Raw genomic sequence first — 60,948 nt, 5'->3', positions numbered from 1 at the left:
CTGCTGTCAGCTGGACGTCAGAGTCCACACTGTAAACTGGAGACTCTCAGGTCAGGATTTATCAACCCATTCAACTGATGACCATTTAAACTCTGATTAACTTTAGTTGATAAACAGCTAACATGTAGCTTTGTGTCTTTTTATACGACAAACTTTAGCAGTAGTTTTGAGACTCAATAATTAAATACCACAGATGATTTTAAAGATTTATTGTAAATCTGGTCCAAAATGTACCTGGACAACAAACAAACATGAACTTAAACAGAGGGTTCCTGTGTGTTCTGATTGTATGCAGTCTGTCAGGCTGTCTGATCTCAGAGGAAGGCTGTACTTCTCTGGTCTCAGCTCTGAGTTTCAACCCATCCCATCTGAGAGAGCTGGACCTGAGCTACAATCATCCAGGAGACTCAGGAGTGAAGCTGCTGTCAGCTGGACTTAAGGATCCACTCTGGAGACTGGACACTCTCAGGTATAAACACTGATGAACAAAAAGGAGATATTTGTGTAGGAAGTTTTAAAGGAGAACATATCCAGGAACTAAAATGATAACTCCCTTTGTGAATAATTGATGCAGATTTCTGTATGTTAAAGGAACTCTCCATGGTTTGAAGAAATGGTTTTTTTCCCTCTTTCCCAGGACCAAATCAGTTTGATCTTGAGAAAGAAAGGTCCACAACAGGTTATAGAAGAAAAAATAATTTTTTTTTGAGGGGTCCAAAAAAAAGGTTTCTTTTTTCGGGGTGAAGAGTGTGTGGATGAAGCATTAATCTTCTCTTTTGGCAGACTAGTTAGCTAGAGGTTTAAAGAGGTAATAGAATGCAATGTCGATTTTACCTTGTCATAGTTGAACAACGACAGTTTGGACAGTAAATAGGACATACAGAGAACCTCAAAATCTCATTGACACCTCTTTCCTCTGCAAATCTCACAATTTGAAACGGTCTCTGAAAACGGGCGAATCTCAACGACGTCAACTCGGTGGCTCCTCCTCATTTGGCTCTAGTCTCTAGTCTTTGTCACGCCCCAACATTTACATAGGCTACACCACTGACCTGAGGTAAGCTAGTCTTCTGAATCTAGGTCACGCAGATCTCTGAAATGATATACATTGTTCATCTGCTATTCCATTATCAAATTCACTTCTGAGACTGTTTTATGCGAGAAATCAACTACGTAAAGCTCAAATATGGGCCGTTTTACAAAAATTTATGGCTAATTGCAAATTTGGTAAGACAGTGTCGGACTTCACAAGCTCCGCAATCTGCCGGGACAGGTGGCGGCTGTTGGCCGGGTTTGCTGCCCTCCCTCAGGATCACACACACAAGCTGCGCTGTGTAGCTACTTTAGAAAGAAGAAAGTTTGGAAGTTTTGCAAGGATGTTGAAAATGAACCACGGTCGTAAATGCAGTGTTCCAGACTCTACAACAGAATAGTATAGAACGAGTATATCAGACGAGAGGGAGTTATGGATCTAACGCAGCCAGCGCCGCAGAGGCACTGGCAGAGGACATGCTTGCAGGGGTTCACTCTCCGCTCCCTGCGCTCACTAGCTATTAGGTGAGTTGTGATTCTTTGGTGAAGGTTTTTTATGTCCCAAGGGTAACGTTACAACAGCCCTAGTTATAATGAAAGTGTCAAAACTTTGCATTTTGTCTCTGCTGTTTTCCATATTCACAGGGTAGTTAATGGCCCACAGAAAAGGCCATTTTCAGCCCATCCAATGTTACAAACCCTATTAGGAGACCTTAAGGAACAGTATGAAATACCCTATATAATCATTGTATCACCCCTTTAAAATCAGTTGCCGGTGCTGCATGGCTCATGTGATCGATCAGAGACGTACACTGAAGTCTGGACCAATTATTTCTCTAAGTTCCGCTTGTGCTGGGAAAGTACCGACTCTAAGTTCAAAAACTCCCTCATAACGCTCTTTCGTAGTCCCTGCGGTGCAAACACAATATATGTGTTTGAGAGTGATGTAATGTTGATGTTTCTCTACAGAGAAAGATCCACTGTTTCACCAAATGCTTGCTCTTGGGGGAATTGTTGGGTCTCTGTAAATGATAGTGTGGCAGTGGCACCAGCAGCTGTAATCCTGTTCGCACTGTGCGTACATTTTAAATTTAAATTTTAAATTTAAATTTTTTTCTCATCTAATGATAACAATGTGTAGTCTGTTCTGCTCTCTGCTATGTTCAGTTATATTTTCCTAATTATTTATACGTGTATATGTGTGTGTGTGTGTGTGTGTGTGTGTGTGTGTGTGTGTGTGCGTGGTGACGTGTGTGTTAAGCCCCCGCTGCTTGGATGGAATTTGTGGGGAGGCCTGTTGATCGCTGATTGTGTTATTTCTGTTTTTGATTGCTTTGTGGTTTCCGTATGAGTAAATCTGACCGGTTGTTGTGGGTTTGTTTTGGTTTCTTTGGTAATTCCATTCATTTTGACTATATGTGATGCAGCATCCTGTCATACTGCAGGAAAGTGATGGCTTCAGTCAGTGTGTGTTCATGTCTCTGCAGTAGTGTAGTAGGTGTCTCTAGGTGTTAAATCATGTTATTCCACACGGTAATGTCCTAGTGTCATGGTGAGGTTATTCAAAGGTGGTTTACCTGCTGGAGGATAGAAATGAAGGCCCAGGTGTAAAATCATCAAGGATAATAATGTGAGAAGAAATACATACAATTAATTGAGTAAACTAAAATATATACATTTCTAAAAAAACAGTATATCAATATACAGTAAAATCGCTAGTGTCAAATGTAAGTAAGAAAACAGACAAAAAACATGAAACAAACGATGAAGAAGAGGACTAAATGAGAAGGCAGAGTAAACTGAGGAGAGGACTAAATGAGAAGACAGTAAACTGTGGGGGGAGGAACTCCAGATATTATGTGTTGTTGTGCTGGTTGTCTCTCAGGCTGTGACATCACTCACATATCTCGCTGCTTCTACAGCACTCACACTAGTTTCTCCAAGTAGATGTTGGATTTTAGTCTGGTCAGAGAGTGTATCAAAATCTGGGAGTTTACATTTAATTTTGGTAAAGAACTGAGTTCTGATGTCAGTATACATGCTACATTGAAGCAGGAAGTGTTGCTCTGTCTCCACCTGTCTCTGTGGACAGAGCTGACACAGCCTGTCTTCTTGAGGCAGCCAAGTCTGTCTGTGGCGGCCAGTTTCCACAGCCAGACTGTGTCCACTCAGCCTGGACCTGCTCAGAGTCTTTCTGAGTCTGTGGTCACGTATGGTGCTCAAGTATTCAGCTACTGTGTACTCTCGGTTTAGAGCTAGGTAACAGTCCATTTTGCTTTGATGTTTAGTAGTGTCTTTCCAATAGGTCATGTATTTCTTTTTTTTTGTCTGCAGATGATTTGGTTGGGCCGGATGGTTTGGGGGGTGTCCTGAGGTTCTGGGGGCTATGAGGTGAGGGAGCTGAGGGGGGTGTCCTGAGGCTCTAGGTGCTATGAGGTGAGGGAGCTGAGGGGGTGTCCTGAGACTCTGGGGGCTGTAAGGTGACGGAGCTGAGGGGGTGTCCTGAGGTTCTGGGGGTCTGTGAGGTGAGGGAGCTGAGGGGGTGTCCTGAGGCTCTGGGGGCTGTGAGGGATGAGGGAGCTGAGGGCGGTGTCCTGAGGCTCTGGGGGGCTGTGAGGTGAGGGAGCTGAGGGGGTGTCCTGAGTTTCTGGGGGCTGTGAGGTGAGGGAGCTGAGGGGGGTGTCCTGAGGTTCTGGGGGGGTGTGAGGTGAGGGAGCTGAGGGGGGTGTCCTGAGGCTCTGGGGGCTGTGAGGTGAGGGAGCTGAGGGGGGTGTCCTGAGGTTCTGGGGGCTGTGAGTTGAGGGAGCTGAGGGGGGTGTCCTGAGGTTCTGGGGGCTGTGAGGTGAGGGAGCTGAGGGGGGTGTCCTGAGGCTCTGGAGGCTGTGAGGTGAGGGAGCTGAGGGACAGGGCTAGCTGACTGAGGGGACTTTTCTCTGTTTCTCTCTTGGTATTGTAGTGCTTTGTAGTGGAAACTATGGGGGTCGCTTGTTTTCAGGTGGTTGTAGAATTTGATGGATCTTTTTCAATTGTAACTTGGAGGGGATATTGGCCTAGTTCTGCTCGGCAGGCGTTATTTGGGATGTGTCTTGGTATGTGTAGAAGGTTTCTACAAAATTCTACATGGAATTTCTCAATTGGGTGATTGTCCCAGTCAGTAAATTTTAAATGTCTACTGAGCGGGCCCCATATTTCACTGCAATATAGAGCGATGGGTTTACTTTTTTCAGATTACTTATTTGAATATTTTTAACCAAATTTTAATTGGAATGACTGTTTTGATTTTTCTTTTAATTGCATAAAATGCTCTTCTTGATTTGTCTCTCAGCTCATTCACACCCATTTGAAAACTACCTGATGAACTAATATTGAGACCTAAATATGTGTAGTTTTTCACATGTTCTAATTGAACTGTATTTAGATAGAATTGATGTTTACTGTAATTTCTGGATCTTTTCTGGAAAATCATTATTTTGGTTTTGTTTAGGTTGACAGTCAGAGCCCAGGTCTGACAGAAACTGTGCAGGAGGTCCAGGTGTTGTTGTAGGCCTTCTTTTGTAGGGGACAGCAGGACTAGATCATCAGCATATAACAAACATTTGATGACAGTATCTCCCAGAGTGATACCAGGGAATGTAGAAAGTTCCAGATTTTTTGCCAATTCATTTATATACAGTAAATGTTGAACAGAGTCGGGGACAGGCAGCATCCCTGTTTCACTCCACGTTCTTGAGGAAAGAAATGTGTTTGTTGGTGGCCAATTTTACCTGAACATTTGTTGTTTGTATGCATAGATTTTATGATATCATATGTTTTTCCTCCAATACCCATTTCAATCAATTTATAGAAAAGACCATCATGCCAAATTGAATCAAATGCTTTTTTAAAGTCTACAAAACATGAAAAGATTTTTCCTTTGTTCTGCTTTAATTATTTGACAATGAAGGTGTGGAGGGTAAAGATGTGGTCTGATGTTCGATATTTTGGGAGGAATCCAATTTGACTTTTGCTCAGGATATTGTGTTCACTAATGAATTGAAAGATTCTGCCATTTATAATTCTGCAGAATAGTTTTGCCAGGTTACTGGTCACACAGATTCCTTTGTAGTGGAACTACTTGTGGCAACTTGTGGGGTCTACGTGGCGCTGCTCAGCTGGCGACTCGCAGCTCGCTCCAAAACAATTGTCTGTGTTTATTGTTTGTGATCGTCTGTCACAGAATTAAGTAACTATACTTTCTTAATATGAGGATGTTACAGTCTGTGCTAAGAGTGGTGAACATCACTTGTTGTATTGGACTTTTAATCGGAGCTGGTCTGTTTGTGCATTCACGTGCCGATAGTGTCAGAATGGAGGAACGGCGCAGCCACAGCCAACCGGCGCTTACATACGATCATACCGCACTCGTAAAACTCAACAAAGTGGGGCTTGAAGAACGTGCTACACCCGGGCTGCTGGCTAGTATCCCGGGGGAACTGATACGATCGGCAAGCCCGGTGGAGACGAGGAAGCGATCACGGCTGGCTGCAAAGGGGGGGGGATCCGGGTGGCTGAATGGACGGAGGAGGAACGAGGGAGACGGGGTGGAATAAGGAGGAGACTACGGCAGCGAAAATCCCGACCAGCTCTACCTGCTGTGATCCTGGCAACCGCGACCTTCGCATCAACAAACAAATTGATGACATACGGGCACTGGCAAGGTATTCTTTTGAATTTCGGGGCTGCTCTTCTCTGCACTTCACTGAATCATGGCTGCACACAGATGCTCCAGACTCACTTTATGACATCAGAGGATTTTCACTCATTAGGGCGGACAGAAATGAAAACTCGGGGAAGAGTCGGGGAGGAGGGATTTGTGTTTACTTAAACGAACGGTGGTGTCGCCAGTACACAATCAAGCATATGATATTTAATAGAGACTTTGAATTGTTGGGCATTGGGTTGAGACCTTTTTATCTTCCCCGGGAGTTTGGCTGCATTTTGTTATTTGTTGTCTATGTCCCCCCAAGCGGCAAAATACATTGCGCCGCCGCAGCAATAGCTGAATGTGTACATAATCAACAGCAACAATTTCCAGATGCCCCTGCCATTGTTCTGGGTGATTTTAACAACTGCAACCTGGAGAAAACTTTGCCAGGATTTGAACAGGTTGTGAAATGTGGAACAAGGAAAGAGAGCATACTGGACAAATGCTACATTAATCTCCCTAATGCCTATCAATCCAGGAGCAAACCACCAATTTCTAACTCTGACCATAATGTAGTACATCTTATTCCGACATACACATCAAAATTAAAAAGTCGGAAACCAGAGAATAAGGTGGTTCGACAGTGGACTGACGACAGCAGGGAGGAACTGGGGGCTTGCTTTGACTGCACAGATTGGCAAGTACTGATGGGGGACACATTGGAAGAAACTTGCACCGCAACAACAGACTACATTAACTTCTGTGTACAGTCTATCATACCCACAAAAACAGTAAAGGTGTATCCCAATAATAAAACCTATGTAACCAAAGACATTAAACAACTAATGAATTTGAGGAAATTGGCCTTTAAAAATAAAGACAGAAGGGAGCTACAACAAACAGGCAAACAACTGAGGGAAAAATTGAGGAAGGCAAAGGAAGCACACAAGAAACACCTGGAGGAAGCTTTCAAGGCTGGCAACCCACGCAAAACATGGGATACAATGAAAAACATGACAGGCATGCCAGGTAAAAACAGGAGACCTTTTGGTGACAAGTGATGAGCTAACCTCTGCTACTGAACTGAACACCGCTTCTTTACTAGGTTTGAAACGTCTGGGAATACGGGAGAGATGCAGAGATGTGCTGGAGTCAGTCGCAGTGGGCTCTGAGGATAGAGTGACAATTACAGTCGGTCAGGTGGAAAATGTCTTTACGTCGGCTTAATTCACATAAGGCCACCGGCCCGGACAACATCAGTGCCTCTATCCTTAAAACTTACAGTAAGGAGTTAGCCCCAGTGTGGCAACCAATCTTCCAACAGTCCATGGATACACACACTGTCCCCATGGCCTGGAAGACATCGTACATCATCCCCTACTAAAGAAATCATGCCCCAAGGAGTGCAATGACTTCAGACCTGTGGCATTAACATCTGTATTAATGAAGTCATTGGAAAAAATCATATCCTATGGACTCTCTCAGTCTGTACAGGACATATTAGATCCGTTCCAGTTTGCATACAGGCAACAGCGTAGCCGCGGAGATGCTGTTGGCACTCTAATGCATCTGGTTGCAAAACACCTGGACTCTCCGAGAAAATAAAGCCTTATGCCAGGGTACTGTTCATCGACTTCTCCTCTGCATTCAATACAATAAAACCGGACATATTGTTATCTAAAATGGTTCAAATGGGTACAAACCCATATCTTATTCACTGGTACTGTTCCTTCCTTAATAACAGGCAACAGCTGGTCAGGGTCAATAACACATATTCCCCCATGGTCACAACCAGCTGTGGTGCCCCACAAGGATGTGTTAGCTCTCCTCTGCTCTTCACACTCTATACCAACGACTGTGTTACTTCTGCACCCAACCACCATATCATCAAATTTTCTGATGATACTGCACTGGTAGCTCTGATGAAGGAGGGGGAGGGGGCCGACCTCTATGTGGAAACGGTGAATAATCTGGCAAAGTGGTGTGATTTAAATGCCCTCATCCTCAATACACAAAGAACTGAGGAGATTATCTTCGGCACCTCTCATGAGTGTCACATTACACCAATAATCATTAACAATCAAACCATAAAACAAAATTCATCCTTCAAATACCTTGGAGTGCACGTGGACAGTGACCTTTCCTGGACCTATCATGTAGACTATATCTGCAGCAAAGTACAGCAGAGAATCTACTTTTTAAGGAGACTTAGGTCATTCGAAGCGAGCAGCGAAATCCTGTTTGCGCGTTTTAAGCGCATGCAGTATGGAGGCGCAGTGTGGTTTGGGGGCCTCTCAGTCCATCTGAAGGCCAGGATTCTGCGGCTCCTGAGGATTTGTTCCAAATTGGTGGGACCGTTCCAGTGGAGAACGTTCACTGAAAGCCAAGTATTGCATACTGTCAGACTGGCTGACAAAATCTCCCAGGACTCGTCCCATGTGTTGCATGGGGGATTATCAACTCCTGCCCTCTGGGAGGCGCTATAGGGTCCCAGACTGCAGAAAGAACAAATATAAACACTCATTTGTTCCTCTGTCAATATCTCTGTTGAATCAACACAGGAAAGCAAAGAAGTGATAGTTCCTCCCCCCAATTTTTAATTTTTAATCTCACCCTTTTAACCTTGTCTCTATATGTATGGTTATTTATGACCACTCTTGCAGGGCAGGCCCCACCCCTCATATTAATTAATTAAGTATCTATGTTGTATTGATGTCTCTATGTTTATAGCTTTTGTTTTTAGGTTGTTGTGTGGTGATTGTTGGAGCTTGTGTGCTATCTATCTATCTATCTATCTAGTGATTTGGGTCAAACTTGTCTCCATTTTTGTGGATTGGGGTTATCAGTCCTTGGTTTCAAATAGCTGGGAAAATACCTGAATTTAGGATGATATTGAAAGCTTTTAGGATGACCAATTTGAATTTATTATCTGTGTATTTGATCATTTTATTTCATCACCACCTTTTGGAGTTTAAGCTTTTTCATTTTGTGTTAGTTCTTGTTCTGTAATCAGGTGTCAATGGGGTTCTGGTAGTCTTTAATTGCTGATTCAAGGAGTTTTAATTTCCTCTGTATTTCCTGTTGGCCTGGGTTATTTGTTATTTTGCCGTAAACATTAGTAAAATGAGTGGTCCAAATATCCCCATTTTGGATTGCTAATTCCTCCTTAGATGTTGTGTTTAGTTTATGCCAATTGTCCCAGAATTGATTGGACTGTATTGATTCTTCGATTAGGTTTAGCTGATATTTGTTATGCTGTTCCCTTTTGGTTCTTAATTTATGGTTCTTTTTTATTTATTTATGGTTTCTCCATAAAGAAGGCATACACTTTGGTTATTTGGATCCCTGTGTTTCTGATTGGATACATTTCTTAGTTCTTTCCTTAGATTTTTACACCAACTATCTCATGGCAGTGAGATAGTTGGCGTCCGAGTTGTTTGTCTTGTAAGCGTCATTAAGTGTGTCAAGTTTTGACTAAAAGTTTGTATAAAGTTTTTCTGAGACTTCCTACTGAGCAGCTAGTCTCCAACCGAAGTTGTTAACCTAAAAAAAATTGAACTTTTCTACCTGGTTGTAACATGGATTCTATCATGTCTGCTGCTTGCCCAGGATTCAAAGCAGGCGGCTACCCAAGGAAGAACACAGTACAGCAGAGACCAATTGCTTCATCTTAGCTTTGGGAACCTGCCTAGTCTATCAGATATAACCTTACACTTACCAGACTGTATACGAAAGGATCATATGTCCGGATCCTCGACATGGCAGAGAAAAAAGGGGAAGTGGGGAAAACGCGGAGGCGTCAGTCTACACCTGAGAAAGCAAGGAATGAGACGGTTCCCCCTGCCCATAATGATAATGGGGAATGTGCAATCCTTTAGGAACAAGGTGGATGAACTCCAGGGAAATGTCCAGCTACAGAAGGATTTCAGGGAATGCTGCGCCCTGGCCTTCACGGAGACCTGGTTGGGGATCAAGACAGAGACCTGTGGTTTGACGGCTTTGGATTACCTTCTCAGCTGGACCGGGAGGCCAGTGCAATGGGAAAGACACTGGGTGGCGGGGTATGTGTGTACTTTAATAGACGGTATTGTACCTCTGTGACTGTTAGAGAAAAAATATGCCTGCCCGATATAAAACTCCTGTCTGAGTCATTACGACCATTTTACTTACCACGGGAGTTTCCACAAATGTTCTTAACAGTCGTGTACATCCACCCGAGGGCAAATGCCACCACCGCTTGTACTGTGATTTCTGACGTAGTGCAGAAACTACAGTCGCTCTCCCCAGACGCGCCAAACTTTATCCTTTAACCATGTTACCCTGAAAAAGACTTTGAGAGATTTTTACCAGTATGTCACCTGTCCTACCAGGCGGGGAAAGACACTGGACCTCTGCTGTGGCACAATAAAGGATGCTTATAAATCAATGCCACTCCCCCAAATGGACTCCGCAGACCATAATTGTATACAACTCCTCCCCACTTATCGTACTGTCCAGAGAAGGGGAAAAAGTGCAAACTAAGGCAATACAAGAATGGACTGAGGAATCAGTTATGTGCCTACAGGACTGTTATGATTGCACAGACTGGGATATTTTAAAAATTCCTGCAAGGACTTGGATGAAATGACTGATGCTGTTTGCTCATATGTGGCCTTTTGTAGAGCTATGATTATACCCTGCAAACAAGTAAAGCTATACCCTTATAAAACCATGGGTGAATAGGTCTATAAAAGATAGTATACAGAAAAATAGACATGCTCATAAGCAGGGAACTGCCTCAGATTTACATGTAGCCACCAAAGAGCTTAAAGGTGAGATATATAAAGCAAAACAAAGATATAAGTCTAAACTTGAAAAAAGTCTGGCTGAAAACAACCTTGGCTCTGCCTGGTCCTGTATGAAAATGATAGCAGGTACCCAGAAGCACAGTAACAGTAGCCATGATGCAGAGCTTGCCACTGCTTTCAACTCTTTTTATACACGACAAGTCTGATTTTAGTCAGGAGGTCCAAGGACTCCAACACAAACTCAAGGATAATCAACATTTCAACATCACATATAAAGACGTTGAAAATGTCTTTAGTAGGACAAAGACTTATAAAAGTCATGGACCTGATAACATCTGTGGGCGTGTGATCAAAACATGTACAAGAAAGCTGAGTCACATATTCCAATATATTTTTTATAAATCCCTGCAGATGCAACATGTACCAAAAATCTGGAAGGATGCGGTAGTGGTCCCAGTTCCAAAATGTAGTAGTTCTAAAACTCTCAATGATTTTAGACCTGTCGCTCTCACTTCAATTTTAATGAAAAATTTTGAAAAATTGATAAGGCCACATATTTTAAGGATAACTGAACATGCATTGGATCCCATGCAATTTGCCTACAGGCCACGCAGGGGTGTAGGAGATGCCACTCTCACTCTGCTTCATTTGCTCCTCAAACATCTTGAGGGAAGTGGGACCCATGCACAAATTCTTTTTATTGATTTTTCATCTGCCTTTAATACAATTCAACCGTGTATTTTAGCGAACCATCTTGTTGAGCAATTTGATTTTCATCCTAATCTTGTTGGTTGGATTTTGGATTTTTTAACAAACAGGACACAGAGAGTAAAGATGACTGGAGCTCTGTCTGGTCAGCTTTGCTCTTCTACAGGTTCGCCACAGAGGGGTGTACTTTCACCCCTACTGTTCATTCTATATAGAAACATGTGTCAGAGCAAATATGTAAATATGACCATTATTAAATATGCGGACGACTCCGTCATAGTGAGTTTGCTCCATAAAAATAACAGAGGCCACAAAACGTACAAGCACTTTGGTCATGTACTATTTTCTATTCCTTTTTTATCTATGTTTTACTATCTGTTTTTATATGTTTTAATGTTTTGTGTGTTGCATGTTATGTTGTGGTCTAAAAACTTTTAAGGATGTCCTGCCTCTTAGATTGTAAAACTAGTTTACCTACGGGTACCAATAAAGTAACCTAACCTAACTAACCATTTTTCACCACTAATATTTTTTCTTTTTCTTTTCCTCTTTAAATTTGTTAGTTTTGCTGCCTTGTCAAACATGGCATTTATGTTATTAATAGCTAAATTCACACCTTCGTCACTTTAAGGAAAGGATATACAAAGATAATCATCCGAGAGTGATTGGATTTGTGGACTGGGTAGAGGTTTGTAGATTACTAGAATCTAGTTCTTTGTGTTTGATATTTCCTCTACTCAGATAGATTGTTATTTTACTATGGTCAGACAGGGGAGTAAGGTGATTGACTGTGAATGGCTTGATATTAGAAATGTCAAGGTCAGAGATAAAATAATCAACAGTACTGCTGCCAAGGGAAGAACTGTGGGTGTATCGACCGAAAGAATCTCCTTTTACTCTGCCATTAACGATATATAGACCTAACGTACAACAGAGCTGTAGGACCTGTGTCCCATTCCTGTTAGTACGCTTGTCGTAGTTGTTTCTGGGGGGGATATGTGGGGTTTATTAGACTGTTGTTCCCTAGTATGTGCAGGTTTCCATGGCTGTCTATAGTGTCTAATTTCTCTGCTGTTCTGGCATTGAGATCACCACAGATTAAAATATTACCTTGACTCTGAAATTGATTTATCTGTCCTTTGAGTATGGAGAAACTCTCCTCGTTGAAATAGGGTGACTCGTAGTTTTTTTTTTATTATTTTTATCCAGATATAAAATTCACCTCTCTTGACTAATTCTATTGAATCGGTATATTCAGATGTATACCAAATTATCATTCCTCCTGATTCTCTCCCCTGAGTTACTCCTTTTAATTTGTTGGACGGGACAATAATTTCTCTGTAACCTATTGGACAACCAGTGGAAGTACCTTTACACCATATTTCCTGGACTACAACAATGTCAGTAGTATTGACCTCCTTCAGGAACTCTGCATTTTTACTTTTTAATCCAAAAGTTGAGAACCGTAGGCCCTGAACATTCCAACAAGAGATAGAAAAAGACATCATACCATTAAAATACTTAATGTTTCTAAATGAGGCAAACTCCTGTTAACGATATATGTAAATGTTTTCTTTTCTTAGATAAAAAATAATAACAAAAAGCAAACTAAAGTGTTTGGTGTGTGTGTGTGTGTGTGTGTGTGTGTGTGTGTGTGTGTGTGTGTGTGTGTTTGTGTGTGGGTGCGTGTGTGTGTGCGCGTGTGTTTGTGTGTGTACTTATTGTGTTAAGGTTCCATCAGGTGTGACCAGATTAGGCTCAGCATGTGCTGGATGTCCTTCAGTTGGCTGGTAGGTTGGCTGTTTTTCTCACTGTCTGGGCGTAGCGCTGTCTGTCAGTCTCTCTGTAGGGGCTATTGTCAGTTCAGAGGGGAGAAGAGGGAGCGGCCTGCCGGTGACGTGGCGGGGATGGTGATATTGCGTCAGGGTTGAGGGGTCCTCGCTGCTGATGTAGTGGGATTTCTTGGTAGACTTGGCAAGGTAAAGGTTGGAGGGGCTGAGTTGCGGTTTAAAGTGGCGTCCTTCAGTGTCTTTGCGAAGATGGGGACGGCTTGCTTGTAGAGGTGGTCGTGATCATAAAGACAGTCTAGGTCGAAGGTAGGGTGGTGGGCCACGTGCATGTTAGGTCTCAGGGCACAGTCCTGGGAGAGGCCGGCATTGATCCGTTGGAGGGAACAGGGTGAAGGTCTTTCTGTTGGAGAAGTTTCTGATGGCTTTCTCGATCACTCTCCTTAGTGATAAGGTCACTCTTGTTGGGTCTGCAGGTCATTAGTGCCAGTATGAATGATGATGTGGCTGGGAGAGCCAGTGCTCTTGAAGTTCTGTCTCAACTTTGTCTCTCTTGCACAGCTGGCAGAAGCGCTCCTCTTTGGGGACCCATGATTGTTTGTAGCGGCCTGTCTCAATGGCCAGGTTGTGCTCACTGAGTCTGTACTTGGTCAATGTAGTTCTTAGTTTGATATCAGTAACTGTGGTCAGGTAGTCTGCTACACTGTACTCTCGCTTTAGGGACAGATAGCACTGTACTCTCTCTTTAGGGACAGATAGTACTGTACTCTTTCTTTAGGGACAGATAGCACTCTACTCTCTCTTTTGGGACAGGTAGCACTGTCCTCTCTCTTTAGGGACAGATAGCTCTGTACTCTCTCCTTAGGGACAGATAGCTCTGTACTCTCTCTTTAGGGACAGATAGCTCTGTTCTCTCTCTTTAGGGACAGATAGCTCTGTTCTCTCTCTTTAGGGACAGATAGCTCTGTACTCTCTCTTTAGGGACAGACAGCTCTGTACTCTCTCTTTAGGGACAGATAGCTCTGTACTCTCTCTTTAGAGACATATAGCACTGTACTCTCTCTTTAGGGACAGATAGCACTGTACTCTCTCTTCAGGGACAGACAGTGTCGTGGAAGTTTCCTTTGCAGCAGGGGGGTAAATTTCAGAGTTTAGTAAATTGAAACAAATAAGACAGTCTGAGACTAAAACCAAGTTGGGTTTTTGTATTTTATTAAAAAAGATAGATTTGCAAATAGGAGCAACATGATTTCACAAAAGGCCGCAGCCCAGTGTGGAGTCAGTTTCTCAAATGAGTGAACAAAACACCAGGCTTATATGCAGTTTCAGAGTGACAGCACACACGCACTTGGCTTAGTATGACGCTACAATTTTGACAGGCAATCTGATACACATGAAGACAATCAGAGAGATACAAGAGACATCTTGCAGTCATCTCACCTCCTCCCTGTACGACTTTCACCCCCCAGTTACATCTTAACTGGCATGGGAAAACTAGAGATAGTTTTAGGGTGACCTTGTACCTTTATCGGTTCAGGCTAACAGTGCTCACATAATGTTCCAGACTGGATGTCTCACAAAGTTAGAATCAAAATCTACATGTGGGAATGAGATAAACTCTTTCAGCATTTGTGAGGGAATTTAAAGTACAAATGAAACATAAAAATATAAGGAATTATGCTTAAATGTAATTTTCCCATTACAATAGCACTGTCCTCTCTCTTTAGGGACAGATGACACTGCATTTTGCTTTGTGCTTTTGTTTGTGTGTTCCAGTTGGTGATGTAGTTTAGTTTCTGTTGTGTTATAATTTGGTTAACTCTGATTGGTTGGTTCCCAGACTGGTCCTGAGGCAGAACAGGGTCAGGAAGTGAACTGAGCATCAGGACCAGCTGAGTGAGGGGACTCTTCTCTTTCTCTCTCTCTCTTTCTCTCTCTCTCTTTCTCTCTGTCTATCTCTCTTTCTCTCTCTCTCTCTCTGTCTCTCTCTCTCTCTCTTTCTCTCTTTGTCTTTCTCTTTCTTTCTCTCTCTCTTTCTGTCTCTCTCTCTCTCTCAATCCAATTCAAGGTAGCTTTATTAGCATGACTGTAGGTACAGTGTTGCCAAAGCACAAGCAAAACAGCATAAAAATGTTTACAGTAACAATTAGAACATTTATAGCATTAAGGAAAACAGTAACTTAAGTAAAAATTGCACTCTTTCGCACACACACACGTATGAATGTACACACACACACACAGCAGGTGGGCCAGTTTATCAGTCTTTAAGGGAGCTAGAATTTGGAACTTTTTTTGAGAATTGTAAAAAATATCCTTTTAGCAGAAAGTGCATCTCTGTCTCAACCTCACTAGTCGTATAGTGACCACAGATCCGCTGCTCTTTTGGAAGCCATGCTTGTTTGTAGCGGTCTTTCTCTACGGCGAGGCTGTGGTCACTGAGCCTGTACTTGGTAAGAATCTGTCTCTGCTTTGTGTCTCTGATGGTGGAGAGGTACTCTGCCAATTCATAATCTCTTTTTAGTGACAAGTAGCATTCTAATTTGGATTGTGATTTTGTCTGATCATCCCAATGTTCCAGATATTTTTTCTTACTTTGTTTCATAATTTGTTTGACTTTGATGCGATTTTGGAAAGCAGTGCTGGTCTGAGATGGATGGGTTAGTGTATTAGTCAACTTCAGAACAAGCTGACAGAGGGGACTGGTTTCAGGGCTGACCTCTTGGCTTTTGATTGCTTGAAACTTTATGGTATTTTCTGCACTGGATTTCAGATGTATTATTTTTAATTTGTGGGTGTTTTCCTTTGGACCCTCAGAATATTTCTAATAAATTCTGCATGCAGGGATTCTATGGGGTGTTTATCACATCTAGTGTAGTCAAGCTTACTGAGTGGACCCCATATCTCACATCCATACAGTGTAATTTGCATGATGACACTGTCAAAAATTTTGCACCAGATGTTAATTGGAATTTGTATTTTACAAAAATTCCTTTTGATAGCATAGAGAGCTCTGCAAGCTTTCTCTTTTAGCGTATTCACTGCAAGCTCAAAGCTTCCTGAGGCACTGAGTTTCAGGCGTAGGTAGTCGTAACACTGTGAATGCTCTAGGACCGTGTTTCCTAGAGTGAAAAGGTGTCTGTTTACCTGGGATCTGGCTTTCTTCTGGAAGATAACAATCTTGGTTTTTACCAAATCAACTGTCAGGGCCCAGTTGTGACAGAAGTGCTCTAGCAGATCCAGGTGCTGCTGTAAGCCTTGTTCGGAGGGCGAGAGCAGCACCAGGTCATCTGCAAAGAGCAGAAATTTAACTTCCGTATTGTTTAGGGTGAGTCCAGCGCTGTAGATTGTTCCAGTAACACCGCTAACTCATTGATATAGATATTGAATAGGGTAGGACTCAAGCTACAGCCCTGTCTCACCCCACGCCCCTGACTGAAGTATTCTGTTCTGCTGCTATTAATTTTCACAGCACATTTGTTGTCCATGTACATGGATTTGATTATATCATATATTTTACCCCTTACACCGCTTTGTAAAGTTTTATAAAATAATCCATCATGCCAAATTGAGTCAAATGATTTCCTAAAATCAACAAAACAAGCAAAGATTTTACTTTTGCTTTCTTGAATAACATGTTTGTTGATTAGGGTGTGTAAGGTGTAAATGTGGTCAGTGGTACGATGTTTTGGTAAGAAGCCAATATGACCTTTACTCAAGACATTGTGTTCGGTAAGGAAGGCCTGTAGACGGGCATTTAGAATACAGCAGAAAACCTTCCCCAGGTTACTGTTCACACAGATGCCTCGGCAGTTATTGGGGTCGAATTTGTAGAGAGTGTGGCCAACTAGGGAATCGAATGGTCTGAGCATAACATTCTGCGATTGGTTCCGAGGTGGTCACGCGTTTCATGGACTCCATGTTTGATACCAACATCCATCTGATTCCCATTGATATAGTGCAGGGAATAGTGGGAAAATGTAATAAATTACTTTAAAAATGACATAAATCACTGAAAAAATGCCCAACTGTTGTGCGTTTGGCTGCAATGAAAGACAGGGAAGCAGCAAAAGATTTCACAAGTCCCCCCGTGAAGCAAAAAGGCAAAAAGTTTGGGAGCTTTTCATTATTGTGTGAGGTAAATGTCAATTTCTCTCTTCGATATAACAAATTACATACGACAAATATAGTAATACCATCGTTAATGTGTACATTGCTGTCAAAAATATTCTTACACTGCTTTAGAAATGAATGAAGTTTGAAGTTAGCCTTATGCTACCGTTAGCTTTTTCGCTAGCACTCCATGTACCTAAATGCTTGTGATCTTGCCACAGTCATAGCTATGGCTTTTGGTCTCGACCGAGTCCAGGTGTCTTTATTATCTTCTATTATCTTCTATTGGAGGGAAAGTGAAACATAGCTTGGACGAGGATGTTGTTCGGCTTTTCACAAGTTTAGACAGCTACGCCAATGTTTGCTAACGTTAGCGCAACAGCGTTGGCCTAGCCTGCTAGGCTAAATATTCCGACTGCCTTCGGAGTTTCCTATATCTGCGTCCACATTGTCAACATAAGACCTGTGGCGTTAGTGCTCCTTTTGTACCATAATTTTATTGAATGAAATATTAAGCTTCGCTCCTCTGAGATGGGTGGGTTTTTGTTACGTTACACACAAAGCTAGCTATAGTTAGCCTGTATGCTAGTGGACATTAGAAATGTAAACACTGCTAAGAGACTTATTAGGCGACGTGGTCACTCACTACATGGGCCTTTTTTAGAGGCCCATTTACGATATAGAAGGTAAATATACACTGGAATATTTCCGTAAGGGCCTTTTACATATTGACAAATGTTGATAATAACATGTATATGCCTGTTTAAGGTGAAAATAAGTGATTTATTTCAAGATAGCATATCCGCCCCATAGGGTTATACTGTAGAGTCATCTGACGTTGGTATCCAATATGGCGCCCATGATTTGAGTTGGTCACACTCTCTAAATATAGGCCACTAGGGGATATAAGCCCCCTGTTCCAGAGTTCAAGCCAGCTTGAAGAACAAGATTGAACAGCTTTAAAAGGGCCTTCTCCAGCTCAAGGGTGCTGTGTTTCAGCATTTCAGTCCTGATGCTGTCAGGTCAACATGCTTTCTTTGGTTTTAGTTTATGGAGTGTGTGTGTGTGAATTCCTCTTGGTTGATTTTATAGTCAAGTGGGTTTTGTCTTTTATGATTTTTTTACAGGGAGTGTAACTTTTGTGTAATGACTTGTTGGCCAATTGTAAGATTATCTGATGGGATTGTGTTGTAAAGGTTTTCAAAGTAATTTTTCTCCGTCTTTCAGAGGTGTGTCTTGATTTGGTTTAGGGTTTCAATTTCTTCTAGGGTTTCATTATAGTTTGTTTTTTCTTCTGAATCATATTTTTATATTCTTTAAGTTTGCTGCATTAGTTTTCTCTAATTTCTGGGTTGTTTGGTTGGCGGTGTTTTTGGTTGGAGATTTTTCGGAGGTTTTTCCTCATTAGTTTACACTCCTTGTCAAACCATTTTTCTTTGTGGGTTTTGTTTTTGGGTTAAGGATTACCCCTCAAGAGATTTGCTTTGAGGGCAATCCTGTGATATAGTTCATTTATTTGATTTACTGCCATAGTTACATCTGCACGTTTTGTTACTAAAAAGTCGTTAATAAGATTAGTAATTTCAACTGAGTTAGCTGCATTGATGAATTCAGACACACTGTCAGATGTCCATTTATAGGACAGATTGAATTTTAGAAGTTTTTTAGTGTCTATAATTTTAATTTTCTCTGTATAATTTTAATTTCCTTTCAGATGTACATTTATCTGGCAGTGATCTGAAAGTGAAAACTGTGGTCTTACAGTGAATACGTTGATGGAGGAGGGGTCCATGTCAGTATTGCATAGTCCACTACACTAGACCCAAGAGCTGAGCAGTATGTGAACTGGCCTAATGAATGAAGTACAGGCCTAGGCCTTGACACAGATGCACTAGCTCCTTACCATTTCTATTAATGACAGAGTCAGGGTTGTGTCTACATTTCATCTCATTTTCCAAATTTGGTGATGTAATGAATTTGTTATCTTTCTCACTTATTTCAACTATTTCATTTTCCAAACCATTTCTAGCATTAAAATCCCCACATAGCAGCATGTTGCCCTAAGCCTGGAAATGGCTGCATTCTGAGTTAAGGTCATTGAAGAACTCTTCTTTAAAGTATGGGGATTCTGCAGGTGGGGCATACACTGCACAGATGTAGAGGTCATTTTCATGACTTATAACTCCTTTATTCAGCTTTAACCACACTCGAGTGAGTTCTTTCTTTTTGACAGATAGATATGGTGTCAGAAAGTCTTTAAACCAAATTATAACACCCCCTGAGTCTCTGCGACGTTTGATGGTTTTGTATTTTAAAGATGCTAAAATAATTTCTTTATAGCCTGAGGGACAGTGAGTACTTAAACCTGTTCTATACCAAGTTTCCAATAGAACAACAATGTCATGGTGTTTGATACTGAGTAGAAAGTCAGAGTTAAAACTTTTGGCTCCAAACATGGATGAATGAAGGCCCTGGATATTTCAGGAAGTTATGGAGAACGATCTCGTCATGTTTATTATGTATATTCTTGGTCATTGAGTCATTGAAAGAGAAAAAAAAATAAATAAATAGTCACAAATAAATGCATATGGGTATTCTTCCCTTATCCTTTTTTATTTTTTAGCATAATTTCTTGAAGATGAGGTGAAGCAGTTTCCTCACTTCTCCGATGTCGGTACAGACTGGGTGTTTATTACCTTGGAGTATGTCTGAGTAGGTTGTGTGGTGTTGTAAAGCTCCACAGCAGTGGCAGTTGGCTCTCCTGATGTGTTGGAGTTCCTTGTATGAGGGCATGGTTCAGCTTGGCTGGGTTTTATATTATTGAGCTTGGGTCTGCTGGTTTGAGCTCTCCTGGGCTGAGTACTGCTAGCCTGGGCCTTGCTGTGCTGGGCACTGGTTGGGCTGGACTGGTCATGGTTCTGCTGGGTTGGGCTCCACTGTGCTGGGTTCTGGTTGGTTGGGCTGGCCTGGTCATGGTTCTGCTGGGTTGGGCTCCGCTGTGGCGGGATTGGTTGGTCTGCCAAGGAGAGGGCTGGGCCCCAGTGTGGGCTCTTTGTGTATTAACTTTGTTGAGTTGGGGTGTCTGTTGTCTATTGTGGGGCTGGGCAGCCTGACTGGATCGGAGGTGAGAGGGGACTCTGCACAGAGTTGTGTCTTTTATGTCTTTTGCTAGTTGTCTCACTGCATCAGCATATAGGTGCACATGGTCATAGAGATGCTCCTCTGACATAGATGGCTGGTGGGCAATGTGGGTGTTTGGGATTTCTGAGCAATATGAAGATATTTTTTGGTTTATCTTGTTGATCAGATCATTAGGAAAGTCTTTTCTGGGCAGTCTCTGTTGTTGGTCTGGGCGTGGCTGGAGAGGTGAGCAGGGGTGGTAGTGTGGCATGTGTGGGCGTGGCTGTAGGCATTGGCGGGGGTGTGGTAGTCATTGTTGTTGGTGTGGGAATGGCTGTGGAAGTAGGCTGGGGCAGGGGTGTGGCAGGTGGCATCAGCTGCTTTGCTGAAGCAGATAGAGTGGGTTTGTTGGTGGGATAGTATCCATCTTGTGGAGCTGTGTTGGTGCTGGTGTCTGGGCTGCTCTCTGTCTGTGAGGCTGTAGAAGTAACTTGGAGCTGGTTGAAGACAGCTGTGGTTGGGTTGGTAGTCAGGCTGATAGTCAGGCTGATAGTCAGGCTGATAGTCAGGCTGGTAGTCAGGTTGGTAGTCAGGTTGGTAAGCTGTTCTGTAAGGCTCTGGATTGTGCCGTTGTGGGCTTTGGGTTCTCTGCTGCTGTCACTGTAAGGGAGGGGGAAGTCTTCTTTTCCTCAGCCAGGATTTTAAGTTTAGGAAAGTCTTTTTCAAATTTCATAAGGCTTGCCTCTGATACATGGATCACCACCTTTGTGTTGTTCTAAAGGTTGATGTTAAATTTTGGCTTGGAATCTAGATCTGAGTTGTTTCATTACTCTGTTCCCTGCCATTTTGAAGTATTTGTTGCTGGAACAGGGCTTTGTGCCATGCTTCTGGATGGTTTGTAAAGAATACCCGTTCTACCTTTATTTCCTTATCATTTAGGACCATGGAGTCTGATACTAAGGTTTCTGGAGAGTCTCTTAGTATGTGTTCCTTGCATTTCTTCTTTTAGTTTCACTAGTCACTGTGGCTGGGTAGTTGGTTTCACTAGTCACTGTGGCTGGGTAGTTGACTTCACTAGTCACTATGGCTAGGCAGTTGGTTTCACTAGTCACTGTGGCTGGGTAGTTGGTTTCACTAGTCACTGTGGCTGGGTAGTTGGTTTCACTAGTCACTGTGGCTGGGTAGTTGATTTCACTAGTCACTGTGGCTGGGTAATTGACAGTAAGGCTGCTGAGGCTCTTTTCTGTCTTGGTCTCTGTCTCTGACTGTCTCTGACTGTCTCTGTCTCTCTCTGTCTCCCTCCCTCCTTCTCTGTCTCCCTCCCTCCTCTGCCTTTGTCTCCCTCCCCCCTCCCTCCTTCTCTGTCTCTCTCTGTCTCCCTCCCTACTTTTCTGTCTCTGTCTCCCTCCCTCCTTCTCTGTCTCCCTCCCTCCTCTGTCTCCCTCCCTCCTTCTCTGTCTCCCTCCCTCCTTCTCTGTCTCCCTCACTCCCTCTGTCTGTCGCCCTCCCTCCTTCTCTGTCTCCCTCACTCCCTCTGTCTCTCTTCCTCCCTTCTTCTCTGTCCCCCTCCTTTCTTCTCTGTCCCCCTCCTTTCTTCTCTGTCCCCCTCCTTTCTTCTCTGTCTCCCTCCCTCCTCTGTCCACCTGCTTCCCTGTCTGTCCCCTCCTTCCTTCTCTGTCTCCCTCCCTCCTTCTCTGTCTCCCTCCCCCCTTCCCTGTCTCAGTCTCCCTCCCTCTCTGTCTCCCTCCCTCCTTCTCTGTCCCCCTCCTTTCTTCTCTGTCTCCCTCATAGACTGTATACAGCATATTAATACAGTCTGTATATTAATACAGTCTATGGTCTCCCTCCCTCCTTCTCTGTCCCCCCTTTTCTCTCTGTCTCCCTCCCTCCCTCTCTGTCTCTCTCCCCTCCTTCTCTCTCTCCCTCCCTCAGTTCCTCTCTCTCCCTCCCTCCCTCCCTTCCCCTCTCTCTCTCCCTCCCTCCCTAGCTTCCAGCTTTTATAGAAATGTTTTTCCACTGAGATTTGTATTTTTCTTATTTTCATTTCTGCATTTTAATACATGTTTCTCATAGCATTTGTAAGTCTTCCATGCTTAATAAATAAATTCAGAACTCACAATATTCTACATTATTTGGCATCGTTGAACTTTTAAAGCCAACAATTCAGTTTACGGTCAGCTTTTAACATTTTAATGAAATTCATACTTAAAATGATTTCCACTTTTTCAACTATTCTTTCAACTACTTCACCTTCTTCTTACAGATTTAAGCTATTCATCCAGTTTAGCTTTAGCAATTCATTCTACTATTCATACTTTTTTAAATTTTAAGCTTTTAAACATTTTATTTTAACATTAAACTCAATGAGAGCATGCTTCAAATCCTTCAAATCCTCTTCTGCTTCAAAATGTATCTCCTCCTACATTCTTTCACCTACAGACGTGATACAAACTTTAAATCATTCACGAAAACTTCAGGTATTAGGCTTTGGCTTTTTAGTTTGATATATTTTACAGATTTTGTGAAAAAGCTGTTTAAGTTTAGTGATAATTTCAGGATTATAATGGGTGTGTATTGCGAGACTTAGAGTGGGTGATGTCATCAGTTAGTGTGCAGAGCCTTAAAAAATATCTTTGATCCTTCTCTATAAATTGCTCTCACACCCACAATTTTTACTTGTCATACACACTTTATACATCAAAACGTAGGCATTTTTGTCTAGTTTCAGCCAATGTTCTCATTTATGCGATTGAGTTATACATTTGGCTTGATGAGCTTCCAAATGACAACAGTTCCAGATCTTCCTCCATTCGCTGCCATGTTAAACATCCTTCACATTTCCCAGCGAAACGCAGAGCAAACCACTTTTTTGATATGATATACTGATATGCCCACATTTTTAAGTTTATTCACATAAATTTTACATGAATACGTTCACAAAGGCCTTCTGGTGCTCAGGATAAGGTCATTTGACTGATAGTATTTATCGTTTTGGCAGTCTAAGCCTCTATTTGAGATCTTGCTGTCGGGCGCCGTATAGGGGGGGAAAATTAGGACAATTCCAAGGGCCCATAATTGACAGGGGCCCCACAAAATAGGTAAAAACTTATACAAAATTATGAAACCATCATCATCATTCAGTATATATATTTCAAATCTCTTTGATCTCTTTGTTTTTACTTGTTTTTGGCAGTAAAAGTTAAATATCCCCATTGACCAAAAAGTAAAGATCAATATTGACCGACCACCCCCCTGTATCTACAAGAAATGGTTTGGTCCTGCCTTAGCGCACTCAGTAACGGTGTTTAGTTGCAGTCAGTAGATGCGCCAGAACTACAGTGACCACAATGTTCCCAAGTAACGTTAAATCAAAATCTGGTTTTCAAAAAAGGAAAGAGAGAAAAGAGAGAGAGCAAAGACAAAGGAAAGGGTGTCAAACTGTAACCCAGTTTTTCACCAAGAGAGGTGGGTAGCCTCTAGTCTGTGAGTGGTTTTAACTTGTTGGCTTAATGTCCATAATGAAATATGCTAGCTAGCTACAGACTAGTGTTAGCCTACATTTAATCACCATTTAATCAGTGCAGGGAAACGTTTAGCAAGATATTCATATTAAATCATTGTCCCTGCCCCTTTTAGCAGACTTAACAACAGATGAGTCAGCAGCAGCCCAGTCTCCCCTAACTGTGCCCCTCCCTGTCCCAATGAAGGAGCAACATTGTGTCTAATGACATGCCTGTTATTTGAGAGAAAAGTTTGGGTTTCCAGGAGTCCTTTGTTCTTATTCAAACCTTTTTAATTTGATGTCACTGGTACTGTTAGTTTGTTATGACCATATTCCAAACCTCAAAACCTTTTGATTTAGTGATCACTTGATCTGTTTTGAAGCACTATAATAACCCTGGTGTGGAAATTCCATTTTACATGTCCACTTTATTTTCTTGTTGGTATATTGTGTATGTGCAGAAAAAGTTTTAAAAAAAATCAGCTGTTTTCATTGTTTTGAGAGGATGATGTTAATTTATTTTGATTGAAAAGTTAAGATATATTTAAGTTTGTTCGTTTTTCTTTTTTTAAATATTTCATTAATATATATAATAATAATTATTAATATAATTTTGTTAAGAGAATTTTCCATTTTGTCAAATTTTACAATAAAAATACATTGAGACTGTAAAAGATGGCCTTCAGCACATTTTTTATGGTTGCTTTTAATCTTGCATCAAATAGTGAACTGCATACTAGACTTGCATGTGTAAATCACCAGCAGTAAATATTGTGCTAGTACTAGTATTGAACTACAAGAACCTTTAATTAGAGTTCTGTAAAGCTTTTGATGGGACAGTTAGGTCCTAGAGATGTGGTGACAACAGCTGCACAGAGGGGGCCCAATTAGATTTTTTGTCATGGGGCCCAAAATTCCTGGCGGTGCCCCTGCTTGCTGTCAGTGTCTCTGAATAGCTGCAGTGTGGCACAGGTGACAGATAACAGCAGGTGCTACGATCGTTAGCTGATTAAAGATCAAAGGAATCTCAATACACAGATCAAAGTGTTCAATCGTGTGTTTACAAACATGGTTTAATATGAACATAACAGAACATCTCACACACATGGGGCCCGTTCCAGAAAGCAGGTTTAGTGAAAACTCTGAGTTGGTTAACCCTGAGATGAGGGAAACTCTGGGTTTTCCGTTCCAGAAAGAGAGGTAACTTAACCCCGGAGTCAGTTACTATGGTAACTGAGCCTGTGAACCTAACCTGGTCGGGAGCAGGTTTTCTTCAAGAAACCTCGAGTTTCTCTCAGTCTCCCTCCCGCTGAGAGGGAGGAGACTGAGAGAAACGGGGGAAAAAAACTGGAGTTTCTCTCAGTCTCCTCCCTCTCAGAGGGAGGGGAAACTCATTTCCTCATTCATTCAGTCTGTATCAGGCGCATTTTAATGCAGTTTGTTATCTGCATGAATAAAAAAAGGTATTGGTTTATGTTAGGCAGACTATAAAATGTTTTTTTTCTCAAACATGTCATGTCCTTTTGTCCACGATCCCGTTGATGAAAAAGCTGTATTAATTCAGAGAGTTTATGTCGGGAGATGATATTGAGTTTTTTAATTTCCACATAACCGATTTGAGTGGTATTTTTTATCACAGTCTATTAGGTATGCAGATACCTTATCCTTCCACTAGTTCAACATCGTGGACAGGCTTTAACATCCCAGCAGATTCTTTGTGTCGCATTACGTTTTTTGCAAACGGCAGTTTTCTTTATAACAGCAGCGGATCATACTGTAATAGTAAAGCCACTGTATGCAGAGCCGTCACCAAAGAAAGTGTGATCGCTCTGAAACGTTTTTTAACGTGTTCCCTGGATACAACCAGTGAGAGCCATTTAAAAGAAATACATGATTATACTTATAATTCTGTTAATGATCATGGTGCTGCAGCCTCAGAATGGGATTAGTATAGTTTACTTTTTCGCCCGCAGGATTGCACCTGAATAAAATTATAAGTGTAGCCTACAATTCCAGTTTTCACCAGTAGCCTAATATTATAAGTTAACTGTGATTAAATATGAAATTAATACACTGTTAATGCGTACGCATTGACTCGAGCAGCAATTTTCTCCCACACCAATTCTCTGTCTTTTGCAGCAGCAGCCGCTGTCTTGCTTTTTTAACGAAATGCATGTTCAAACTCGCTGTTTGTGCGCATGAGTATTTCCGCCGACCCGTTTGTTTGTGATTGTTACCATGGTGAATCGTAGAATCATGGCTCCATTCATACTGCCTTATGTGCACACGCGTAACCCTGAGTGAATCTACTCTGAGTTGATTGAACCAACTCAAATCAGCTGTTCTGGAACCGAAAACTCTGAGTTTCCCATCTCAGGGTAAATCAACTCAGACCTCAGGGTTAGACTCAGAGTTTGTTAAACCTCCTACCTGGAACGGGCCTCAGGACACACACACAGACACACACACAGACCCATACTCACACACATAGACACACACACAGACCCACACTCACACAAACACACAGACACACACATACACACACAGTCACACACACACATACACACACACACACAAGCACGCACACACAAATGCACACACACACACACACATAAACACACACAAAGACACACATACACAAACACACCCCCAAACACACATACACACATAGCCACACATACACACCCAGACACACATACACACAAACACACGCACGTACACACACACAAACACACACACCAAGACACACATGCAGACACGCAGACACACATACACACACACACATACACACACACGCACACACAGACACATATACACACACACAGACACACATACACACACAGACACACACACTGGGTCTCACTCATCAGCATCAGCAGGTGTGGTAATTACAGATCAAAGACAGGCTTTATTAGAGCTGAACGATCACCTACCATCTATTGGTTCGTGATAGCACAGTGGATATGACACATGCCTTTGGTGTGGGAGACCTGGGTTTGAATCCCACTGTGATACATCAATCAATGTGTGCCTGAGGAAAACACTTAACCACCAGTAGCAATTGGAAGTTGCTTTCTTTCTCTCACTCTATCTCTCTCTCCCTCTCGTCTCTCTTCTGTCCTTCTCTCTTTCCTCTCTTTCCTCTTGTTCAGCCCCCTCTTTTCATGCAATATATTTCACATCTCATCTCAGCTAGATTGATGCTTTTTCATTCTATGCAGTGTATATGTCTGATAATAATACAAAGTATTTCTTCTTTCAGCCTTTTCCGGCAATTCATTTCAACTTTCATCTTTGACAGTATTACAGTTCAGCTTCAAGCTTTTCTAACAATACATTTTAGCTCTTCACTTATGTAGGTAATGCAGTTTCACTTCCAACTCTGACAATTTTCCAGATGTTTCAGCAGTGCAGTGTAATGCATTTGAGCTTTAAGATTTTTCATACAATTTGTTTCATATTTCTGCATTTGTGAGTTCAGTTAGAAAATATACTCATACCTCACAATGTTCTACATCTTTTGTCATTATTCAACTTTTAAAGCCAACAGTTCAGTTTAGCATCAGCTTGTAACTTTTTAATGAAATTCATACTTATTAAAACGATTTAAACTTGTTCAGCTATTCTCACTACTTCACCTTCTTCTTACGGATTTGAGCTATTCATCCAGTTTAGCTTTAACAATTCAGCTATTCAGCATTCCCACGCATTTTCTGCAGGAAATGCATTTTCTAGTTTACTTTCAAAGATTCAATCTGTTTTAGTTAGTTTTTTTGGGGACAAGCTGCACTGGATTCCCCAGTCTGTTCTGTTTCTTCCCAAGGAAGGAGGACAAGGACTTGTTCATTTGGCCAGCAGGGGCACTGCTTTCCGCCTGCAGTTCTTGATGGATGTAAGGAAGCTGAGTTTCCAGGCTTTGACGGGTGCAAGGTGACTCCTTACACTGGCTGCTACAGGAATGGGTTGGATTACCCCTGCTGGGCAGGTTCTGCCATCTCAGACGTGTTCTGCAGAGCATGGCTGCTCAAGCTGGGGAAGGTGGTGGATATCGCTGGTCCGAAATTAAACAATGCTGCTGCTTTGGCAGCTGTTCTGGGTGTGAGATCAGTCAGAATTCTCACCAAACTGTTGGATCACTGGAAGTACAATCTGTCTGGACATGAATCCATAATGTTGGAGGAATATAATGTTGGTCTGATTACACCTCAATCTGATGATTCCTTCCCTGGTGGTGTTGTTTTTTAGATGTAAAGCACTGCACTTTAGACCTGAAAGAGGCAAAAGGGAATGCCTTTTTATAAAATGATGGTATTGTCTTTAAATAAGAGTATACTCCATGAATTGGTTGACACACCATGGCGAGGACATCTGGGTTTGGCGGTTGATTTACAACCTGCGTGGAAGAGTTTATACAAACCACTGTTAACTAAAAGAGTAGATGACCTACAGTGGAGAGTGTTACACGGCATAGTGGCAGTCAACAAGTTTCTGTCTGTCATTAGTCCTGGTCTTAGCAACAGATGTCCTTATTGTGATGAAAAAGAAACTGTGTTTCATTGTTTTCATTGAGTGTGTGCGCCTGCCGCCGTTGTTCTTACTGCTGGAGAAGCTTTTCAGTAAGGTAGGGGAGGTCTTCTCCAAACAAATGTTCATCCTTGGGTTCAGGTACAGTAAGTTTGCTAAACATAAATGTCAGCTTTTAAACTTCATCTTATTGGGCCAATCAAAGATGGCTGTGTATGTGAGCAGGAAGAGGAAGGTGGATGACTCTGTTGATATCAAAAACCCTCAGAGCCCTACGACGTCACACGCGACCTCCGATTAATATTTATATAATTTCGGAAAACAATTTATTGTAAGGCAAGGCAAGGCAAGGCAGCTTTATTTGTATAGCACATTTCAGCAACAGGGCAATTCAAAGTGCTTTACATAAAACATTAAAGAGCAGTTAGAAAACAATTTTAAACAATTTTAAAACATTAATAAACAAATTAAAACAAGAATAAAATTGATAGTGCAGTATAAGAATAAAAGTTACAGTGCAGTATAAGAAATTAAAGTTAATAAAATAGATTATTTAAGGAAAAGCAACATCAAAAAGATAGGTCTTTAGCTTAGATTTAAAGAACTGAGAGTTGCAGCGGACCTGCATGTTTCTGGGAGTTTGTTCCAGATATGTGGAGCATAAAAACTGAATGCTGCTTCCCCTGTTTAGTTCTGACTCTGGGGACAACAAGTAGACCTGTCCCAGACGACCTGAGAGGTCTGGGTGGGTCATAGTGTAGTAGCAGATCAGAAATGTATTTTGGCCCTAAACCGTTTAGTGATTTATAAACCAGTAAAAGTATTTTGAAATCAATTCTTTGAGGCACTGGAAGCCAGTGTAAAGACTTCAGTACTGGAGTGATGTGATCCACTTTCCTGGTTTTAGTGAGGACTCGGGCAGCAGCGTTCTGAATCAGCTGCAGCTGTCTGATTGATTTTTAGGGAGACCTGTAAGGACTTACCGTTACAGTAGTCAAGTCTACTGAAGATAAAAGCATGGACAAGTTTTTCCAGATCTTGCTGAGACATAAGTCCTCTAACCCTTGATATATTTTTAAGGTGATAATATGCTGATTTTTTAATTATGTTAATGTGGCTGTTAAAATGTAGGTCTGAGTCCATGACTACACCAAGATTTCTGGCTTTGTCTGTTGTTTTTAACATTGTCGTTTGAAGCTGAGCGCTGACTTTCAATCGTTCCTCTTTTGCTCCAAAAACAACCACCTCCGTTTTTTCTTCATTTAATTTAAGAAAGTTCTGGCACATCCAATCATTAATTTGTTCAATGCACATATTTAATTGTTGTATTGGGCTATAGTTCCCTGGCGATAAGGTTATGTAAATTTGTGTGTCATCTGCATAACTATGGTAAGTTATTTTGTTGTTTTCCATAATCTGAGCCAGTGGAAGCATATAGGTGTTGAACAGAAGAGGCCCCAGAACTGAGCCATGGGGAACTCCGCACGTCATATTTGTATGCTCAGATGTATAATTACCTATAGACACAAAGTAGTCCCTATTCTTTAAATAGGATTCAAACCACTTTAGTACTGAGCCAGAAAGACCAACCCAGTTTTCCAATCGGTCAAGCAATATGTCATGGTCTACTGTATCAAATGCAGCACTAAGATCAAGTAATACTAAGACTGAAATTTTGCCACTATCTCTGTTTAAGTGGATGTCATTAAAGACTTTAACTAGAGCCGTATCAGTGCTGTGGTGTGGTCGAAAACCTGACTGGAAGGCATCAAAACTGTTGTTTAGCAATAAGAAAAGGTTGAGTTGTTGAAAAACCACTTTTTCTATGATTTTACTTAAAAATGGAAGGTTTGATATTGGCCTATAGTTGCTCATTAGTGTCGTGTCTAGATTGTTCTTTTTAGGGTGGCTTGATGACTGCAGTTTTCAGGGCCTGTGGAAAGATACCTGAGGAGCAGGGAAGATGTGTTTACAATCTCTAGAAGATCAGAAGCCAAACACTTCGAAACATTTTTGAAAACACCCGTTGGTAGAATATCAAGGCAACAGGAGGAGGTTTTCAGATGTTGTATAATGTCCTCCAAGGTTTTTAAGGTTGATCGTATGAAATTGTGTCATGTTGGAATTTGTTTTGCGTGCATACTGTGACAACACATATCCTGTACTTGATATGGAGGCACTGACTGTTTGTCTAATTTTCTGAATTTTGTCTGTGAAGAAGGAGGCAAAGTCGTTGCAAGCCTTGGTAGACAACAGTTCAGATGCTACCGGTTACTGGAGGGTTTGTTAATCTATCAACAGTAGCAAACAAAGCGACGTGAATTTTATTGTTTCTGGCGATAATGTCAGAGGAAAAGGACCGTCTTGCATTTCTTAGTTCCAGATTATAAATGCAAGTCTCTCTTTATAGGTGTTATAATGGACCTGGAGATTAGATTTTTGCCAACTGCGTTCAGCTTTTCGACACTCTCTTTTTTTGTTCTCACACCTATAACATTTCTCCATGGAGATCTTTTCTTACCAGAGACAGCTTTGACCTTAGTGGGAACGCAATAGCATCAATAACATTCGTAATTTTACAGTTGAAATTATCTACCAGCTCAGTGACTGAGGCCCCAGTGAGGGCGGGTGTAGAGGACAAAAGGTGAATGAATGATTCACTGGTGTTTTCAGTGATATACCGTTTTCTGATTAACTTTGTTTGAACACTTTTGGGCACAGAGATAGTGCCGTTAAAGAAAACACAGGAATGATCAGAGAGAGCAACATCAGTCACCACAACCTGGGAATGTTCAGACCCTTGGAGATAATCAAGTCCAAGAGTGTGCCTTATTGTGCGTGGGCTGTGTCACATGCTGAGTCAGTCCATAGCTCTCAAAAACACAACACAGTTCTTTGGTCCCTCGGTTCTGGGGGTTGTCAACATGAATGTTAAAATCACCAGCAATAATTACCCGGTCAAAGTTAATACAGATTATAGACAGCAGTTCATTAAAATCGTCAAAGAAGGATGCACAGTATTTAGGTGGCCTGTAGATATTTAGAAGTAGAGCTTGAGGGGAGGATCTTAGCTGAAGAGCCACATATTCAAAGAAGCAAAATTTCCCGTAAGATATTTGCAGTACATTGGAATGAGTCATTAAACAAAATGGCGACTCCACCTCCTTTCTTATTCACTCTATTCTCACTCATAAAACTAAAGTTAGGGGGCTGACTCAATGAGAACAGCAGCACTGTTATTATGGTCCAACCAGGTTTCAGTTAAAAACATAAAAATCAAGATTGTTCTTGATAATAAAATCATTGATTAAAAATGATTTTCCCCGCCAAAGATCTAACGTTTAGTAGGGCTAGTGTTAGTGCGTTTTTCATTTTTGGGACAGACTGTGGCTGACGAGGAATGGATGCTAAATTTGCAAAGTTTGCAGTTGCGTGCTTATTCGCCATTCTTTTTCTATTACCTATCACAACATAAATTGTGGAAGAACCTAATACGCAGGGCCCAGGCTTGTCTTGGAAAGAGTCATGAGTGCTACTATGCATGCAGCCTGGACCCGGCACATATCAGTTAACGCTTGCTGCATTTTGCACACAAGTATCCTTATCAGTCTGGGGAGAAGGAGTTAGTTGCCGTCCTTGAGGGGGCAGAGGTGCCTGGCGTTTTACGATGGGAGAAGGAAGGGGGGCATACTTGGTTCCAGCATTTACCAGCTGCTTCATCTGGTCAGTGAACTCCAACATGGGGATGGGGGAAAGAGGGGAGAGCGACATATCCTTACAGATCCGTTACACAAAGTGGAAAGGTGAGTTCACTGACTGCAGGAAATCCGAAATCCGATCAAGAAAAAACAGTAAAGTGAAAAAGAGAGATAATGGTGTCACTGTTTAGATATTTGGGATACATTTGGGCCTTTTTTTGAAGAAATGTTAATAGTTTGTCATTTATATGAGTTATGTTCATTATGTTTATTTTTGCACTGGATGACTCCAAATACATAGGAGAACTGTTTTAGACAACACAAATGCTTGTGTAGAATTGCTGTGTGTCATATCAATACATTTGACATTATTATTTTGATTATTGGCAAAAGCGTCTGGACTTTTTTTGAAACAATGTACAGTACAGGCCAAAAGTTTGGACACACCTTCTCATTCAACGCGTTTCTTTATTTTCATGACTATTTACATTGTAGATTCTCACTGAAGCCATCAAAACTATGAATGAACTAATATGGAATTATGTACTTAACAAAAAAGTGGGAAATAACTGAAAACATGTCTTATATTTTAGATTCCTCAAAGTAGCCACCCTTTGCTTTTTTTGATAACTGTGCAAACCCTTGGTGTTCTCTCAATGAGCTTCATGAGGTAGTCACCTGAAATGGTTTTCACTTCACAGGTGTGCTTTGTCAGGGTTAATTAGTGGAATTCTTTTTCCCTTATTAATAAAAAAGCAAAGGGTGGCTACTTTGAAGAATCTAAAATGTAAGACATGTTTTCAGTTATTTCACACTTTTTTGTTAAGTACATAATTCCATATCTGTTCATTCATAGTTTGTTGAGAATTTACAATGTAAATAATCATGAAAATAAAAAGGAAACGCATTGAATGAGGTGTGTCCAAACGTTTGGCCTGTACTGTATATATTTTGTCAACTGTATAAGTTATAATGTTTATTTCTTCACAGTTTGACACCAAAGACATATGGGAACTGATTTAGACAGGAGATTGGCTTAGCTTTTATTGTTCTGTGTGCTATCAATAAATATCTGTGAGATTCATTTTCTGTTTTATTTATTTATTTGTCTTTAAGGTCATACAACCTTTTTTTTACATTCAAGTGACCTCACTACAGCACAAATATTCTAATAGCCCCATTTTTCCTGAAAAAATGATGTACATTGATTGACTATAGACAACAGGATTGCTGTTTTACAAGCGTTTTTAGAAAATAAAACCAGATGGAAAAGTAATTGTAAAAATGGCCTCAGGTTTCTCAGCATTAATGAATAGTGAATCTACTGTTTACTCTACTGTTTTACTCGGATGGTGAAAGACAGAATCAGGATTGACATTAATTATTATAAAGAGATGAAGGATGATGATCTGGGCCCATGGTGATGTGTTGTGCTATGTTGAAGGAGACTAACTCATTTTTTCTCAGGAGGTGATGTCATGTATTTAGGAGTATATGTATGTACGTATTTATTGGCCTGTTGAAAAGAGATTATTCTGTAAATAACGAGATGGAACATTGATAGAATAAAGTTCCTTTAAAAATGAAAATCTCTCTCTGTCTCTCTCTTTCTCTCTCTCACCCTCTCTCTCTCCCCTCTCTCTCTCTAATCCTCTCTCTCTTCCCCCCCTCTCTCTCTCTCTGTCTCTCTCTCCCTCTCTCTCTCTCTCTCTCTCTCCTTCTCCCTTTATAAATATGAATATAAAATGAGTAAATTCCAACCCTAGATTTGATCAGAATGAAGCTGTGTGTGTGAGAGAGTGATGTAATGCCCCCTCCTCCTTTCAGGGTGGAGCCTGCTGGAGTCAGATGGTTGACACCAGGTCTGAGGAAGTGTAAGTCTGTTTTACAATTCATTCATGGAACTGTGACATCACTCATTCAACCCTCTGTCATCATCAAAGTGCTGATTGGTTAATAACTGCAGCTGTGTTGTGTGTCCTTCTCTCTGTCAGATTCCTGGGAACTCACACTCGACACAAACACAGTGAGCAGAAAACTCAAACTGTCTGACAACAACAGGAAGGTGACATTAGTGGAGGAGGATCAGCCATATCCTGATCATCCAGAGAGGTTTGACTGTCCTCAGCTGCTGTGTAGAGATGGTCTGACTGGTCGCTGTTACTGGGAGGTCGAGAGGAGAGGAAAGGTTGATATATCAGTGAGTTACAGAGGAATCAGGAGGAAAGGAGACAGTAGAGACTGTTGGTTTGGACGTAATGATCAGTCCTGGCGTCTGTTTTGCTCTGATTGTCGTTACTCTGTCCGGCACAATAAGAGCGCAACAGTCATCCATCTATCCTCCTCCTCTGTTTCCGATAGAGTAGCAGTGTATGTGGACTGTCCTGCTGGCTCTCTGTCCTTCTACACAGTCTCCTCTGACTCACTGATCCACCTCTACACCTTCAACACCACATTCACTCAGTCTCTTTATCCTGGCTTTGGGGTCTGGTCATCTGGTTCCTCAGTGTCTCTGTGTCCTGTGTCGTCCTGTGAGTCTCCTCCTGTCAGAGACCAGACAGTTGAGTCTGATCAGAATCATCAGGCTGATGTTAGTGAGGAGAATGTGGGGATCACCAATGATTTCCTGAATAGATTAGATTCTGCTCCAAACAGCTAAATGACATATAATGCTCTTCCTCATCATCTCCAAAAGCTGCATTCAGCAACCACCTTGCTGCTTATCTGACAGCTTTAGTTCCTTTACACATTCAGATTATTAAAACTAAATACAATCAGATCATACATGATGATGTATTATTACAGATTACCAGCTGCAACATTAAAGTCATCAGTCATTAGAAACCAGTCATATCATATTGATTATTCTGCAGAATCACCACTTTTACTTTTGGTACTTTAAGTATTTTTATGCTCATACTTTTGTACTTGTACTTAGTTCTACACTGTGGTATCAGTACTTTAACTTGAGTACTTATTTTTCATTATGATGTAATGTTTTATTACATCATAATGAAATAGTCGTTAGTAAACCTCCGTACAGATCTGAGGCCTGTAGTACGAAGCAGGATTTGGCGTTAACGAGCTAACTTCAGGTTCATCCCAGGGTTTTCTGTACCATGACGGTGGATCACTTGTTACCGGGTTCAATCACCGTGGTAACTTATGCTGTTTAAATTGGAGATTAGAGATCAACCGGTGTAAAAGCACCGCCTACTGACCAATCGGCATCACCGTTCTTAGAAGATCAGGCGGAGCTCGGTGCGCGGAGAGAGAGGGGGAGAGAGGGGTGCGCTCATAAAAGTTAAAACATTTAAACAAATAAAAGGCTAAAGTACCAACAGTTCATGGAAAGCAAAAGTGTAATTATGGTCAGATCTTGTGCCTGACTGATGGGAAAGTGACCAGTGTAGTCTAATATAGGCTATTATAGTGGGTGTACTGTACTGTATATTGACCAGAATCTGCCTTTGGAGGAGGAGGGAGGCATATCATAGTGGGAGGGCCTGGGGGTCCTCCCCCAGTGAAGTTTTAAGCATCAACGACTTCATTTCCTGCATTCTGATACACTTTTATGCACCAATTTATGGTAAAAAAAAACTTGCCTATAGATGTTAAGAAAAAAGCACGGATGACAATTCAAAATTTATCAAAGATATAATAGAAAGTATCTTGTTACGTGTCATTGGGAATTTTTAATTGGGTATATAGAAATCCTGGAGCTTACTATCACGTAGACTACACCACTGGAAGTGATATTGATAGGCTAAGCGTTGTGATTTACTTAAAATAGTGTCAGCTTTTTTTGACAGCTTTCCTTCCTGCATTTTGCCTGTAAAACCATGTCTGTGTTCTTCTTATTTATGTAGAATTATATTTTGCTCTTCTTATGTAAAACATGCTGGTAGATGTTTGCGATTGGTCGTGGTGCGCAAACACCGCCTCTTTTATGTGAACGCGCACGCCGCTGGATTGGGATTCCCTGAGTTGACTGAACTAGTTGTTAACCACTGTCATGACACAGGTTATGGAGGACCGTGGTTGTTAAAGGGGTGATAGAATGCAAAACCGATTTTACTCTGTCATAGTTGAATAACGACAGTTCGGTGGGTAAATAGGACATACATAGAAGCTCAAAATCCCATTGACATCCCTTTACTATGAAAATCTCATATTTTGAAACTACCGCTGAAAACGGGCGAATCTCAACAAAGCTGGAAGTTGACGTCAACCTCCCAAGACCTGTAGCTTTGTCACGCCCATGGGTGTATTAAGAGAACAGTCACGCCCCAACATTTACATAGGCTATACAACTGACCTGAGATCAGGTAGTCTTCTGAATCTAGCTAGGTCACGCAGATCTCTGCTATTCCATTACAAAATTCACTTTTGAAACTTTTTTATGCGAGAAATCAACTATGTAAAGCTCAAATATGGGCCGCTTTACGAAAATGGATGGCTAATTGCAAATTTTGTCCGACTGTGTGTCGGAGTTCAGCACCTGTGCTGCCTGTGTTGTGGCCTACCTTCCTTCAAAGACCCCGGCCTGCTATGAGGTACTTGGAGCTCCGTCACGACTGGCAGTCCACAGCACTCCATACCCGCGCAAAGTCACCGTCTCTTGGGCTAATGGACAACCAAATGCCGCTGCCCTGACAGAGCTCCAGGGCCTGCAACTCCCCTCTTCCTGCTAGCTAAATGCCCGGTGTATGTGAGTGAGAGCAGATGGATGGAGCTCTATCAATGAGAGCTAGCTAGCCTCCTCTTAGAATTCCTCTGAAATTCACAAATATTCATTAACTTGAAAACAAAACATTTAGGTAGCTAGATGTTGTATAAGTGGCGTGACGAAATTGAAACTGTAAATATACTCGAATTACGCCGAAAATGAAGCAAACTATCCGTGATTTGTAGCTACATATAGCTAGAATTGAAGGGACAGCCGCAGGTAACGAAACACCTAGCTAGTCTTTACAACTATTCATTAACTTGAAATCGGACACCGTTGTTAGCTTTATAAGACCCTTAGGTAGACCCAGTCGTGATGGAGCTCCAAGTACCTCATAGCAGGCTGGGGTCTGTGAAGGAAGGCAGGCCAGGAGGCGAGGCAGCAACACAGGCAGCACCGGCAGCTGAACTCTGACACACAGTCTTACAAAATTTGCAATTGGCCATCAATTTTCGTAAAACGGCCCATATTTGAGCTTTATATAGTTGATTTCTCGCTTAAAAAAGTCTCAGAAGTGAATTTAATAACGAAATAGCCCGACAAACAATGTATAACTTTGCAGTGTCTGAAATATGAGATCTGCTGTCGAGTCTCCCATGTGTTTCTATGTAGTTTGCTCAAACTTATCAGCACGTAGCTCATTCTGAATATTCATGAGCATACCATATTTGGAAGAAAAGCTCTTGTTCCAAATAGAGCCATATTCAGAGGGTAGTTAAGGGCCCAATCAAATAGCATTCGGGCAATTTTCAGCCCAACCAATGTTACATACCCCATTAGGAGACCTTAAGGAACAGTGTAAAATACCCTATATAATCATTCTATCACCCCTTTAAGAAATTCAGGGCATGTTGATCTTGATTAGTAGTACAGGCCTCTGTTCCGCTCATCACCACGTTTGTTTTCTCCCCTGAGTGATTCTGATTGGCTGGCCACGTTTGAACTAAATATATTGAATATAAAGTTATAAACAACATTTGAGCCCAGGGGAATGTTAATCTCTAAAAGACAGACAGAGAGATAGACAGAGAGACAGACAGGCAGGCAGGCAGACAGACAGAGAGACAGAAAGACAGTTAGAAAGAGAGACCGACAGTTCTATGTAACATAACTCTAACTATAGTTTAACTTCTTTTTTGAATCTATGGTAAATTAAAACTCATTTAGATGAAATTAAACCTAATTTAGGAGTAAAATGTGTAGAAATAATGACTCATGGTGACTCTAGTTGAGAGGATGTAATAGTTGTAAGTTGATGAATGATATATTTAAATATGTGATATATAAATGTTCTTTAGTTTTCTTTATTGGAAGCTGTGGATGTTTAAAGGTTGAACTCTTCATTGAAATCAACATTTAAAATCACTTTAAAGAGATTAGTCTCCATCTGGTGGAGAGACTCAGCAGCACAGAGGGGGAGGTGCATGATTGGAAATGGAGGATCCAACCTGCTCATAAGTTTCACATGCTTCATTTGTCTTTCTTCTGTTGAAGTTTGTGACGTTTTTGTTCCTTTTTTGTGACGTTACTGTTGCTGTTTACAAGTTCTGGTTGTTTTTTAATGTTGAAGTTTGATTTTTTTAAACTTGTGGTCACCTTTCTCAATGTTTCTGTTGCTTCTTTAACCTTGTTGTTGTTCCTGTGTCTCTGTTGTTGACATTGAAGATAGATGTACATGTTGCTGATGACCTGATCAAACAGCTCAAGCTGATTTCCTTTCTCCAGCCGTCAGAAAACAAATGGTCATCTCCCTGCCCAGCGTAGAGTCCCATGAAGAAGAAAATGTCACGGTCATTCAAATAAAACAAGTTCTCTGCTTCCTACGTGGAGTCTAACTCTCCCTTAGTCATTCATTGGGACACATTTAAAAGTTGAAAAATGGTGGCAGAAATATTGCCCATTTTGATCCAAAATAGTTGCATTGAAGGGTTAGTTGTGAGTGACAGGCTAATTACCATAAGTCAATTGGTTGACAACACAACTTTATTTTTAAAGAATGAAAATCTAATTATCTTAGCCTTACAAACTATCAACCAGTTTTCAAGAGCTTCAGGCTTACTTCCTTGACTTCTACAAAATGATGTTTGTAGATTAACTTCCAATAGAGAAGGACTCTATTGGAAGTTAATCTACAAACATCATTGTTACCGTTTGGCTCAAGGCCGGCAACAAAAGGAAGGTCACACACAGATAGATTGACAAAAAGAGTATTTTATTTAACTAAATATACTAATAACACAAATTAACTAAACATAAATGTAATAGTGGGATGTGTAAATGTAGTAGACATCAGTCGTGTTTGCCATGTGTGTATGAGTGAATAAATGGTGTGATGTGAGTTGTAAGGTGTAACAAACCAAACAAGGAACAAAATGGTGGATGATGGCAGGAGGACCAGCTGAGAGGGAGTGAGACTCCCAGGAGAGCCGTTTTTTATGCCTTCTTTAAGCCCCGCCCAGATGGCCAGGTACAGATGACCCTCCCAGCTACACCTATCCGCCCACTCCCAGTACCTGCAGACAAAGGAGAAAACATGACAGGCAGGCAGATTGGGAGAGGTCGTCACATTACCATAAGTCAATTGGCTGACAACACAACTTTATTTTTAAAGAATGAAAATCTAATTCCCTTAGCCTTACAAAGTATCAACCAGTTTTCAAGAGCTTCAGGCTTACTTCCTTGACTTCTACAAAATGATGTTTGTAGATTAACTTCCCATAGAGAAGGACTCTGTTGGAAGTTAATCTCAAACATCATTTTACACCTCATAATACTCCAGTTTGGAATAATAGATACATATGAACAGAAACACTGACTGAAGATCAGCTGCTGAAATCCAATTTCAGTCTATTCACCATCACACACACTCTGCACTGAGAAGCATATCTGTTTCTCTGTCTGATTTCATCTCTTTGATTATCAACATTTAAACTGTTGAACTACAAACACTTTATGATTCCTGTCATCAGCTGACTCGATTTACCTGAGGATACACTGTATGAAGCTGAGTGAATGTGATGTTAATTTAAAGGTCCAATGTGTAGGAATTTCTCCTGTCTAGCATTGAGATCATATATCGTGTGCTTTTGATTTCTGAAGGAACTGACTACTGGACTACTAGATATTAAGCTAAGTACTTACTTTATTTGGGTTTTTGCTGCTTCTTCTTTTCTGCTTTCTACTGCTGCTGTGTGTTTTCTGCTGGACTGGTTGTTAGGCCAAATTTAGTGGCTCTTGTTAAAGTGAAACTAGTTAGTGTGAAGTGTGAATCTTGGGAGTGGAGGTTAACGGCTCTCAGGTGCTTTGACTGATTAGCCAGGGTGTGGCCTCCCCACCTGTACCAAACACTGATCTCCTCCTTGTATTTAACATTGGCATTTGCATGAAGTGGGAAGATAAGTGGACTCGATATCTCATATCTCACTCACATTGCTCATTGTCTTCATCCGGAAATGTGCTGCTTTTCCATTCCTATCCGTGTTTCCTCTCGGAGATACTACAAACCACGCACTAGCTTGCAACATTTCCGCAACCCCTCCTCTCTTACCTATCCCACCCGTTCCACACACACCCAACACCTTGTTGCAAGTGGCCTATGGAATTGCCAGTCTGCCACTCTCAAGACTGAGTTCATCTCTGGCCTTGCCAGCCTGAAATCCCTTGACTTCCTTGCTCTCACTGAGACCTGGATTACACCAACCAACACATCCACCCCTGCTGCTCTCTCTTCCGCCTACTCTTTCACCCACACACCCAGACCCACTGGGAGAGGCGGGGGGACAGGCCTACTCATTAACCCCAAGTGGAGATTTTCTCTCTATCCACTGCCACAGTTTACTCCACTCTCTTTTGAACTTCATGCTGTCACCATTACTCATCCGGTACAACTAGTCATCATTGTTATCTACCGCCCACCAGGTCCTCTGGGGGAGTTTCTGGAGGAGCTGGATGTCCTTCTTTCAAACATCCCTGAAACTGGTCCCCCACTGGTACTTCTGGGCGACTTCAACATCCAGACAGAGAAGTCGGCTACCTTTCTTCACCTTCTCTCTTCTTTTGCCCTTTCACTCTCTCCTTCACCACCCACTCACAAAGCTGGCAACCACCTAGATCTCATATTCACCAGAAACTGCTCTACATCAAAACTCACTGTTACCCCACTCCATACCTCAGACCATTTCTTCATCTATTACTCTCTCCCACTCTCCCAAGCTCACAACCATATCTCAAGAGACACCGTACCTGTCCGCCGTAATATTCGGTCACTCTCTCCTTCTTCTCTGGCAGCATGTACTCTATCTACCCTCCCTCCACTAGGACTACAGTTGAAAATTAGCCAACTGGCTAACACTGGCGCATTTACAGAAATGTTGATTAATGTGCATTGTCCTAATATAAATAAAATATTCTTCCATCTGACTCTTTCTTACTCATGCCTCCTAATGCTGCCACAGACACTCTACTCTCTACTCTATCCTCCTCTCTTGACTCTCTCTGCCCTCTTACTTCACGACCGGCTCGTAAGTCCTCCCCAGCGCCGTGGTTATCTGACTCAGTACGTGCTAAAAGATCAACTATACGGGCAATAGAAAGGAAATGGCGGAAATCTAAACACCCTGATGATCTGCTTACCTATCAGTCTCTTCTTTCCTCCTTCGCTGCCTCCATTTCTGCAGCAAAAAGCTCTTTTTATCAAACCAAAATTGAATCCTCTTTCTCAAACCCCAAAAAACTTTTTTCCATCTTCTCTAACCTGCTATATACCCCCAGTCCACCTCCTCCCTCCTCCCTCCTACCAACCCACTTTGTCAAGTACTTTGTAAAAAAGATAGATGACATACGCTCTTCCTTCTCCACCACACCTCCTGAAATCACCTTACCATCCATCACATCCAGTACTCTTTGCTCTTTCACCCCTCTATCTCCAAATCAAATTCTTACTTTGATTACCTCTGCCCGTCCAACCACCTGCCCCCTGGATCCTATCCCTTCTCACCTTCTCCAGTCCATTGCACCTGACCTTCTTCCTTTCCTCACTCATCTCATTAACATCTCCTTGTCAACTGGCTGTTTCCCCAATGCCCTTAAAGAGGCAAGAGTGACCCCACTACTCAAAAAACCAACACTTGACTCCTCGGATGTAAATAACTATAGACCCGTCTCCCTTCTTCCATTTCTATCTAAGACTCTTGAGCGTGCCATTCATAATCAACTCTCTACCTATCTCCACCAGAACAACCTTCTTGAACCCCACCAGTCTGGCTTCAAGGCTGGTCACTCAACAGAAACTGCCCTCCTTGCTGTCACTGAGCAGCTTCACATGGCTAGAACAACCTCTCTCTCCTCCGTCGTCATCCTTCTGGACCTTTCTGCTCCCTTCGACACAGTGAACCACCAGATCCTCATTTTGACACTCCAGAATCTGGGTGTTTCAGGCTCTGCGCTCTCTTTGCTGACATCTTACCTGGCAGACCGAACCTACCGGGTAACTTGGAGAGGATCTAGCTCAGAACCTTGCCCACTCAAAACTGGGGTTCCCCAGGGATCAGTCCTGGGTCCCCTCCTTTTTTCTCTGTACACCAACTCTCTTGGGTCTGTCATTCAGTCGCACGGCTTTTCTTATCACAGCTACGCGGATGACACCCAACTACTTCTTTCCTTTCCTGAGTCTGAAACTCAAGTAGCGGCACGTATCTCGGCCTGTCTGACTGACATCTCTTCTTGGATGTCCGCACACCATCTGAAACTCAACCTCGACAAGACTGAGCTCCTTTTCCTTCCAGGGAAGGGCTCTCCTACCCAAGACCTGACTATAACAATTGACAACTCTGTGGTAGTCCCCACCCAGACTGCTAGAAACCTGGGTGTGACACTTGACGACCAACTCTCCTTCACTGCTAACATTGCTGCAACCACCCGATCGTGTAGATACATGCTACATAACATCAGAAGGATACGTCCCCTTCTAACACAGAAGGCGGCTCAGGTTTTGGTTCAGACTCTAGTCATCTCACGTCTAGACAACTGCAACTCCCTCCTGATTGGCCTGCCTGCATGTGCCATCCGACCTCTGCAGTTCATTCAGAACGCAGCAGCTCGACTTGTCTTCAACCTACCCAAGTTCTCTCACACTACACCGCTCCTCCGCTCTCTTCACTGGCTACCAATTGCAGCCCGCATCCGCTTCAAGACACTAGTACTTACATACAGGGCCATGAACGGATCAGCCCCAGCTTACATCCAGGACATGGTCAAACCATATACCCCAACCCGCTCACTTCGCTCTGCATCAGCCAAACTGCTTGCTGCCCCCTCACAGCGAGGGAGAACTAATCACTCAACGAAATCCAGACTGTTCACTGTCCTGGCTCCCAAATGGTGGAACGAGCTCCCCATCGACATCAGGATGGCTGACAGCCTACACATCTTCTTCCGAAGGCTAAAAACCCATCTCTTCCGACTACACCTCGGATAAAAAAATAAAAAAAACTCTTAAACCTGCACTTTCATGTCTCTTTGTAGCTTTGCTTATTTAAAGCTAATGTACTTGCACTTACACAACACTTGTTGTCTCAAGTTTGTACCTTCAAAGTTGAAAGCACTTAATTGTAAGTCGCTTTGGATAAAAGCGTCAGCTAAATGACATGTAATGTAATGTAATATCACAATCAACTCTCTCGCACCACGCTGTTCAAACTACGTATTACAGCTACGGTTCACTTTCACGTTCAAAAAGTCGGTCTCTTGCTCTTTTCAATCTCCTTTTTCTTTTTCTGGGCGAAGAAGTAGAAGACTCCTGTTCCTGAAATTTGGATTTTGAATACGTGTGGTCCTCCATGTTTCCTTCCTCAAACTCCCGGGGCCTGGGAAGCTACGATACCCATTAGCAGCATTAGCAGCAGCTGTGAGTTTATCATGTGACAGCAAAAACGTGAAAGGCGGAGCAGTATGTCCTGTATGTCCCTTACAGACATACATACACACACACACACACACACACACACACACACACACACACACACACAAACACAGCAGTATGTCCTGTATGTCCCTTACCAGCTAACGTATTTCTAGATGGAGCATGAATGTCTACTCCAGTTCATGCAAACACAAATCTAAAATTTCAAGACAATAGGAACACTTGGAATTGATGGTGGTGGTAAATATTCATGAAAAAGGACAAGTTTGTGAACGGGAAACACAGATTTTGATAATGAACAACTAAACACGTTACACGCTGGACCTTTAACTTTTTGGTAAATCTGTGTCCATGGTTACGAGCTGTACCGAGACCTTCTCTGATATCAGATTTGTGTTGTAATAAACTTGTATACTCAAGTCAGAACAGCTGAGGCTCTGAGGCTGAGACTTAAATATTATATGTTATATGTACACAAAACACCTCTTCTATATACAGACAGGTAAAATATATATACAGATATACAGATGAGTAAGGTTTAGATGAATAAGAAATGGCAGTAGGAGGTTGTAGTATTATTGTATGTAATATTGTAATACATCACATAATGACATGTATTCAGATGTAGTCAGACAGTTGTATCAATAGGGAACCTAATGTGATAGGAACCGTAGGAAAAGTATATGCAAGGGAGTTGTGATATAGGGGGACACTTAAAAGAGTTACACAGGATGTTGAACATGCCGTTGAGATGTTACTGCTCTTACAATAAAGTGGTAGTTATTTACCAACCTTGCCATTACTACCAAAGTTCTGATACCCTAAACTTAATTAAAGACCCACGAACAGCAAGTGAAGCTTTTTGTACAGAGTGCTCAAGAAAAATAACTTTAGAGGAAATACTGTCAACTATAAAAGATCTAAAGAACATAAATCTCCAGGTAACGATGGCCTGACCTCTGACTTTTATAAAATGTTTGCAGATGAAGTCTGAATGTCTCCTTACTGTCCATAATGAAGCTTTCTGTAAGGAAGAACTCCCCCTGTCGTTACAGGTCTGCTCACCTTAACTCCCTAACCAAATAAAGATCCCTTACTCATCGATAGCTGGAGACCAATTACGCTCCTTAACAATGATTATAAAATGATTGCCTCTCTGTTAGCCAAGCGCTTAAAATCTTTACTTGAAGGTATCTACATAAGAGTGACATGACACATGAACCCTAACCATAATCGTAACCCTTAACCCTAACGATAACTTGTCATGACAAAAAAACGAATTACACTTACTAACAGAAGCGTTATGTCTGGAGATCTGAAATATCTGGCTTAAATATTAATTTGAATAAATGTGAAATTCTTGCCTTAAAAGATGTTTCAGATACACAAATTTGTAGTAAATTTCCAGTAATAACGTGGAAAAAATAAATGTTCCTCTTGGTTAGTTGTACTTGTTTTCATTCTTTCCTTTGTTTGTGAAGACTGTTGTTTCTTGTGCCAACATTATGACAATTTGAATGTATTTGACAAGTGAAACATTTGAAAAATTGTTATTATAGCCTATATTGCTCGATGTGGCATTGATACATTTTCTGAAGTATCTGGCTTGAATATTAATTTGAAAAATGTGAAATTCTCGCCTTAAAAGATTTTTCAGATACACAAATTTGTAGCATCCCCGTAAAAAACACAAAATATTTAGGAATTGTGATTACTAAGGATGATAAAATGCAAATGAAAGACAATTTGGATCCAGTAACGTGGAATGAAAAGAAATGTACCTCTTGGTTCGTTGTACTTGTTTTCTTTCATATATATATATATATATATATATATGGCGGCAAGCACAAGACATTTTTACTAACGTTACCAAGGCAACCACACACTCCTCTACTCTCAGCTGCAGTTTACTCGTCTGATCATCATTAATCTTAATATTCTGGAAGTTCTAGTCTGTGTATATAATATCATTATTAAGTACGTATTATTAGATATAATCAACTGGTTTTATGAGCATGTGTGTTTCTTGTGTTTATAATGTTTCATAAAGTGCTGTAATTTGAGCTCCATATACATATTTTGATAAGGGAGATTAAAGGTCAAAGTCCATCTCTCCAGTTAGTTCACTTTGTCCCGTGTTGGGACGCGCACAATCTGATATTGATATCTGATATCTGATATATATATATATGACCAAGTAATTAACACTCCAGGATCAATGACAAAGTTGTTTGCCCTGGATTAACATTATTACCAACCAATCAGTGGCACGTTTTGATTGTGATGTCATTAATGGTGCGACGTGATGGTAAACCCCCCCCGCCAGTTTCACTATCGTAACGGCCGCCCGTTCCAGAGCTCCCACCGATGCTTCACTATCTTAACAGGTAAGATTTAGCCTACTTCCAAGAATTTGAAAGTCTTCAAAAACATTATAGAGTTGATGTGTAGCTAGGCTAAACAAGTTAATAAGACGTGTAGACTAAACAAGCTAATACAGATAACTAGCATGACCAGCTAGTGTGCTATCAGTTATTAAATTGGAAAGGGTTGAGCTACCAAGTGTGATATTGATAAGAAATAAAATATCACTGTCCAGGTCTATCTCTTAACAAGATGGAATGTCTGTCATTAGCAGGGTTGGGCATTGAGAACCGATTCCTAATCGGAATCGTTTCAAAAATTACGATTCCATCACAATCGTTTCTTAATTGGAATCGTTTGGAATCGTTTGGAGGATTTGGTTTCAAATCTGATCATAGGTTCCAAATGTAATATGCGCAAGTTTTGGTTTCCATAGTAGCCAGGCGCTTGTTGTGTTGCAGCCATGCAGCACAGTAAGCAGCGCTCTAGTGTGGCTTTATTTTACATTGAAAAAGCTGTAAAACTGCAAACCACCATTGAATTTGTGAAAATAGGCATGTGACCCATTTCAACTTCACCCCTCAAAGAATCGGAATCGAGAATCGATAAGAACCTGAATCGAAAGGAAGAATCAGAATTGGAATCAGAATCGTAAAAATCCAAACAATGCCCAGCCCTAGTCATTAGACTTACCACTATGGAAAAAAGGCTAGCTAGCATGACCAGCTAGTGTGCTAGCAGACTTGTGGTGGTATGAACTAGCCTAAAGGTAGCTTACTACTAAAATGTTCATGCTAAGTCTGTGTGAGTCTGTAGACGATTTTTGCATAACTAACATTACAGACAAAACACCTTAGCAGTGTGTGTTTTAATCGAAGTTGATAGCATTAGCAACTTATATGTGCAATGCTACAATTAGCTGTAAGTGATTGAGTGTTGATCCTGGTCCACCACAGCATCACATTCATCCTGGACTGTTGTTTATTGTTAGTCCTGGACAATCACAGCCACAGTTATTCTGTGCTGTCATTAAGTGTTGATCCAGGACCACTACAGCATCACATACATCCTGGACCGACACAGAGTGACATTCATCCTTATCTTGTAATTCATCCTTAACTGTGGGAAACCTCCAAGGATTTCTGGTAAATGTGAAAGGTTATGTAATGAAAAGTGTCATTAACCATTAGTGCATTTCAAAATATATCCTTAAACATATCCTTTTACTTTTTAAAAAAAATTAGATTACCTTGTGGGAACGTGCTGACCTCACACAATTTTCCTATCTCAAGACTCTATTCGAGGACTTGTAAATTTCAGATGAGGTTCCAACTAATTTTGCTGTGTTTTTTCCACAGACAAACTCTGTTGAAGATGTTGGAGAACAAAAAAGTTTATGATGTGGACACTTAGTTTGGAAACCCATTCATTTGTACCACGTTTACTGGGGCATGTTCTTTCCCACCTAATTGGGAAATTGGACCAATTACAGTTTTAGTTTATAAATAAAAAACATTTAATAAACCTTCTGAGTTTTTTTATCATTTCATAAATTTTTCTTGTATGGGCAAATAAATACACACAAGAAGACTGTCTAATCAAGTTCAAGTACTTTATTGTCATGTACTCAAAAGGGTGGTATTCCTGGAAGACCGCAATTGAGATCAAGGTAAAACACAACAGCAGGTTAAAATAAGAGTCCAGGTTTTGCAGTTTTTCCATTAGAATGCTGTGAACCTCTTTCTGGTGACGTGGCATCACAAAAACGTTTGGCTTTCTTGGATCCACATTTTCTTTTTTCTTCATTGATGACCGCTTTTTAATAATATCCTCTATTTCTGAAAGAAAAGAGCACATGGTTTTACCTCCACAGACTTTACTCACAATACTTTCCATTATAGAGTCAATAAATAACTCAGCAGCTAAAGTTAACCTAACTGGTCATTTGAAACAAAACTAAAACGTAAGCCAAGTGCCCTGATAGATTACTATCAGGGCAAGTTTTGTTTCAAATGACCAGTTAGGTTAACATTAGCCTTAGGTGCTGGAAAACTGTTTTTCCTATGGACAGCACTTGGTGACCTTGAACAACAGGGCTATAGATCGCATAATGTCAGAGTTATGATTTAATAACAGTTAACAGTTTAATAACAGTTAATTACTCTGGAGCTGTAATGCTGTAATTGTCCTGGACTACCACTTAACAACAGTCCAGGATAAATGTCACTCTGTTTTACAGAATAACTGAATAACTGATAAACAATAAACAACAGTCCAGGATGAATGTGATGCTGTGGTGGTCCAGGATCAACACTTAATCACTTGCAGCTAATTGTAGCATTGCACATATAAGTTGCTAATGCTATCAACTTAGATTAAAACACACACTGCTAAGGTGTTTTGTCTGTAATGTTAGTTATGCAAAAAACGTCTACAGACTCACACAGACTTAGCATGAACATTTTAGTAGTAAGCTACCTTTAGGCTAGTTCATACCACCACAAGTCTGCTAGCACACTAGCTGGTCATGCTAGGTAGCCTGTTTTCCATAGGATTGAAGTGGTTAGCCTAATGACAGACATTCCATCTTGTTAAAGAGCAATGTGCAGGTTGGACACCCCTATACAGCATAGTGTATATTAATGATAAACAACTACATTTTCAAAACTGGAGGAATATATAACTGCCATAAACGATATTTTGAGATAAAATTGTGATAAAATAACTTCCGCATCTATCTATCACTGACCGGAAATTACGTAACGCGAGGGAGTCTGGTCAAGTTCATGCTCAAATTACAATGGACGTGGATGAAGAAACCGAGCTCTCTAACGTCGGCGAGCATGCTTATGATGGCCCACAGGCCTATAATTATGAGCCTCCTAGGCGAGATAGAGGTCAGGGGGAGATTAGGGGGGAGATCAGGGGGAGGAACAATGGTAAAGGAGAGAAGTAGAGTTGGTGTGAACAAAACCAGTGGCGAATAGGGCAAGTGACTTGGTGAGTTACTGTGTAGTGCGGTGGCTAATGCTGGTTCATCTAGGCTAGTACCTTGGTGTTATACAATAAATCTGCTTTAGTAAACATACTTTCAACCTTGTTTTAGATTAAACATACATGTAGATTGTCTTAATTTAAGCCAGCAACGTTTTGTCTTGTGATATTCTACAACCTAAGATTTTAACGCTGAGACAGGGACTGTGCAGTCCATCAGAGCCATGGATGTATTAAGAGAAGCAGGTTAGCACTAGCACATAGTCGTTTTGTTGGCTAGGTGTTTGTGTGGACATTGTGAGGCTATGGCGTCGGCGGTGGACAGCATGTGTTGTCGAGAGGTGGATGCCTACTGGGGCACTAATTGAAGGTTTAGTCCCGGCCACGGACATTACCTGCCTGACGCTCCATCCCGGCTTTGATGCCTGCCTCAACCCGTTCTCGCTGCAGGTAGCATACCTCAACTTCAGGCAGGAGTATGGTCCTCTCCAAGCCAGCAGACCACAGTATGTTTAGACGAGACTAATTTATAACACTATTATATTATTATACACTTATGTTATAGTCGTCAGTTTTCTACACATATAACAAACTGTATCAAAATTAATGTACATACTGTAACTACTTATCTATAGCCATATTCTACTGCTCTTCATACTATTCCTCCTGCACATACAGTACACTTATTCTTACGTTACTGTTTCTGCACTACAATGGTACTGTTACCACACTGCACATATCTGTCTATATGGTTCATACTGAATATCCATATTTATTCTGTTTTTCTTATAATATACAGTGTTGGGGATTAACGGAATACATGTAACGGCGTTACGTATTCAGAATACAAATTATGAGTAACTGTATTCCGTTACAGTTACAATTTAAATCGTTGGTATTTAGAATATAGTTACATTGTTGAAATCAATGGATTACATGACGATACTTCTCTGTTTCACGAGTTTATTCACTCTGACTAAATTAAGGCAACTCTATGCATTTTCCTGAAGCCCCGATATGAAATCGAAAAAATAGCTAGCGTGATCAGTCACAATGGAGTCGGAACCGGACACGACAAAGCCAGGGCAGGAATAAGTTTCTATCTTGGAAATTCAAACAGCATTTCACATTAAAGAACGAACAGGGAGAATGAAATATAACTGTGCAGTGCAACCTGTGCTTGCCAGCAACCAACCTCCTTTCAGCGTCAAATTACTCCACCTCCAACCTGAAGAAGCATCTTAAAGTAAGCTATTTTTTATTAGCCAAGGGTAGTCGTCTGCTGTAGTTTTACTGGTCACCTTGCTATTTTAACATTGACGGTGCGACTTTACATTCTCCCTACGTGCTAATTTACTAGCTGCAGAGCCGTTTAAAGACTGACTAGCCGCCCTACGTAGCTAACGCTTAAGCTAAAATTAGCTCGTGGTGCAAGACTGCGGTTAGATTTTTGTAGTATGCAGTTCGGGACTACCAATACAATAATCTATCTGCTTGTTCAGGTACACATTCAGCTAGTTGGAATAAAAAGAACACACCATTATAGGCCTGTTTAGTAAGCTGGATGTGATAGCTGCGTTCCTACACTTATAAAACGCAATTCAATGTGGAAGTAATCCTGAAGTAATCCAAGTATTCAGAATACGTTATTCAGATTGAGTAACGTAACGGAATACGTTACAAATTACATTTGTGGGCATGTATTCTGTATTCTGTAACGAAATACGTTTTGAAAGTATCCTTCCCAACACTGATAATATATTCTGTTAATACCCTGCATATATCTATATTATTCTTACTACTATGTTACTCCTTCTACATTGCACATATCTGTGCATGTTGTTCATTACATAGCCATATTTATGCTTTTTTTGCACTTCTGGTTGGACGCAAACTGCCTTTTGTTGTCTTTGTACTTGTACTCTGCACAATGACAATAAAGTATAATCTAATCTAATCTAATGTGCATTATTGATGCTGAGGGTTTAGCAGATTTTTAAACTCTGATGTGCATACATACCTTTATGGAATAGAATAACTGAAAATGTTACATCAAATAAGTCTATCACTCTTGATCATATTGACTATGTTAAAAGGATTATCAATATCAACATCTAGGCAATTCCGATACACAGCCTACAGGCAGGTGGTCCGATGGGCATATGGGTTTCTAGGCAGGGAGATCAGGAAGGCGATACCAGCTTGTGTTGTGGCTGCAATCAGGAGGCAGTTCCCAGAGGAAGGAGGGACATACAGAGGCTTCCAATGGCCCCATATGGGAGGCAATCAATAAATATATTTAGTTTTCACAAAATGAACACACAATGACAAAGTGTCTTGTTGTATAAAATGTATTCATAATTTCATTGATACTAACTAGCAGTGTTGGGCAAGTTACTTACAAAATGCAGTACATTATAGATTACTAGTTACTGTCATTTGAGAGTAATTAGTTATATTACAATATTACTGTCTCTGAATTGTAATGCTTTACACTACTTTTGGAAGTTTGACTTAGCAGGTAGCTCGTGAATTTCAACACCAGATCAATAAAGTCTCATCTTTATCAACTTTAATACATCATAACAAGAGTAATCTCAAGACACTTTACAAATAGAGTAGGTCTAGACCACACTATAATTTACAGGGACGCAACAATTCTAGTAATTCCACCAAGAGCAAGCATTTAGTGCAACAGTGGCGAGGAAAATCTCCCTTTTAGGAAAAACCTCGGACAGTCCTAGGCTCTTGGTAGGCGGTGTCGGTTGGGGGTGTGATGAACAGTGGCAATAATAGTCACAATAAACATAATTGAACTACGACTATAAATAGTAGTTGTAGTAGTTCATGGCGTAGCAGGGCGTTACAGGATGTAGAAGGAAACTGCACAGCATAGCAGGGTGTAGCAGGACCACGGTGACAGCTGCAGCCATGATTTAGGGGCCACCTTAGTCCAAGGACAACTGCTAGGCAAAAAAAAAAGAGTTGCACAACATCACATAGTCAGTGGTCACAACGCATGCACAACCTAATACAGTCCAGTATGAAATGTGTTCTTCCTACCATTAGAAGTAATTTGTAAATGTTTATGTGTCATATACAGCTAATGATAGATACAAGTTACACTACCTGATGAGCGCTGCAGACATTTGATGTTGCACTGTGACCCACGATGAAGCACTAATGGTCCAGGATACTGTAGAGAGAAGCCCTCTGTCTCTTCAAAATCTACAGTGCTAGGTGCATCTATCCCTTCATTACTGGCTGCACTCTCTGCCAAAATCACATCACATCAAAAACACGGAGGTTCAAAATCACTCACAAAAATAGGATACAAGCTTAGTTACCAACTGGATCAGTAATAATAAAAAAAAAGAAACAAAGCAGCTCTGACATGTCAAAACCTCTAGTGGCAAAATCTAGGAGATTTCAGCATATTGGTTAATATATTAATTTGGACTTTGTAAATAACCAGAGAGTAGCCTACTGGGATTCAAAATCGGGTGGGAGAATAGTCTGAATTGAAATGCAGGGGAAACTGGAGTACTGGGCTAGCTAGCTGCCTGCCAACAGCTCATAGCTAGCTTAATGAAATGCGGGGAAACAGGGGTGTTTGTGCTAGCCAGCTGCCAACAGCTCATAGCTAGCTTAATGCAAACTGCATCGATGTCAAGGCAGACAGTTACGAAAGTCTCTCTCTCTCTCTCTCTCTCTCTCTCTCTCTTCTCTCTTTATACTGAAGCCCTGTTGCTAGGAACTTGCATTCAGCGCATTTTTAATCCAGATGAGGGAATGGTTTCAGACGCAATTTTAGCTACTCCTGTCATCAAATCATCAGCTACCAAATGTTTGCTAATACAATAGCCAAGCTAACATCTATGTTACTAGTTAGATGGTGGATTGCCCAATACATACACGCTCAAATCACTTCTTTATTCTGAAATTATTAGACTAAAACATTACGAAAGCAGCCAAATTAAGAGTTACAAGAATTAAAAGTAAGACTTACTCTGCTAAGAGCTCTTTTTCGGTGCATGGAATTTCTGCAAATGCTAGCACTTGGTCCTCCAGTCCTGCCCGCGCCAGATTCAGGTGAAAGCTTTGATGGTGGTGGACTTGATTCCATCGAGTGCACCGAGGGAACTGCATCGGTAATCAGCCTCACATGGTCCTTACTCCAAAATCCCATCCGAGACTCCAACAAATCTCCAGGTCTATAACTAACTCTCAAACGACCGAGTGTGTGGTGACAGACGCGGCAGTGAAGTCTGCTCACTTCACCTGCACAAAACGCACCCAAAAACGTAAAACCTTGCTTTTCCTACAAGGAAAATTATGTACACGATTTCGTGACAGACTGGACTTTGTGCAACCAGCACAAACACAATAATTTACCATTATGACTAAAACTTTATCTATATCTCGCTCTCTCTCACCACTGTAGAGTGAGAAGCGGAGCAGGAGCACAACCTATTGTTTACCTCTGCCTACGTCATATGACGCGTTGCTAGCAGGAAAGGCTATTTCAGAGCCTAGCTTAAAAATGGGCACCCTTTCATCAAAATTTCTGCTTTAGGGTTTGTGTAACATAGCAATTTCTACTTATGTGTTTTTAAAAGACCTCTTCAGACAACATTAAGTATTAATTCAGTTATGAATTCAACCTGCACATTGCTCTTTAAGAGATAGACCTGGACAGTGATATTTTATTTCTTATCAATATCACACTTGGTAGCTCAACCCTTTCCAATTGAATTACTGCTAGCACACTAGCTGGTCATGCTAGTTATCTTATTAACTTGTTTAGCCTAGCTACACTGCTATCAACTCTATAATGTTTTTGAAGACGTTCAAACTCTTGGAAGTAGGCTAAATCTTACCTGTTAAGCACGATAGTGAAGCATCGGTTGTAGCTCTGGAATGGGCGGCAGTAAATCCTCCTTTTTTAAGATTAGATAAAATTTTATTGATCTCCAGGGAACAAACTCAGGTGTTGTAGCAGCACAAAGACAGAAGGAAGTACAGTGTGTTTCTAGTGTTTATAATGTCTCATAAAGTGCTGTAACTTGAGCTCCGTAGACATGTTTTGATAAGGGAGATTAAAGTTCAGAGTCCATCTCTCGAGTTAGTTCACTTTGTCCCGTGTTGGGACGCAGATATTTCTCCATGTTCAACTTTTGGTAAGTGAGACTTTTCAGTGTTGAGCGACTCTCAGCTGATCTCTGATCTCATGTTAGTTTTCTCAAACTGTTAAACGCAGGAATCCAGGTGTTTGTGTGTGAAAAGCTGCAGTTTGTGTTGAGAAGAGCTCAGCTCCGTGTTAACAGTTAGCCACCATGTCCTGCCAGTAGCACAATAACTTGTGTTAATTTGATTCTCAGTCATTTCTAATGTGCAGTAAAACTAATACCAATACTAATACCCTCCATCCATCCATCTTCGTCCGCTTATCCGGTGTCAGGTCGCGGGGGGAACAGCTCCAGCAGGGGACCCCAAACTTCCCTTTCCCGAGCCACATTAACCAGCTCCGACTGGGGGATCCCGAGGTGTTCCCAGGCCAGGTTGGAAATATAATCCCTCCACCTAGTCCTGGGTCTTCCCCGAGGCCTACTCCCAGCTGGACGTGCCTGGAACACCTCCCTAGGGAGGCGCCCAGGGGGCATCCTTACCAGATGCCCGAACCACCTCAACTGGCTCCTTTCAACACGAAGGAGCAGCAGCTCTACTCTGAGCTCCTCACGGATGACTCACCCTATCTCACCCTATCTCTAACAGAGACACCAGCCCCCCTCCTGAGGAAACCCATGTCGGCCGCTTGTACCCTGGATCTCGTTCTTTCGGTCATGACCAAGCCTTCATGACCATAGGTGAGGGTAGGAACAAAAACTGACTGGTAGATCGAGAGCTTTGCCTTCTGGCTCAGCTCTCTTTTCGTCACAATGGTGCGATAAATTGAATGTAATACCGCACCCGCTGCACCGATTCTCTGACCAATCTCCCACTCCATTGTCCCCTCAGTCGCGAACAAAACCCCAAGGTACTTAAACTCCTTCACTTGGGGTAAGGACTCATTCCCTACCTGGAGTAGGCACTCCTTCAGTTTCCTGCTGAGAACCATGGCCTCAGATTTAGAGGTGCTGATCCTCATCCCAGCCACTTCACACTCGGCTGCGAACCGATTCAGTGAGTGCTGAAGGTCACAGGCCGATGATGCCATCAGGACCACATCATCTGCAAAGAGCAGATTATATGTGTGTATATATTTATATGTCCATAAATATTACAAACAGGATTGGTGACAAAGCGCAGCCCTGGCGGAGGCCAACCCTCACCTGAAATGAGTCCGACTTACTGCCGAGAACCCGCACACAGCTCTCACTTTGGTCGTACAGAGATTGGATGGCCCTGGGAAGAGAACCCCTCACCCCATACTCCCGCAGCACCTCCCACAGTATCTCCCGGGGAACCCGGGTCATACGCCTTCTCCAAATCCACGAAACACACGTAGACCGGATGCTCCCAGGCTTCCTCCAGGATCCTCGCGAGAGTAAAGATCTGGTCCATTGTTCCATGACCAGGACGGAATCCACATTGTTCCTCTTCAATCTGAGGTTTGACTATCGGCCGAACCCTCCTTTCCAGCACCTTGGAGTAGACTTTACCAGGGAGGCTGAGGAGTGTGTGGCACACACCCTCTGGTCCCCCTTTTTGAAAAGGGGAACCACCACCCCAGTCTGCCACTCCTTTGGCACTGTCCCCGACTTCCACGCAATGTTGAAGAGACGTGTCAACCAAGACAGCCCCTCCACACCCAGAGCGTTGAGCATTTCTGGACGGATCTCATCAATCCCAGGGGGATTGTGGAGTTGTTTGACTACATCTATGGGAAATTGACAACGATCCCCCATCATCCTCCAGCTCTGACTCTAACATAGAGGGCGTATTAGTCGGATTCAGGAGTTCCTCAAAGTGCTCCTTCCACCGCCCTATTACCTTCTCAGTTGAGGTCAACAGTGTCCCATCCTTACTGTACACAGCTTGGATGGTTCCCCGCTTCCCCCTCCTGAGGTGGCGAACAGTTTTCCAGAAGCACCTTGGTGCCGACCGAAAGTCCTTCTCCATGTCTTCTCCAAACTTCTCCTACACCCGCTGCTTTGCCTCATTCACGGCAGAGGCTGCATCCCTTCGGGCCCTTGGGTACCCTGCAACTGCCTCCGGAGTCCTCTGGGATAACATATCCCGGAAAGACTCCTTCAGTGGGATGGCTTCCCTGACCACCGGTGTCCACCACGGTGATCGTGAGTTACCGCCGCTTGAGGCACCTAAGATCCTAAGACCACAGCTCCTTGCCGCAGCTTCAGCAATGGAAACTTTGAACATTGTCCACTCGGGTTCAACGCCCCCAGCCTCCACAGGGGTGCACGAAAAGCTCCGCGTGATGTGTGAGTTGAAAGTCTGTCGGACAGGGGCCTCCTCCAGACATCCCAATTTACCCGTACTACCCGTTTGGGCTTACCAGGTCTGTCCAAAGTCTTCCCCGACCCACTGACCCAACTCACCAACAGATGGTGATCAGTTGACAGCTCCGCCCCTCTCTTCACCCGAGTGTCCAAAACATACGGCCTCAGATCAGATGAAACGATTATAAAATCAATCATTGACCTTTGGCCTAGGGTGCTCTGGTACCAGGTACACTTATGAGCATCCCTATGTTCGAACATGGTGTTTGTTATAGACAATCCATGACTAGCACAGAAGTCCAACAACAAACAACCACTCTGGTTTAGATCAGGGAGGCCGTTCCTCCCAATCATGCCTCTCCATGTGTCTCCATCATTGCCTACGTGTGCGTTGAAGTCCCCCAGCAGAACAATGGATAACAATTGAATACTCCGAACTCTTGTGGCATATGCACAAACAACAGTCAGAGTTATCCCCCCCACAACACATAGGCGTAGGGAGGCGACCCTCTCGTCCACCGGGGTAAACTCCAACGTAGCGGCGCTCAGCCGGGGGCTTGTGAGTATCCCCACACCCGCCCGGCGCCTCACACCCTGGGCAACTCCGGAGAAGAAAAGAGTCCAACTCCTATCCAGTAGTATGGTTCCAGAACCGAGACTGTGCGTAGAGGTACACCCCACCAGATCTAACCGGTAGTGCTCCACCTGCTGCACCAGTTCCGGCTCCTTCCCCCACAGAGAGGTGACATTCCATGTCCCCAGAGCCAGCGTCTGCTGCCCAGGTCTGGTCCGTCGAGACCCCTGACCTTCACTGCCACCCGTGTGGCAGCACACCCAACCCCAGCGGTTCCTACCAGAGGTGGTGGGCCCATGGGATGGAGAGATGGGGGCCACGTAGCTTTTTCGGGCTGTGCCCGGCCAGGCTCTGTGGCAAACCTGGCCACCAGACGCTCGCCGACGAGCCAGCCATCTGGGCCTGGCTCCAGACGGGGGCCCCGGGGTTCCTCCGGGCAGGGTTACTCCATCTCTACCTCAATCACTCATAGGGTTTTTGAACCATTCTTTGTCTGGCCCCTCACCTGAGACCACTTTGCTTTGGGAGACCCTACCAGGAGCACAAAGCTCCAGACAACACAGCCCTCAGGTTCATAGAGACACACAAACCTCTTCACCATGATAAGGTGATGGTTCCCGGAGAGGCTACTAATACCACCATGTATAAACAGTTCAGCATTGACAACATTACTTAGATAAAAGTACACAAGTATTATCAGATAAATGTACTTAAAGTACACAGGGAAGTAACATGTACCCTGTGGGTGTGGAACTATAATCTGTAGACATGGGGGACTCAAGTCTCATGACTTGACTCGAGTTAGACTCGAGTCGCAAATTTTAGGACTTGAGACTTGCTTGATAAACATTCATAAAAGACTTGACTTGACTTTGACTTGATATTCATGACTTGAGACTTGACTTAGACTTGAGTCAAATGACTTGAAATGACTTGATTTTCTGTTTAATAAATATATTTTTCCCCCTCTGATATTGAGGATGAGTTACCTTTACGATTTTAGTGCTGTTGCATGCGCAGCAACCCGTTGATATGATGACGCGGTACGCGGCGGCAGACCTGCAGTAAACAACACTGGCTATGGCCATAGACAATATATAAGAGGTTATGGCTAGTAACTTAACGTCATGGATCCCTCTGCAATTTTTACATTAATTTAAAATTAAACACTCCAGTTGTTGGTGCTAAGTGGAGCATCTGTCATAGTGTGATTGGTTATGTCGGTGTCATTGATTCTTAATTTTCCACGAAGCTGATCGTGGTTACGTGTCAGTTAAACTTCTCAGTTAAAATCTCCAATCCTATCTGTATTTGTGAGAAGTGGCGCTGTCCTGAGTTGAAAGATAGCCTATAGGCTAGGCCTACTTTACACCTTTATTATGGTGTGTGTGTTTGTGTCGGCCGCTGTCTGTTTCCTAAGGTTCTGAAATGCAAACACTTTTTTTAAAGGGTGTGCGCGTGTGAGCACCTACGGAGGAAAACCTATATCGGTGCCTATGTCCCTCTGCACAGAAAATAATAAAGTTTGGCTATAAGGATTACACATCTGACCAGGTAAAGAAGACACGAACGGCAGTTTGCAAGGTCTGCAGTACAAAAATTTTCGACTTCGAATTTCATCAGACACGTCAAATCGGGAGAGATTTTGGTTCCAGTCCGCATATTCAGCTGAACCACTATTTGGACGTTTGAGATGGACAGAACTCCCTTCAGTTTTTGGCCATGAATAAGCACACCCTCCCCTCTTTGTTCAAGGTGGCGGTAAGAGCGAATAAAACTAGGCACACATACACACACAACACAAACTGCTCTCTCTCTCTCTCTCTCTCTCTCTCTCTCTCTCTCACTCTCGCTCACTCTCTCTCTCTTAAACACACACATGCAGACGTAAGAATGTGAATAAAGCTAGGCACACATACAACACACTCTGCACTCTCACACACACGCACATGCACATTCACTCACCAATATTAATAACTTTTCACTCACTCTCTCTCAAACACGCACACATTCACTCACAAATACACTGACAAATATCAACATATACTTTCCATTTCATGTGATAAGCAAATGTGGTGGGATTCAGCTACTCTTAAAGACTATGTTTTGTTCTTTAAGAGAAGTAAAGGTTAAAGGATGTGTTTCTGTAGCATAAAAGTGAGGCATGTTTGAAGATTATTATATTATATACTTCAATTGTTTGAAGGAATTTCATGATTTGATGTCATGTTTGAGGCATATTGAACAATGTTGATTTATTGTTGGCCTAATATCAGTTTTAGGCTGTGCTTTTTTATCTGTGTTAATTTAAACTCTTCAGATGTATGTGACGCAATGTCTTTTGAATATTGAGTAGGAATAAATGCAAATAAAACTCCAGCAGTTCATAATCACTGTCTTTAGCTTGTTTAAAAGTGGAAACTTTGGTATGACTTGACTTGTGACTTGCTTGACCAAAGCTATGACTTGACTTGCTTGATTGTCACAAAAAGTGACTTGGACTTGCTTGTGACTTGAAGGTTAAGACTTGAGACTTGCTTGTGACTTGCCCATGTGTGACTTACTCCCATCTCTGACTTACTGATGCCTTCAGGTTTAAGCTGCATTTTACTGTTTTAAAGAATAATTTCAGCTTCATATAGAAGCTGAAATTATTCTTTTCATTATTGATCAATCTGCTGATTATTTTCTTGGTTAATCAATTAATTAATCTGTCTATTGAAGGACAGGAATGTGAGAAATGTCCGTCACAAAGTGGTATCTTCAGTCAAAACTTCTAACCCCCAAATTATCTCTTCCTGTCATTTAATAGAAGTAAAATCCGCAGATGGTAACCTTTAACAAGCTGGAACCACTAAATGTTTGAAAATGATTTAAACCACCAGTCCGGTGACTGTGGAGGCCAGGTCATCTGGCGCAGCACTCCATCACTCTCCTTCTTGGACAAATAGCCCTTACACAGCCTGGAGGTGTGTTTGGGGTCATTGTCCTGTTGAAAAATAAATGATGGTCCAACTAAACGCAAACCGGATGGGATGGCATGTTGTTGCAGGATGCTGTGGTAGCCATGCTGGTTCAGTATGCCTTCAATTTTGAATAAATCCCCAACAGTGTCACCAGCAAAGCACCCCCACACCATCACACCTCCTCCTCTATGCTTCACGGTGGGAACCAGGCATGTAGAATCCATCCGTTCACCAAGACACGGCGGCTGGAACCAAAGATCTCAAATTTGGACTCATCAGACCAAAGCACAGATTTCCACTGGTCTAATGTCCATTCCTTGTGTTTCTTGGCCCAAACAAATCTCTTCTGCTTGTTGCCTCTCCTTTGCAGGGGTTTCCTAGCAGCTACTTGACCATGAAGGCCTGATTCGCGCAGTCTCCTCTTAACAGTTGTTCTAGAGATGTGTCTGCTGCTAGAACTCTGTGTGGCATTCATCTGGTCTCTAATCTGAGCTGCTGTTAACTTGTGATTTCTGAGGCCGGTGACTTGGATGAACTTATCCTCAGCAGCAGAGGTGACTCTTGGTCTTCCTTTCCTGGGGCGGTCCTCATGTGAGCCAGTTTCATTGTAGAGCTTAATGGTTTTTGCGACTGCACTTGGGCACACATTCAAAGTTTTGGCAATTTTCCGGACTGACTGACCTTCATTTGTAAAAAGTAAAGATGGCTACTCGTTTCTCTTTACTTAGCTGATTGGTTCTTGCCATAATATGAATTCTAACAGTTGTCCAATAGGGCTGTCGGCTGTGTATTAACCTGACTTCTGCACAACACAACTGATGGTCCCAACCCCATTAATAAGTGAAAAATTTCCACTACCTGACTTCCTCATGAAGCTCATTGAGAGAACACCAAGGGTTTGCAGCGCTATCAAAAAAGAAAAGGGTGGCTACTTTGAGGAATCTAAAATATAAAACATGTTTTCAGTTATTTCACACTTTTTTGTTAAGT

The 60,948-nt window shown here is 41.9% G+C and overlaps 1 protein-coding gene across 1 annotated transcript; it reads left to right on the top strand.

The window, feature by feature from the left end:
• The first annotated feature begins 251 nt into the window (after positions 1 to 251).
• LOC120566573 (neoverrucotoxin subunit alpha-like) lies at positions 252 to 35,051 on the top strand. Its single transcript, XM_039813089.1, has 3 exons — positions 252 to 469; positions 33,780 to 33,826; positions 33,947 to 35,051. Exons 1-3 carry the CDS (start codon positions 252 to 254, stop codon positions 34,609 to 34,611), a joined length of 930 nt encoding a protein of 309 aa, XP_039669023.1. The 3' UTR covers positions 34,612 to 35,051.
• Positions 35,052 to 60,948: the final 25,897 nt, after the last annotated feature.

The sequence above is a fragment of the Perca fluviatilis genome, chromosome 10, assembly GCF_010015445.1.
Source record: "Perca fluviatilis chromosome 10, GENO_Pfluv_1.0, whole genome shotgun sequence".
Classification (NCBI taxonomy): Eukaryota; Metazoa; Chordata; class Actinopteri; order Perciformes; family Percidae; genus Perca; species Perca fluviatilis.
Note: the sequence above shows the minus strand (reverse complement) of the source record. Positions and strands in the feature narration are given on the sequence as shown.

Excerpts from the sequence above, each read along its gene's own strand:
- LOC120566573 (XM_039813089.1), top strand. The coding sequence starts at position 252 with ATGAACTTAAACAGAGGGTTCCTGTGTGTTCTGATTGTATGCAGTCTG. Across the intron at positions 470-33,779 it reads TGGAGACTGGACACTCTCAG|GGTGGAGCCTGCTGGAGTCA; the intron begins GTATAAACACTG and ends TCCTCCTTTCAG. Across the intron at positions 33,827-33,946 it reads GACACCAGGTCTGAGGAAGT|ATTCCTGGGAACTCACACTC; the intron begins GTAAGTCTGTTT and ends TCTCTCTGTCAG.